Source organism: Chlorocebus sabaeus, chromosome 2, assembly GCF_047675955.1.
Source record: "Chlorocebus sabaeus isolate Y175 chromosome 2, mChlSab1.0.hap1, whole genome shotgun sequence".
NCBI classification, from domain to species: domain Eukaryota; kingdom Metazoa; phylum Chordata; class Mammalia; order Primates; family Cercopithecidae; genus Chlorocebus; species Chlorocebus sabaeus.
Window position 1 is genome coordinate 6,731,316 of NC_132905.1, and position 58,806 is coordinate 6,790,121.

Genomic DNA, 58,806 nt, shown 5'->3' on the forward strand with positions numbered 1-58,806 from the left:
GGAGAGCCAGTGCCCTAGACTATTGGGGTACCACCTCTCCACGCTGGCCTGGACCCCATTCACGCTGGCCTGGACTCCCTCCCCTCGCCCCTTGCTTCCTTTTCTTGACATCACAGTAGGGGTGAGCTTTAAAAAAAACCACACAGCTCGTGATGCGTGTCATGCTAGGTTCAAAAGCGCTGGATGGTTTCTCTTGGTGTTTGAGATCCACACCTGTGCCTTGGCCCCTGGGCCCCACAGGGCCTGACCTCACCCGTCTCCCGTTTGCGTGGCTCCCACCACGCCAGGCACAGAGCCCTGCCTCTGACGTCAGCACCCTCTGTCCTCTGCCTTAAGCTCTGTTCAGTCCACTGCATTCCAGGCCCTTCCACACCCCAGGGGCCCGCAGAGGCCCCAGGACCCTGCCCCTGGTGTTGCCCACTCTCTGCTGCGCCTCTCAGTCCACCTGATTTATGCCTTCATTACCTTTCCTTCGTTATCCGGTTTCTGTTTTATTAATTTATTTTTATTGTATTTACTTCTGTCATCCCCACTAGACTGTCAGCTCAGTGAGGGCAGGGGCCTGTCTTGTTCCCTGCCATATCCCCAGAGTCCAGAACGGCACCTGGGTTGTGGGAGGCACCCAGGAAACACCGGGTTCCTGAAGGAATGAATGAAACGGGAGTGGGCTTCTCTTGTCCTGGAAATGGGCCTTGTCCCCCACATGGCTGCAGAGTTGCAGAGGGGAAGGCTGGAGCTACCCTCCCCTGGGCCCCTGTGGGCTTAAGAATCCTGCACTCAGCCGAGGACCTGCAGGCTTCGTGCCTCCGGCTCTTGGGAAACAGGTGGAAACTTCCTTCCCGAGGGCCGGAAGCAGCCGCAGGCCCCACCACACCCAGCCCTGGCCCCGCTCAAGGCGAGGTCCCGGTTCTAAATATAGAAAGTGGGTTGTGAGCGGGCAGGTTTCTTCTCTGGTGAGAGGAAGTGGCTGCTCTGATTAAAACCGGGGTTTGTTCACCCCTCATTGAGACAGTTCTCCTCACCGGCCAGGAGAAAGGAAATGTGGCAAAAAGAACGCAGCCGATGAGGCCTTCCAAAAAGGCCCGGAGAAAGCACCCGAGGGCAGGTGGTCTCTGGTTCCTCCCTGGGGAATGGCTGGGAACCCTGCACTGAGACACAGGGGCTGCGTCTCCCTGAGCCAACCCTAGCCACTGGGGGTCTCGGTTTGAAAAAACAGGGATTGGCCAGATTTGATTTTCAAAGCCAGTGTTACCTGGTATTGCCTGAATCAGGAGCTCTCTGAGTCTCAGTTTCCCCATCTGCAGAATGGGTTGACAATGACCATGACTGTAACAGAACGGCTGGTAGGATTCAAGGAGACAGTATGTATGGCTGGCCTAGGACAGAGCCCGGCACATGATGAGGGCTCCGAAGGTGCTTGCTGTTGTCAGATATCCACATGAAGTTTGACAAAATGAATGCAGAGCCCCTTGTTGAAACGTTACCAAGAATTTCAAGATGGGCTGGGCACAGTGGTTCACGCCTATAATCCCAGTACTTTAGGAGACCGAGGCAGGCGGATCGCTTGAGGTCAGGAGTTCGAGACCAGCCTGACCAACATGGTGAGACCCCGTCTGTACTAAAAATACAAAAATTAACCAGGAATGTGGTGCACGCCTCTAATCCCAGCTACTCGGGAGGCTGAGGCAGGAGAATCACTTGAACCTGGGAGGTGGAGGTTGTAGTGAGTGGAGATCATGCCCTTGGGTGACAGAGTGAGAACTCTGTCCCAAAAAAAAAAAAAAAAAAAAAGAGAGAGAATAATTTCAAGATGGTAACAGCAGAGCGTGAAACCCTGTGCAAGGCCCTTCTGAGCCCTGCGTGACTGTCCTGGCTGCCATAACTAGGATGATTTCTATCAGAGGAGCCTCGGGGAGCCCACAGAGCAGTGCACAGCCCCCAAACCCACCCCCCGCCCAGGCCCATGCTTCCCCTACCCCTGACCCGCTGCCCATGGGTGGGCCCGTTTGAAGAAGGTGACGAAAGTAGCAAAAAGGGGCCGGGCACAGTGGCTCATGCCTGTAATCCCAGCACTTTGGGAGGCTGAGGCAGGCGGATCACGAGGTCAGGAGTTTGAGACCATCCTGGCTAACACGATGAAACCCTGTCTGTACTAAAACCACAAAAAATTAGCCGGGTGTGGTGGCGGGCGCCTGTAGTCCCAGCTACTCAGGAGGCTGAGGCAGGAGAATGGCGTGAACCTGGGAGGTGGAGCTTGCAGTGAGCCGAGATGGCACCACTACACTCCAGCCTGGGTGACAGAGCGAGACTCCGTCTCAAAAAAAAAAAAAAAAAGAAAGAAAGGTGATGATGCCCAAATGCCAGTCCTCAGGGGACAGGTGTGACAGGGCTGATCCCTGGGGGGGTGGTGGGTGGGGGCTGCTCTTCCAAGAATGGACCTCACCTATACTCCCCCTCCCTGGATCTCAACGTGTCATCAGTGGAAAACACAAAATCAAAGCACTGTGCACAGCACAGATCATTCTCATGGGAGCTGTTTCACTGGCGCACACAAAACTATGGTCCTGCAAACTGCTGTAATCATAAACAGGCAGGTGAGGCCGGGCGCGGTGGTTCATGCCTGTAATCCCACTCAAGCCCCGAGCTTGGCTCTGGGGAACCAGGACCACCATCTCCAGAAAGAAAGAAAAGGTGCAAAGACAGTAAGTACAGAGAGTTCCCAGGCGCCCTTTACCCAGCTTCTTTTACATTAGCATTTTACAAAACCACAGGACAATCAGCAACACTAAGGCATTCACATTGATGCAATTTTTTTTTTTTTTTTTTTTTTTTTTTGAGACTAAGTCTTGCTTTGTCACCCAGGCTGGAGTGCAGTGGCGCAATCTCGGCTCTCTGCAGCCTTCGCCTCCCAGGTTCAAGCAATTCTCCTGCCTCAGTCTCCCAAGTAGCTGGGATTATAGGCATGTGCCATCACGCCCGCCTAATTTTTTGTATTTTCAGTTAGCCAGGCTGATCTCGAACTCCTGGCTTCAGATGGTCCACCTGCCTCGGCCTCCCAAAGTGCTGGGATTACAAGCGTGAGCCACCGTGCCCAGCTGGTGCAACAATATTACTCAGACCATAGGTCATATTCAGGCCTCACGGCTTCTTCCTGATGTCCATTTTCTGCTCCAGGATCTCACGTCACACGGCAACCACCCAGGGGCCTTTCCTTGGGCTTTGTCTTTTGTGACCTTGACATAGTGAAGAGTATTAAGTATTTTGCAGAGTGTGCCTCAGTTTAGGTTTGCCTGATGTCCTCTTGTGTTTTAAAATAATACGTGATTCATATTCCACAAACTCTGCTCTTTTAAAGTATGTAAATTAGGCCAGGCACAGTGGCTTATCCCGGCCATTTGGGAGGCTGATGCAGGAGGATCACTTGAGCCCAGGAGTTTGAGACCAGCCTGGGTGACACAGGGAGACTCTGTCTCAAGGAAAAAAAAAAAAAGTTTTTAAAAAATTAGCCAGGCGGCCGGGCGCGGTAGCTCATGCCTGTAATCCCAGCACTTTGGGAGGCCAAGGCGGGTGGATCATGAGATCAGGAGTTCGAGACTAGCCTGGCCAACATAGTGAAACTCCGTCTCTACTAAAAATACAAAAAATTAGTTGGGCGTGGTGGCATGTGCCTGCAGTCCCAGCTACTCAGGAGGCTGAGGCAGAAGAAACGCTTGAACCCGGGAGGTGGAGGTTGTGGTGAGTCGAGATTGCACCACTGCACGCCAGCCTGGGCAACAAAGCCAGATTTCAACTCAAAAAAAAAAAATTAGCCAGGCATGGAGGTGAGTGTCTGTGGTCATCAGCTACTTGGGAGGCTGAGGGAGGATAGCTCGAGTGCAGGAGTTTGAGGCTGCAGTGAGCCATGATCACACCACTGCACTCCGGTCTGGGCAACAGAGTGAGACCTCATCTCTAAAACAAATCAATAAACAAAAATATACAATTTAGTGGGTTTTAGTGTGTATGCAAAGTTGTGCAACTGTCACCATGATCTAACTCCAGAACATTTCCATCACCCCAGAAGGAGACCCCGTCCCTAGACCCCTGTCTGTTTACCTTGGTGTCACGCTCTCTCCTGCCTGTCTCCCTCACTCTCTTGTGCCTGCATTTCTGGTTTTCTTTTGGGCTCTGGTGGAGTGGCTGCCTGAGTCACAGTGACCACTCCACCTTTGCCTCTCTCTGTATGACTCCCTCCACTTCTCATTTCTCGTTCTGTGTCACTCTTGCTCATCTAGCACACAGCTATTGGTCACTTTTATTCATCCAGAGCACAGCTATTGGTCACTTCTTAATCCAGCACACAGCTATTGGTCACTTATATTCATCCAGCACGCAGCTATTGGTCACTTTTATTCATCCATAGCACAGCTATTGCATGCCCAGGGTAAGCACGGATGGCCCCGGAAGGGACAACTGGTGCTCACAGCACAGTTTCTAGAATAGAATGACATGAGTTCAAGCCTCATTTCTACCAAGTATAGCTGAGTAGCTGAGTGGCCATGGGCACATCACTCACCCTCTCTACAGAGAGCCTCAGTTTCCTCCTCTGTAAAGCAGGCTGCTGTGAAAGCTAACAGAAAGAATGTCTGCCAAGTGCTGAGCTCCTACCTGACACACAGAGCGCTCCTTGCCTGGTGTTGGGTTTATCACCCAGACGATGGTTGCTCTCCTGGCTGGTGGGGAGAGCCGCCCAGGCCAGGAGGATCCCAGGCAGGCTGGAGACCAGGGCATCCTTCCCCAGCGACACAGTTTAGGCGGCTGGGGGTGGGGCGAGGCAGCACGTTCAGCAGCTGGATCCTGGCCTGTGTCCTTGAGTCACCGAGGGTAGCACCAGGCTGGTGCTCAAAAGCACGACTGTGCCTCATTTGTGATGCAAATGGCTGGCAGTGGCCACGGATGGGCGAGGGCACAGCATCCACAGCCAGGACCCTGGGAGCTTTCATTCTGAGCAGAGCTCAGGGAGAGGAGGACGGGGAGGCTGCCTCCCCAACCAGCCCCAAGGGATCTTTCTGAGTGGGGCAGGGGTCAGCAGGGACCCTGAAGCAGGGGTGACACATTTCTGGCAGCCGAGAGGGAGCGCTGGGGCCACCGGAATGAGTAGGAAAACGTCGGCTGGCAGAGGGCTCGGTCTTGCTGGAACCCAAGGGTCATCTTGCCAGTCTTGTCCTCTGGACTCCTGAGAAACAAGGCATACTATGTCAAGGCAAAGTCTCATACCTGCCACTTCCTGATCCAGCCCCGCGGGGCCTCCAGCCTCGCCTGGATCCCCTGCCAAGCTGCAGTCACACAGACCTTCTCTCCCGGCTCTTTGCCACCTCGAAGCTTTTCCGTGGCTGTTCCCTCTGCCTGGAAGGCGGTTCCTGTCATCAGTGCCAGTCTTTCTTTCTGTCTTAGCTCACACGGGGTTCACCCTGAGGTTGTCGAAGTTTAGCTTAGGGGAAAGGCCCTGGCCCTAATTCTGCACATGTAACTGTATCTCTTTTTCTTAAAGACTATGTCCAAAATTGACATAACTTCAGGCTTTGAAAACCCTGAGCCCAGGCCAGGCACAGTGGCTCGAGCCTATAATCCCAGCACTTTGGGAGGCCGAGGCGGATGGATCACTTGAGGTCAGGAGTTTGAGACTAGCCTCGCCAACATGGAGAAACCTTGTCTCTACTAAAAATACAAATAAATAAATAAATAAATAAAATTAGCTGGTGTGGTGATGGGTGCCTGTAATCCCAGATACTTGGGAGGCTGAGGCACAAGAATCACTTGAACCCGGGAGGCGGAGGTTGCAGTGAGCTGAGATTGCACCACCGCACTCCAGCCTGTGTGACAGAGCGAGACTCCATCTCAAAAAAAAAAAAAAAAAAGAGCTAAAAAACAAAAACCTGAGTCTGTCCCCAGTGGTGGGAAAACGTCCCCTGACATCTTCCTCCCGAGCTGCCGAATCACTGAACAGGTCACATGCCTTAAGGCGGTTCCTTCATTCAGCAGTTATTCACTGAGCAGTTATTATGTATTGGGCACTTGCCTCGGTACTGGGAAAGAGCTGCAAATAAGACAGACAGAATGCTTGCCACCTGGACTCACATTCCTTGGGGGGACCGGCAATCCACACACACATAAGTGACATGCAAGCAACAAGTGAGCAGCACCTAGAGCGAGCAAAGGCTGGGAGGAATGACAAGGGCTATGAAGAAAAGTAAAGCAGGCTGGGGACAGGGGCTGCAACTTGAACGAAGCAATCAGTGAGACGAACAGACCTGCAGGAGGTAAGAGGTGAGCCATGTGGACACCTAGGGGAAGAACATTCAGGTTGAGGGAACAGCACGTGCAAAGGGCCTGAGGCAGGGAGGCTGCCTGGCAGGCTCAACACTTCACTGTGGCATTTATCAGACTGAAGTTAAACATTATTCCAGAGATTACTTACGTGGTGTTTTTTTTATTTTTAAGAGATAAGGTCTCACTGTCACCCAGGTTAGAGTGCAGTGGTGCAATCATCGCTTACTGCAGCCTGGAACTCCTGGGCTCAAGTGATCCTCCTGCCTCAGTCTCCTGAGTAGCTAGGACTGCAGGCATGCATCACGATGCCCGGCTAAATGACTTACATCTTTGTCTTCTCACCAGGACCTTGTATTTGGTCAGTGTTCAATAAGTAAATGGGGAAAGATTGGATGAATGAATGCGTTCTAGAGGGAGAGGTTGGGGCTGGTGAAGTTGTCAGAGGCACCCGCGCTGCAGCATGTCCGGCTCCTGCTGGAACAGATGACGCTGTTTCTAACCCCCTCCCCCACAGGCCCACTGTCTCCATTCATGCCATGGAGACCTTGCTGTGGGGTGGGTAGCAGTGAGGTGGGTGCTGTGATGGCCAGTAGGGATCCAGGGAGGTGGTTCAGGACTGCACACTGGAAGGAGGATCCCTTCCGCACCTTCCCAGGGGCCGGAGCTCTGCAGCTGCCTGCAGGCAGAGACCTTGGCGTGGACACTGGTGTCCTGAGATGGGGGTCCCAGGCAGCCTTCTCCAGAGCCTCGGGGTGGCGGGCACGGGCTAGTGAGAGCAGAGTGGGAAGAGGGCAGGGAAGACCCGCGGTGACTTCTGAGGACCCACAGTGGCTTCTGAGGCTGGTTTGGGGGCCTAGGTGAGCCCCTCGGGAGACTCCAGAAATAACAGTGAAACCCTTTCAGGAGGCACAGGTCCTGCGGGTCACTGAATTTGGGGAAAAATTCAGGAAAGTGTGGCCTGAGATCCGGTGTCTCTGCCCCGCACCATGCCCTCCTGGGAGTGCTGTGGGAGGACTAAGGCAGACTAAGATGAAATGGTGGCCCACAGAGGGGCTCACTGCTGAGGCGATGCCGACAGACCAGCACATGCGACTGTGTTCCAGGTGAGCCTGAAAGTGCTCCTTCGTCCGTCGCTGGGGATGGAAAAGTCCACCCCACCTGCCCCACCCATGCCGCAGATAACATGCAGCTGATGGCAAAGAATGATCAAGCCCTGTGTGTGCTAAGGGGCCTGGTCAAGATGCATTAGGGGGAAAGAGACGGGTGCTGTGCAGAACAAATGGCCTGTGCTCGATGCCGGGGAGAGTAAACATCTACCTGTGCAGACCTCAGCGTCCCCAGCTGGAGGTGCTGCATGCTTCGGGAGAAGAGAACTGGAAAGGACAGGATGGGAGGGAGACTTTCCACGCGTCTCCTGGATCCTATCAATACACAGGGAATCAAAGCTGGGCTCATTCTCTGTGTTGAAATGCCACCACCGGGCCAGGTGCGGTGGCTCATGCCTGTAATCCCAGCTCTTAGGGAGGCAGAAGCGGGAGAACAGCTTGAACCCGAGAGTTCAAAACCTGCCTGGGCAATATAGGCAGTTCTTAAAAAAAAATTGAAATGCCACCACATTTAGCAGCAGGAAGCTGATGTCTGAAGGCTGGAGAGCTCAGAGGCTGGGGTGCAAAGCAGGGGATATGGAGTCCATCTCAGTGGGACCTATCTGTCCTCCCCCTTCTCACTAAGCCAACCATACCAGCACCTGCTTCTCCACCAAGAACAATGGTGCTCCCCCTCCTCTGGGAGCGGAAGGGCGCAGGGTGTGGTGGAGGCAGCCTGCCGCGCCCCGGTGCCAGGTGGGAGCTTCAGGGAGGTCTCAAGCACTCTTTGGAAGGCTGGGTGGAAGTGAGAGTGGAAGTCATGCTGGGATTGTCTCCGGGTCAAGTGCAACAGTGCTGGGGAAGGGGAGGAAACTGCCAGGAGTCAGGCCGCCTGCTCCCAACCCCCAGAGAGTTGCCATTTCAAACTGCCAGCAGTGTCTTGTTGTAAGAGGGTGGGAGGATATGAAGTCATGCGGCCCCATCTGGGCCCCTCCCCAGCTGGCAGCTCAGCCTCCACTCCCTGACCACGCTCCTGCCCTCCCGGCCTCCCAGCAGTTCCTCAGTGTGGCCGAGCACGTCCAACCCCCAGGCATTTGCATAGGCCACCACCTCCTCCGCAATGCTCTTCCCCCACGCCTTACTGTGGGACCTCTCCCCAGGTTCTGCTGGCCCTGCCTCTCACCTGGCCCCTCCTGACCCTCCAGCACCCCACCTGCCCGTTTCCTTCACAGCCCTCCTCACACTCAAACTCAATGCTGAGCAGTGAGCTTCCAGAGGGCAGTAGCCATGGCCACCTTCGCACTGCTTCACTGCTGCTTTCCCCCCACCCCCAGAGGAGCAGCTCAGGTGTCATTTGTGGAAGGAACAAAAGGAGACTCTTTGGGACTTAATGCACTGTCATTTAGGGGGAAAATATTGAGTGGCTATGAGGCTTATCAAAGGGAGAGCCAGAGTCCAACCCAGGATGGAGAGTTTAAGAATAAAAAAAATAGGCCAGGTGCAGTGGCTCATGCCTGTAATCCCAGCACTTTGGGAGGCCGAGGTGGGAGGATCGTGAGGTCAAGAGATCAAGACCATCCTGGCTAACACGGTGAAACCCCGTTTCTACTAAAAATACAAAAAATTAGCTGGGCGTGGGGGCAGGCGCCTGTAGTCCCAGCTACTCAGGAGGCTGAGGCAGGAGAATGGCGTGAACTCGGGAGGCGGAGCTTGCAGGGAGCCGAGATCTTGCCACTGCACTCCAGCCTGGGTGACAGAGCGAGACTCCATCTCAAAAAACAAACAAACAAACAAACAAAAAAACTGCCCTGCATGATAAAGAGGGTTAAATTGTTTTAGGGACCAATGGAAGGGAGGTACATCTTCTTTCCTGTGGACTAACCCAGAGCGGGAACGCCAGGGGCACCTGTAGGGTCTTGGCAAAGAACCAGCATTGGCTGAGAATGGTGAGGATATAATTCCTTATAACAGTGTTTAAGCTGCTGGATTCAGTCATTCCTGCCAGAACTTTGTAGCTGCATGAGCCAATCCAGTCCAACCATTCTTCAGGAAGGTGGAGCCAGCTCAGGTGGAGCTGTTCCCAGGTTCCCTACAAATGACAGAAACCCCAAGTCAAACTGCTGGGGTGGGCAGAATAATGATCCCAAGACATCCATGTCCTAATCTCTGGAACTCATAAATAAGTTATATGGCAAAAGAACTTTGCAGATGTGATCAAGGTTATAAACCTCCAGATAGGGAGATTATGTTTGGATTATACAGGTGGGACCAATCTAATCCCATAAACCCATGAAAGCAGAGAACTTTCTCCAGCTGGAGGCAGAAAACGGCAGGCAGCAAAAAGGAAGCTGCAGAGATTGAGTGAGAGGCACTCACCTGTTGTTGCTGGTGGGGCCACGTGGAAAGCACAGGCACAGTCCAGGCGCGGTGGCCCACACCTGTAATCCCAGCACTTTGGGAGGCTGAGGTAGGTGGATCACCCGAGGTCACGAGTTCAAGACCAGCCTGGCCAACATGGCAAAACCACGTCTCTACTAAAAATACAAAAATTAGCCAGGCGTGGTGGCACACACCTTAGTCCCAGCAACTTGGGAGGCTGAGGCAGGATAATTGCTTGAACCCGGGAGGCGGAGGCAGTCAGCCACGATGGCGCCACTGCCCTCCAGCCTGGGCGACAGAGTGAGACTCCGTCTCAAAAAAGAGAAAAATGAAAAAGAAAAAAAAGAAAGTGCAGGAAGGAACCTGGCAGCCCCCAGGAGCAAAGACCTGCCCCAGCTCCCAGCCAGCAAGGAAGGGAGACCTCAGTCCTCCAAATGCAGGGAACTGAATTCAACCAGCAACTGAATGACCCTGGAAGTGAATTATTCTCCAGAGCCCCTAGTAAGTAATCTAGCACCACCAACACCTTGATTTCAGCCTCGAGAGACCTCAAGCCAAGGTCCCATTTGGAGCATGACCTACACATTTGTGACATAATGGATAAGTGTTGTTTTTGTTTGTTTTGTTTTGTTTTGTTTTGAGACAAGGTTTTCCTCCAGACAGCGTTTTGCTCTTGTTGCCCAGGCTGGAGTGCAATGGCACGATCTTGGCTCACCACAACCTCTGCCTCCCGGGTTCAAGCAATTCTCCTACCTCAGCCTCCCGAGTAGCTGGGACTACAGGCATGAGCCACCACGTCCTGCTAATTTTATATTTTTAGTAGAGATGGGTTTTCTCCATGTTGGTCAGGCTGGTCTCAAACTCGACCTCAGGTGATCTGCCCACCTCGGCCTCCCAAAGTGCTGGAATTACAGGCATGAGCCACCATAGGCATGAGCCACCATGCCTGGTCAGATAAGTGTTTTTTAAGCCACTAAGTTGGTGATAAGTTGGTAATAGAAAATCAAGACACTAGTTTAATGAAAAAAGAGAACTGACTTGCTCTCTCACTAGTCTGGCTTCAGGAATGGCTGGATCCAGCAGCTTAAACACTGTCATCAGGACTTAGTTTCTGTTTCCCACACCCTGCTACCCCCCAAACTGGCCTCATGCTCAGGCTCCATAGGGTCATCAGACTCTAACCCCCAGGTTAATGTCCCTGGAAAAGGGGTCCTGCCTCTCTCCCAGCCACTCAAGCATAAGCTTCATGATATCTCATTAGCTCTAACTGGGTGATGTGCCCATTCCTGAATTCATTACTGAGGCCAGTGGCATCCAATGTTCTTACTGGCCAGGTCTGGGCCTCATGCCCACCCCCATGGGGCCAGGGGTAGAATTGGACTCACCTGAGACCCAGGGACCTGGAGTAGGGAAGGGAGGGTTCCCCTGAGGAAAACCTGGGCACAGTTCCAGGCCGTCTGGTAACTGGCCCCAGAAGCCCCAGGGCAGAGGGCCAGGGAATCTATTCTCGAATTTGCCTTATCTTACTTTCTGGAGGGAAGGCACTCCGTGAGGTGACCTGGGTGGAGCAGCACCCCAGCACCCCCATTCTTGGACACCCCACCCCATCCCCCACTGTGCCTTTAGCCAAGCCTGCCACAGTCTCCTGCCCCAGGGCCACATTTCCAAAATTGTACACTAGCAAGCAGGAAGCCTTTGCTCCTTCGAAGCATGCTTTGCTGGGAATGAGAGTAAATAAACTGGTATTTATACCACCACCCCACGGGGTGGCCGTTTGTCTCTGAGGCAAATATGGTCAAAATTGAATCTTGTGGCCCTTGAAGGAGAGTCAGACAGTCCCAGGAGGATCTCAGAGGGAGGCCTCCGCATCCTACCCTCCCACGGGCAGCTCTGAACTCTCCTGGAAGACTCCCCAGGAGCAGGGAACAGGGGAGGGGGCCTGGCTGCACCCCCACAGGCCTTTCCCAGGGCAGCTCCAGGCGGGGGCCCGAGTCTGTGCCTGGGGCATTCCCATCCCCCAGTGCACTGTCTCATGAGGACTCACTCCATGCAGGTGACTGTGGGTGGCAGACACTGCTTCGGCTGACTTTGAAGCTTGGAAGGCCGTTTAATTGAAATTCTCTAAAATTCGCATGAGCAGCGACTGGTGTAAGTGCCCTGCTTTGTGCCAGACACTGGATGCGGCAGCTGGGCACTGTCATGGCTGGGTCGGAAACACCTTGCCTCCTGAGTTCACATTCAGGAAGGAGGCAGATGTTAAAATGAGCAAACGAATAAGTGCACTGAGTGGCACAAACCCTGAGAAGCGCTCGGAGGAGGCAGGCAGTGTCGGAGAGTGGCTGGAGGAGGGTGCTACATCAACACCTGCGGGGAGGCACTCCAGGTAGTGGACATGGCATGTGCCAAGGCCCCGCGGTGGAAGAAGTTTCAGCAAGGCCACATGTGCACTCAGGACTCCTCATGCATCCTTCCTTCCACAGACATTTATTGAGTGCCGACTGCATGCCAGGCAGGGTGCCAGGCACTGGAGCGACAATGGTGAGCAGAGCCTGGCCCAGCCCTGTGCCCCTGGAGCTCACAGTCTAGCAGGGCAGACAGACCCCAATCACATTGCCCTGGCACCTCTTTCGTTTCTGGTGAGTACTGGCTGGAGAAGCGCTGGACATGGCCCCGTGGCAGTTTCCCTGGCCTCTCCATGGCTCCTCCTCTCTCCAAGGAGGTGGCTCCTCCTGAAGGACCAGCTTCAAGGTGAGGTTAAGGGCAGCATGGCTGCTGGGCCACCTCCTGCAGGGTGCAACCTGGCTGGGTCAGCAGCTCTGCAAGGAGCTGGGACAGGGATGTTTCCTCCCCTGCAAAGTCCGGCACAGGGTGGGGCCCAGCCAGGGATCACTGTCACCCTCCCATCTCCTCCACCGGCACTCATTCCACAGGCGGTCTCTGCCGGCCGAGGGTGGTGACGGCCTCTGTTTGATGCCTGGAGTGGTCTCTGGGGGCTCTCTCTCCCCTCAGCACACTGGAGGGCTGCACCTCCCACCCTTCGGAGGTGAGGTTTGGCCACATGACTGGCTCTGGTAACACGTGGGCCGAATGACATGAGCGCTTTGCTTCTGGGCAGATGCATGAAGGCCACTGTGCACTTTCCCTCCACCATCGTGACCACGTTGTTCCCCTCAGGCCCAGCTCAGCCTGTCTGGGGTCCTGCTCTGAGGGCCACAGTGACACGGAATGGCCTCCAGCTTCCACAGACATGTCCTGAATGAGAACCAGCTTGTGTGCTTTCAGTCACTGGGCCACAGGGGTTTGCTGGTGGCAGCATCGCCTGTCCATCCTGCCCAATGCAGCGCCCACGGCCCCTGCAGCCTGCGCCCTCCCCAAGCCCAGCTCATGCGCCAGGCACCGCCTGCTGCCCAGCAGTCCACACTCAGCACAGCACAGCGGGACTCCCAGTTTCCAGCCCCCAACACCCTGCTGCTCACATGAACTCGGCTGAGTTCCTCCCCAGTTTGGTAAAACTGGAAGTCAAGGCTTCTAGTGTAGCCTGGGGGCACCGCCTGGTGGCTTACTCCCTGCTGCGGGATGTGCCTGCCCCTGGCCACCTCCAACCCAGTATTCCTGCTAAGTGGAGACTCTGGAGAAGGAGAAGAAAGAGGCGCCCCGCCCTGCACACCATCCAAAATAAAAGAGAGGTTAAGCTATACATATGCATAGGGAAGGCTCACAAAATTCGGATTTTCGCATGGTGACTTCAGTTGCTTTTTTTTTAAATATTCTATGGATTTGCCTATTCTGGACATTTCATAAGAATGTTCATGCAAGATGTGGTCTTGGGTGTTTGGCTTCGTTTATTTTGCATCAGGTTTTCAAAGTTCATCCATGTGGCGTGTGCCGGTCCTTCATTTCTTTTTACAGCCGATAATTTTCCATTGCGCGGATATGCCAGTTTGTGGATCCATTCTTCAAATGAGGAACATTTAGGTTGTTTTCACTTTTTGGATATTACAAACAGTGCTGTTAAGAACCTTTGTGTCATCAAAAGCACAATGAGATACCGTCTCACACCAGTTAGAACGGTGATCATTAAAAAGTCAGGAAACAACAGATGCTGGAGAGGATGTGGAGAAACAGGAACACTTTTACACTGTTGGTGGGAGTGTAAATTAGTTCGGCCATTGTGGAAGACAGTGTGGCGATTCCTCAAGGATCTAGAACTAGAAGTACCATTTGACCCAACCATTCCATTACTGGGTATATACCCAAAGGATTATAAATCATGCTGCTATAAAGACACATGCACACGTACGTTTATTGTGGCACTATTCACAATAGCAAAGACTTGGAACCAACCCAAATGTCCATCAATGATAGACTGGATTAAGAAAATGTGGCATACATATACCATGGAATACTATGCAGCCATAAAAAAGGATGAGTTCATGTCCTTCGCAGGGACATGGATGAAGCTGGAAACCATCATTCTGAGCAAACTATCACAAGGACAGAAAACCAAACACCACATGTTCTCACTCATAGGTGGGAACTGAACAATGAGATCACTTGGACACAGGGCGGGAAACATCACACACTGTGGCCTATCAGGGTGTGGGGGGCTGGGGGAGGGATAGTGTTAGTAGAAATACCTAATGTAAATGATGAGTTGATGGGTGCAGCAAACCAACATGGCACATGTATACGTATGTAACAAACCTGCACGTTGTGTGCAAGTACCCTAGAACTTAAAGTATAATAATAATTAAAAAAAGAACCTCTGTGTCCAAGTTTTGGTGTGGAAACATGCTTCTATTTCTCTTGGGTTTTTTGAGGAGTGGAGTCTTTGGGTCACATGGTAGCTCTCTCTGTTTAATCATTTGAAGAACCTGCCAGATTGTTTTCTATTTTCCATTCCCACCAGCAGTGTGGGTGGGGGGGTCCAATTCCCCCACATTCTCACCAGCACATGAGTTTCTCTGACTTTTTCATCCCATCCTAGGGGATGTAGAGTGGTAGCTCATCTCTTTCCTTCGATTGGTGTTTAGTGTTATTCTTTTAACCAGTTTACCTTATACTAAAAGTCAGCCCCACACTGTACTCTGCGGAGGATCTTGGAGCCCTGTAAAGGAAGAGGAAGGGGCTCCCAACCCCCTACTCTAACCAGCTGTACCCCAAGGGGATGAACAAAAAACATGTTTTACACTGAACAATCAAAACCCTGAAAGGAAAACAAATGTGAATTCTTTATCCAACCACAGAGAGCAGAGTCTGTTTTCACTGCCGAAGAAACTAAAGAGAAAAGTCAAGAAAAAATAGAAACATTTTAGAAAGAAAAGAAACGAAACGAAACACAGAGCTTCTTTTATTCTAAGGCCAGGCTTTGCCTTAGTATCAGTCAGAAGCGCTTAAAAAAATACCCATGCCAGGCCTTCTCCCAAAGACTGGACTCCGGGTGGGGCCCAAGCAGGGTTGCTCTTAGCAGCTCCTGGAGCTCAGTTCTCAGGTGCAGCCAGGGCTGGGAGCCCTGATAACAGGGATTGCTCCGGGGTGGGGCTGCAAGGAGGCTTCTCACGGTCATGGTCACGAAGATGTGGCTGTGGCTTTGGGCGGGGTCTGAGAGTCCGGTTGAGGTTGGAGGCAGTGAGCTGGGGATGCTATTGGTATTGACAGCCTCCAGCGAGATCCAAGATCCTCAGAGCTGGGGGTGGGGAGGTGGGAAACCTGCTGAGTATCCCCAGTGATGAACCATCTCAATACAAAGGGCCTGGAAGCAGAAAGGGCACTTTCTCAGGGCAGGGGTGACAGGACCACAGCAGCAGCACTGATCCTAATAAAGCCTGGCCTACCTTCAACTTCTCCCTCAAACCTGGCCCTAAGTGCTTTTTGTACTTCGTGTTCTAGGAGGCACTAGGTATTATTACTTCCTTGCTATTAATGAGGAAACTGAGGATCAGAGAAGGTGAGTGACTTACCTAAGGTTACACAGCTTATCAGGAAAGAAACTCAGATTCACATTCAGGTCTGTCTGATTCCAAACACTTGAATCATTAATCCTTGAACTAGACCATCCCCTGAGGCAAAGCTAACTCTGCTGGAGTAGAAAGATCGGCACACACCACAACATGGATGAACTTTGAAAACCTGATACAAAATAAAAGAAACCAACCCCCCAAGATCACATCTTGCATGGACATTCTTATGAAATGTCCAGAATAGGCAAATCCATAGAATATGGATTATTATTCTCTTATTGTTATTATCTAGTATTATTATTTCTTGGCTAATAATGAGGAAACTGAGGATCAGAGAAGGTGAGTGACTTACCTAAAGTCACACAGCTTGTCAGGAAAGAAACTCACATTCATATTCAAATCTGTCTGATTCCAAACACTTGAAAGATTCCAAACACTTGAATGATTAACCCTTGTACCAGACCATCCCCTGAGGCAAAGCTAACTCTGCTGGAGTAGGGACCAAGGTTGAAGATATCTCTATCTTTCCATTCATCCCTCCATCCATCCCTTCCTTTATCCATCACTCCTTCCCTCTCTCCATCCCTCCCTCCATTTCATCTTCCATCAATCCTCCCATTCACCCTCCCTCCCTCCATCCATTTCTCCATTCATGTATCCATCTATCCTCCCATTCACCCTCCCTCCATCTATCCATTCCCCATCCATTTCTCCATTCATCTGTCCATCAATCCTCCCATTCACCCTCCCTTCATCCATCCATTCCGCATCCATTTCTCCATTCATCTATCCATCAATCCCCCCATTCACACTCCTTCCCTCTGTTTCTCCATTCATCTATCCATCAATCCTCCCATTCACCCTCCCTCCATTCATCCATTCCCCATCCATTTCTCCATTCGTGTATCCATCTATCCTCCCATTCACCCTCCATCCATCCATCTCTTTTGCATCTCTCTATCCATTCCTCCACCCATTCTTTTTCCCTTTCATCAGTCCCTCCCTCCCTCCATCCATCTGTCACATAACTGCATAACTGTCCTCTAGAAAGACCTCAAGGGGGATAAAGCACATGTGTATCTGACACGGTTCCTGCTTCCTCCCCTACTGGGCTCTCCCGTGACTCCTAACCAACATGTTATTAAAATGCCTGCCAGGGTTCAATAAGAGGCACAGTAAGGATTGGTGGGGACTGTAGCAAACTGGAGAGCATGGGTGTCACTGCTGCTGTGAGGAACTCTGGGCCCAGTGTTGTCAGAGAAGCTTCTGTTCATGGTGCCTTTTTTCTTTCCACCATACTCCGTGGCCATCTCTCTGTGTCGGGAAATAGACCTTCCACAGTATCATTCTTTGTGGCTCTGTGTCCTTTCTCCCTGTGGCCACACCATAATACCGGTCATTGTGCCCTCCCATGGAGACCCCAGCTGCAGGTTAGGAGGGCAGCTTTGGCATCAGATACCCCGGGGTTTGGAGCCCAGCTCTGCCAGCTACTCACGGTGTGGCCCTGGGCAAGCTCCCGGACTAACCTGAGCCTGTAACCGCATGTATAAAGTGGGTTGCTGTGTGGATTCGACGAGCTCATGCTGGTGCGTGGTGGACACAGGGCCTGGCACAAGCCCGGTGCTGGATAAGTGCAGGCTTCTCTGCCCCGCCCACCCTGAGGATGAAGACCACAGCTCCCCACGCCCCTGGTTACCTTGCAGGCTTTTGCTAAACCTCAGCTTGAGATTCAGGATTGTGGCCTTCATGGGCCACACCTCCACCTAGGCCTGTGGGAGCCAAGCAGCCTTTGGTGACATTCCGCTCTCCTGTGGTTCAGGAGGGCTTGTGCTTGCAAGCTGGGCAGCGGCTGTCCACACCTGCTCAGGGCAAGTCATCCCAGGGCACGCTGGCTACTGGGGAGCAGGGTCCTGCCACTGCATGGGAGGGTGGGAACTCCAGGCTCAGCCCAATCTCCAGGAGCGAGGTTGTAAGGCCCAGGGACGAGGAGGAAGAGGCAACCCAGACTCATGCCTGGGACGCTTTGAGGCCAGGCCCTTATCCCAGAGACAGTTGCTTGGAAAGAAAAAAAAAAAAAGAGAGAGAGAGAGAACAAGGCTGGGGTTGGAGGTGATAGCTTAGATAGGAGGCCCCAGAAGGCATCTCCAAGGGTGACATTTGAGTTAGGGTTAAGGGACAAGGAGAGAGTGACTCCCTCCATCTCTCTCTCTCTCTCTCTCTCTCTCTGGATCAGACAGGTGGCAGGGCCAGTGGCAGGGTCAGTTCACCCTGGCCATGGAGGCTGCACAAGGAAGTGGGATTTAGTGGAGAGTCGCAGAGGGCTTCTATTGTGTGATCGCGTGTGTGCCGGGAAACAGTGTGTTCTGAGTCACACGGTTGAAGACGGAGTGGGTTCCCGTAGACCAGCTCCTGGACCCCACCCCCACCCTGCTGCAGGCTTAGGCCCATCAGAGAAACCCAGAAAGTCAGCAGAAGAGAGGGGCGCAGACACCACCCACCCTGGAGCACCTGGAGTGCGCACACACAGAGGCAAGGGCACGTGACCAAACGCCAAGCCTCATTCGCTAGCTTTCATCTCTCAGCTGTGAAAAATGGAGAGCCGTGTTAAGAAAAAATAAAAGCCTCCTGTCCTCCTACGACCATTAACACCTGGTCTCTTTCCTGCCGCTTTTTTAATACACATATGTAGATTATTTTAATAAATTAAAGGAAATAGTCACATGTTCCCCCAGTGTTAACTTTATAATTTAGAAAAATGATCTTTATTTTCATTTCTCTAAAAACGCCCCCATCACTGGGACAGGGAGCCAGCAGGAGGCACCCGGGAACCCTCTGAGTTGTTTCTGCTGCACCAGGCTCAGCTGTCCAGTGGGCCGGGCTGCGGGTGGAGGGTGGTTCACCCCATCATCATCTCCAGGCCACCGTGCACCCCAATGTGCACACCAGGGCTTGAGGAGGGAGCAAGCAGGGCAACGGGGTTGATAAGCAGAGTCAGGCACTTATCAGCCCCTGTGGGAGGCCCAGGAGGTATCTGGAAGGCCAGGTGCCCACCCCAGGCTGTGCCCTGTGCAACACCCAGCCTCGGGGCACACTGGGCAGCTGCCCCTGTTATTCCGGCAGCATCTGGAGGGCTCCCAACCTCCTGCCCAGGGGGTTCCTGGTTGGGTGTTTACGTCTCTGGGGAAGAAACACAAGTGTGACTCAGCAGCCAGGGCAGGGGTGGGGAGGACACCCGGCTGGCTTTGGGTGAGGATGGTGGAGGATGGGTGTGGTGGCCAGAACGCAGTCCTCGGGGTACAGTGGTGTATGGCTCCAGGTTCAGGATGCATGGGTCCAACCCCCAGCTCTGCCCTGGCCCTGCCACTGCCCAGCTCTCTGGCCTTGGGCAGGTGGCTAAATCTTCTCAGCCTTGGTTTTCCCATCTGTGAGCTGGGCACAGTCAACTTTCCACAGGCTGCTGGGAGAGTTTAGGGAAATGACAGGTGTAATTTCATGGTGTAATTTCAGGAAATGATATGGCAGATCTCCAATAAATGCCAGTTTTCACACATTCTGGGGCTCTGAGGACAACCTCGGTGCCAGAGGCAGGAGACTGAAGCAGGAGGCTTTGTCTTGTTGGACGGGCAGCATGGGTCCGTCATCCTCAGGCAACACCCTGAAAAACAGTGGGTGGCCTTCCAGGAATCAGGGCTCTTCTCACACTCACCCTCGTTCAGCTTCCCCTGCTGGCAGTGGGGGCTGAGGGCTCCCTGAGAGGTGCCTACTCCATACCAGGGCTGTACGGGGCACCTTACCTAACTCATCCCCTGTAATCCCAGCCACAGTCCTGGGAGACGGGACCTTGGTTATTCACCGGTTTCTAGGTGATGTAACCGTGGCTCAGTCAATCGCCTGAGGTGGCCAGAACATCTGGGCTCAGTCAATCACCTGAGTTGGCCTGAGCATCCAGCCCCTCCTGCCGCACCTCGTTGGCACTGCCTGCAGCTGGCCCAGGCTGGGGGTCTGCACCCCTGAAGGAGGCATGGATGGGGCTTAGGAGACAGGACTGAGCCCTGGTCAAGGTGTTTCATGCAAGCTCCCTGGAGGCCACATAGCCAAAGACCAACAACACGGGTTTTGGAGGCAGACTGACCCGGGTCCGAAGCTGGATGGGTCAGCTATTCCTCATCAGGCCACCTCCCTGCTCTGAGCCCGTCTTCCCCTCTGTAAAATGGGACCATGACTCCACTCCTCATGGGAGGATGCTAAGGAGAAGGAACTGAGCCAACACGCTGGAGCACATCAGAGGGTACCTTCTGGTGGCCCCAGGCCCAGCTCCCACTCAAGGACAATGAATGTGAAGGCACTTTGGGCCTCCAGTTCTGTAGGAACGTGAGCAGCCATGTCCGAAGAGAACTGTTTGCCAAACTTCCAATGCCTCACTGAGGCAGAAGCTCGAGCTGTCCTCCTGGAACTGCCCCTAAGGAACCAGGTGGCCTCAGGCCATGTGCAGTGAGCGCTCTGAGCCTTGATTTCCCCCTTGGTGAAATGGGCATAAGGATAGACTCAGCGCACCCCACTGGTGCGAAGGTAAGTAACAGGCTTGGTCAATGACAGTCTCCATAAAGTGTGTGCAAATGGGATGTGACTCTCATGGACTCAAAGCTTATTGCTGGAAGGACCTGAGGCAGAAACTGCAAGGTGTCTGCATAAGGACATTCCCGTGTCTTCCTTGGTAGCAGAAGGCTTTCTGTGTTCCAGGTAGCTGTATGCCCAGTGAAACACCGACACTCCCCACCCTCCCTTGCAGTTAAATATGGCCATGTGACTAAGTTCTGGCCAATGAAATAGAAGAGGAATGTTGTGTGCAACTTCTGGGAAGGCTCCTTCAGAAGTATCAGCTTGAGATACTCTAGCCTTCCCCTTTCTTTCTTCTGCTGTCTGGCACTTGAACATGATGGCTGGAGCTCCAGCAGCCATCTTGGTCCCCAAGATGGCCTTGAGGAAGGAAGCCATGCATCAAAATGGTTCACTGGGATGACGGAAGAGGCCTAAGCTCCTGATGACTGTGGAGCTGTCATCCAAGCTCTGGACTGCCTGCTTCAGACTTATTTTACATGAGAAAAATAAACAAATTATAGATAGCTAAGAACTACCCTAATTTTGGACTTTCTATTGCAGTTGCTGAACCTGATTCTAAGTAATGCCAGCCCTTTGAGGTTGTATATGTCCAGAGTCTTGGTTGCAAGGGACAAAAAAATCAAATCAAATAGGCTTAAGTAAAACGGGGAAAGTATGAGCTCTCAAATTTAAAAGGTCCAGGGTCTAACTTCAGGCATAGCTGGATCAAAGGCCCCCATAGATGTCCCCAAGACCCTGTCTCTGCTCCTCTCTCCTCCTCAGCTCTCCTTTCTCCTGGGCTGACTTCCTTCTCAGGCAGCCTCTCCATAAGCACAAACTCCTCTCTGCTCCCAGCTGCTCCAGGCTTATCTGCTCCCAGCTTGTCTTCCTCAACAGAAGAACAGCTTTCCTCCCCCAGGAGGACTGACTCGCATGGACCCACACTGGGTCACGCGTCTATCCCTGAACCATTCTCGGGGTCCAGGGGAGTAGAATATGCTATTTAAGCTGCGGAGGCAGGGGTAGAGGTGGCTCCACTGAACCACCTGGCCTGAGGGTGGTGCAGGGGCAGCTCCCTAAGGAAAACCAGGTGCTGTCACCAGGAAGGGAGTGGATCCTGGGCAGGCAGGACCTGTGGGGCTACCCAGGGGTCAGCTCAATGCATGCAGGGAAGAAGGTGAGGTTCAGAGAGGATGGCAACCAGGCAAGCCCCCACCAGGGCAGGGCAGAACAAGCCGGGGCTGTGACATGGAGGTGACCTCACCATCATGTGGTTTTTTTGTGGGTTGCGGTGGCTGTGGTTCTCACACCTTGTCCCAGCCCAGTCCCTCTGTGAGTACACCCCTAGAAGGGGAGTGATGGCCCAATGGCCTTGGAGAGCCCGTTTTTCCTCTCTGGGCCTCAGTTTGCTCAACTGGAAAGTGGGATGAAAATGGGGCTCCAATCACTAGGGAAGCACTTCTCACCCGCCACTGCACCTCCCCAGCAAGCAGTCTCCAAATCAATGCCATGGGGTGCGGTGGGGTCTCAGGACCCTCTGGATCCTGTGTGCCTCTCCCAGCCCCCAGCTGGCTCACACGGCAGCCACATGCCCCAGAAGTCGCACTCGGCCTCTGCTCCCCAGGCCTGGTCCTCCCGCCTGCTTGGAGGGTACGGCTCGGAGGTGACCCAACCTGTGGGCAAAGCCCGGCTGGCGGGGTGACCCTGGCTGCACTACTCAGGCTCTTTGGGCTTTGTCAGCTCCTTGAAGAGGGGGAAACAGGCGCTTCTCCAGGCCTCACAGGACTTGGGCACCCCACTCCCGAGGACAGTGAGTGCCCGGCCCATGCTGCCGCCGTTGCGGCCCCTCACAGCCATCTCAGCTAGGTGTGCAAACCCCACAGGCAGCTGCTTCAGGAGGGGATCCCCGGAAGCACAGCAGGGGATGGAGGATGTGAGACAGTGAAGAGAAGGGGGAGTCAGGGACTCAGGGCACCAGCGCAGGGCATGCACCCCAGAGTGACTGCCGAGGGCGGCAAGGAAGAGGCGTCTATCCCCTAACTCCCTTCCGGCCTGCTGAGGGCTGTCCTGAGGTGTCAGCTCCCTGGCCCTTCCTGCCTGCCTATGCACTGGCTGAGACTGCGCCAAAGTCCAGACAGGAAACCCTCTCGAGGGCTGGGGACTGGCAGTGAGCAGTCTTCCCCTGCACCGAAGGACACTGGCAGCCACCGTCTGCCACTGCAAGGTGAGCGGCCAGGCACGGCACCTCCCTCACTGTGCCCATCTCTTCTCCCCCCGAGCCCTCCGGCCTAGACCTGCTCCACTGAACCCTCAAAACCATGGCTGCTGCTCCCCGCAACACCCTCACTTGATGTGGAGCCAAATGATGGGGGTGGGTCCTGTACTGTCACTCAACACATGTGTGCACGTGTCTGGGTGCACATGTGTGTGTATCTTTGGGTACATGGGGTGTGTGTGCACGTGTCCATCTCCACATGTATATATGTGTGTGCACGTGTGTGCCTTGGAAGGTCATTGTGTGTGCACGCGTGTCTCCGTGTGTGTATGTGCATGTACTGTGTGGGAGCCAGGGTGTGTACGTGTATATGTGTGATGGTGTGTCTGAGAATGAGTGTGTGTCTGTTTCTCTGTGTGCATGTATCCCTGAATACCATTGAGTGGGAGTGTCTGTGTATAGCACATACATGTTTACGTGTTAATGTGTCTGTGGATGCATGTCTATGTGGATATGTGTATCTATGCATAGGTATGCCTGTATCAGTGTGTGTCTGTGTGTGTGTGGGGGGGGGGGCGGGATATTGTGTGTTAACATGTATATACACACAAGCATACATCTGCATGCGTGTGTGCCCATCTGGCCCTCTGGGCACCAGGCCTGTGCCAGGTGCTAGGAATACAGTGGGTAAGACAGAAAGTCCCTGTCTTGGGAGGACACCCACAACCTTCTTGCACAGTGAGGCTCAAGGCCAGGGCAGGCCTGGCTGGGCTCAGCCTGCATGTCTGGGCACAGCCCGGCCACCTCAATCAGGCCCACGCCCTTCAGCTCCAGGCATGCCCCTCACCGCATCTCCTGGGGGTCCAGGCAATGTGGGCTCCACTCCTAAGCATCTTGGTTCATCAGTCTGTTAATGCGGCTACCTGGAAGGTAACAGACCATCCATGAAAGCGCGTGGCACAGTGTGCCGACCAGTCAGCGGCCACAGATGTTGGTGCCGCAGCGCTGGGGTTGAGGACCCTCGCTGCCGGGGCTGGTGGCCACGCTTTTCATCCCTGCTGCCCTCAGCCGGCCCCTGCTCCCCACTCAGCTCGGGTGACTTAGAAATTCTCTCCTGGGTTCGTCATCATCCAGAGCCTTCAATCCTGGGACCCAGGAGATGTTTTCAAGGCCTCAAGGCCTTCCCGAAGGCCTGTCCCAGAGGCTGCCACCAGCTGATAGTGACAGGAAACATGCAGGCCACGAGTGGCCTTCACGATAACCCTGGCAGTACCCGCAGCTCCCTTCTGTGGTCCCCCAAGTTCTTATCAGCTGCGGCAAGTCTCCTCCTCCGGGCTGGAAGCCCCGTGCTGCCCTCCCTGACCCCTCACGAGTGTTTGCAAACTGAGACAGCAGGAGGGAGGGGCTGGGCGGGCCTGAGAAGAAGTGTAGACCCCCACAGAATCTCTATCCCCTCCCCGCAGGAAACCTGTCAGTCTATCACCCCGGGGTACTGTTGTGTCTCCCCCAGCAGATGATAAACCCAAAGGGCAGCTCTGTCTGCTCTATCCTCAGCACTTTGCACGTGACCCAGCACACATCTTGGGATGACGCGGGTGAGCAATTCAAGGAAGGAATTAATGGATTCTCCAGCCCTGACACCTCCTCTATGAAGGCCTCGTGATTTCCCCAACTCTGAGTTCTAGATGCTGGGACTATCCAGCCCCAGACCAAGGCTTCCCTTCCAACTCTACCCTAAGGGCGGTTGTCCTGGACACCTGCCACTGTCCTCTCAGGAGCCCACATTCAGGGTCTTCTGGTGGCAAACCTCTTTCTCTTGGGGAACTGTCCTCCTATTCCACAGGGATCTGGGGGGACTGCCAATCACAAACCATGTCCAGGTCCCTCCCCAGCCATAGCACCAAGAAGTAACCCGAACGCAGTCCTCTCGGGGTCTGAAGCTGATGCTGGATGACGCATGGTGGAGGGGATGCCAGGCCTCCCCTGCATTAGCGGGTGGGAAGAGGGGTTGCGTCTGTTCTCCTACTGAGGCTCAGCGGCCGGTGCAGGCCAGGCGCTCTATGCACGGCTGCCAGTGAAATCCTGGGTTCCTGAGCCAGGAGGGCGGGGCATGGGTGATGCTCAGGCACCAGGGGAGCTCTGCGCTTTGAGAAAAATTACAGACCAACTTTTTCTTTAAAGAAAACAAGTTTTATTTTTATCATCAGAACATTCTAATAAAAATATTATTATGAGATTAGCTACCTTTATTCTCTGGGCCTTGACTCTGTCCCAGGCCTGCCCTGGAGCGCCTGCACGCTCAGCTCCCTGAGGTAGGTCCGGAGGGAGACCCCCGCTGCCCCCCGCCCTCGGCCAGGATACCTCTCACCTCATGTCCCCTCCTCCAGACCCCCACAGCCCTGGATGCCCCATAGCAGCCCTGCCACAACGGGCAGAACTGCTTCCTCCCTCCACCAATCCCCAAGACAGGCAGGAACCGTCTCGGGCTGGCACACAGCAGGTGGTGCGGGGGTAGAGGGAAGAGGCGCACCCTCCTGCACTCAACTGCTCCAGCGGGCAGAGCTGAAGGCCCCTGCCCCCCCAGGCTGGCACCACCGTGGTCTAGACCCTGAGTGGCCTGGATGCTGTGGGTCACTCCCTTCTCCCCTTCCACAGTGGTTGGGGAGTTGGGGAGGGAGGGAAGGGAGAGGAGCGTCAATGTCGCAGTGATGGGGTCCTGAGACAACTCACTCTGCCACCCTGGCAGGTGGCAGCAGACAGTGGCCCGCACGGGCCTGCAGGGCCTCCTGTCTATGGGGCCCATCCCACCGAGAGGATCCTGGCCCGTGAGCCGGCAGACACTTTATTATACAGAAACACTGTCGTCGTCTCCATGGGCGGAACCAACAAAAGCAAGTCTCTCCAAGTCAAAAATAGGTTTTGGATTCTTGGTGGCGGCAGTATCCGCTGAAAAAATAGACTGAACTTCTGAAATTATCTTAGTAGCAAAACAATTACAAGAAAAAAGTTGCAACTTCAGTGCTGTGACTGGAAAGGGGCCTTTGGCCGGCTGCCCCTGTTACCGGCGGCCCCCGTGTGCCTGGGAGCTCCTTTGGGCTTGAGGAAGCCACCTGCGTGCCCTGATGGAGAAAATGCGACTCCAACAGGAGGCCGTGTCCTCACACCTCGACTGTGCTCACAGCTCGTGAGGATCAAGTTACAATACACAGTCCACTAACTTCTTGCTCTCAGGTTCCCCTGGAGTCAGGCATCTCTGCACTGTCCAGGGCAGCCAGGGGCTGCAGAGGGTCTGTGACACCCACCACGATGCGGCGGGGGAGACACAAACCTGAGGGCACCTGGAGTGTGGAGAGGCAGGAGAAGGTGCAAGGAGAGGCTGCCATGGTGTGCAAGGAACCTGGGATTGCGTCTTTAAATAGCTCTCGGTCACCTTAAAGTCCTCCCTCAAGACACAATGGGACCTAGATTTAAAGAGAAGCCGTCTCCCCGCTGTCCCCGGGTGCAGGCGGAGTGCCCGAGAGGTCTTCGGAGGCCTGGGTGCTGGTGGCACCTCACTGAAGCTCAGCCGGGCTGTCGCCGGCCCATCATGGCCTGGCAGCTCTGTCTGCTGTGAAGGTGACAATGCCACAGTCCTCGGGGCAGGAGCACCCCTCACTGCATCCTGTCGGGCTGCAGCTGCGGCGCCTGGTACTGCACGAAGGTGGTGGGGGCTGCGGCTGAGAGGGCCTGGGGCACGGCGGCCGGGTAGCTGTAGCCCACGAAGCTGGCAGCCGTGGCAGGCGAGGCAGCATATGGGTACTGGTCATAGGTGGCCGGTGGGTACTGGGCGTAGGCCGGGCTGGCCGGCGTGTACTCAATGTAGGGCGAGGATAGTGACGGGACAGGGGCGGCCGGGATCACCACGCTGGGCTGCACGATGGCTGGCGGGTAGATGTAGTGCGGGGTCAGCCTGTGGGGCCAAGCAGAGCGGGTCAGGGCCAGAACAGAGTCGGGGAACAGCTCAGAGAACAGCGGGGTACATGATGTGTGCCGCCCCCCGCCCCCTGAGCCCCGACTTTCCTCATCAGTTAGATGGGCACAGAAACAGCACCAGGCCGGAGGCGGCCGCCTCGAGGCCTTTGCACTGGCTGTTCGCGCTACCCACCAGGCTCCCTCCTCCCCTCCACGTCTCCTTTTCAGCAAGGCCCTTCCCAGACTGCACCCCCGCATCCCAGCCCTACACCCCACATCCCTGGGGCTGCTGCAAAAATAACAATCTTGGATTGTTGTTTTCAAATGACTGAGAATTTGAAGCCACGACAGCACAGTACGAGATAAAGAGCAGGCCCACGTTGCACGTCTGGGAGTCCAGCCCTGTTCATCTCCCTGACACCCAACACCCACCAAGTGACACTGCACACTCGGCTCAGGGACATGCCCTCTCCCCCAGCCAACACCTGCTCCTCACAGAGTTTCTTTCTGTCCCTGCCAGCACGGACTCTGGCCTGCAGCAGCTCCATGAGGATGTGACAGTGACTGCGTGAATGCTGGCGCAAAGGAGTGCAATGGCAGCGACCACTGAGATGACGGCGCCAGCAGCTGCCAGACTCGCCAGCACCCACGCTGGGGGAGACCCGTACTGTGACTGTGTGCATCAACCTGTCGGCTCAGTCTTCCCATCATGAGGCCCATTTCACACACGGGGCCAGGTGACTTGCCCCAGGTCCCACAGCTGATGAGGTGGAGGGGCCAGGAGTCAGCCGGCCTCAGAGCTGTGCTCTTAACCCTACCTGAGTAGGCCACTGTGGAAACGCGTCGAGGCCACCACTTCCTGCCTGCTGTGGGCAAGCCATGCAACACCATGCCCAGCTCTCAGCAAGGGGGAAACGTGGCTCAGGGAGGCAGCTCTCCCGGCATGTGCCTGCTCTGCCAACCAGCTACTGGTGGCCTGGCGCAAGCCGCTCAGCCTCAGTTTCCCAGGTGGCAATAGAACGGCCACCTCCGCAGCATCAGAAGCTGCTGCAGAGCCTGAGGCACCGAGTGGTCTTGCCAGGGCACAGCACTGCACCCTGGGCATCAGGATCTCCTCTGCCTTGCACGCCTGCGTGTTACACAGGCCAGGCCCGCCTGGGGGGCAACTTGGAAGCTCAGCTTCCTCCTGCACCCGTAGGCAGAGCCCCTACTCAAGGGAAGCAGCTCCGGAGGAAAAGTACAACATCCTTCCCTGCATTCTCCTGCATTCGGCAGGGACAGAAACTGGGCAGCTTTCTGGAGCACGTTTTGGCAACATGTGGGCCACTGAAAACACGTGCTCGCTCCCCAGAGCCAGGGACCCTGAGGGTCAGAGAGGAGCCCTGCGTGCTCCCTCCCAAGAGCCAGGGACCCTGAGGGTCAGAGAGGAGCCCTGCGTGCTCCCTCCCCAGAGCCAGGGACCCTGAGGGTCAGAGAGGAGCCCTGGCTTCCAGCACAAAGGCAGGTGTGCTCAGTGGATCCTGCAGCCCTACAGGAACAGTGGGAACCAGGAAAACCTGGATGACAGGGGTGCAGGTCCCTGCTCCTCCCACAGACCTGGCAGCAAACAACTGAGGGCACACCTGGCCTGTGCCTGAGGGGGCACCCAGGGCCTCTTGCTCCCCCCACCCCATCTGGGAAGTGTGTGGGAAGTTTCTACACCGTGTCACCCTCTCTACTGCTGTTTTCCTTCCCAGGTTGAGCCACCCTAATGGCTGCTGCACCCTAATGGCTGCTGTAACCACACCTGCAGCCCACACGGCCAACCCTCCACAGCATCTGTCCAGAGGCCCAGGCAGCTCCTGCCAGGAACCCACCAGCGACGCCTCCTCTCCCTCTCCCCAGCTTAGAAGGTCTACTGTCCACCCTGCATCCTCCATGGGAACAAGAGCCTTGCACGGAGCCAGGCCTGGGTTCGAATTCTGGCTCTCGAGCTGTAACGCCCTTCTCACATATCTGCCAGGATGCAGAGAGGAGCAGACCACACAGCCCCTGCCCTCGAGAGGCTTAGCCTCTAGGATGGGAGAGGCACTAAAATGCACCAACGCATAAACCAGAGTCTGTAAGTCGGTGGGGGGCGGCGTCTGGGGAAGTCAAGACAGCAGAGGGCTGTGATGTGTGGACAGCGATGGGGGAGAGGACAGGGCGGCTTCTTGAAGGAGGGGATGCCTGCAGAGACCTAATGATGAGGCAGAGCTGGCCACAGGAGAACAGCCCTGAGGCACAAGGGCAGAGGCAGGCGCCAGTATGAGCATCTGAAGAGTGGACGAGGGCAGCTGGTAGCCTCTGTGCACAGCCCTCCAGCGGCACCCCCACCATGGGTGTGGCCAGGCCGGCTGACCCCTGGCTTCCACCGCACATCCAGCTCCACCCTGGTGCCAGCCCACACCCCGCAGCGCCTCGATCCCTCGCCTCCTCCCCACCTGGGCCTGGGACCTGCCAATGCCTCTGCCGGGAGCCCTTGTTCTGGCGAGGCCCCACGAGCCCACGTGGAGGCCAGTCCCCCACCTCCCTATGCTGCCTGATGCCCCACTGGACGGCACGCTCTGTCAGAGAGATGGTTCTGTCTGGACCCCAGCTCCCTGCCAGGGCCAGGCCTGTGGGAGGCACTGGGCACGTGGCGCTGACAGAACAAAGGCCCGGTGGGCGGCACAGACCCCACTGAGAAAGATGAGGCGCTCTGGCCAGCAGAAGTAGAGGGCCCCAGTAGGGTCTCACAGGCCTCCTTCGGGAAGGGGGCGAGCGGAGACACAGCAAGGACTGTCTTGGGACTGTGCCCAGCAGACTGTCCCTGGTATCACCAGTGCCCCCCCACCCAGCTCTCAGAACCTCAAAAACATTCCTTAGTTGGAGGCTATGGAAGCTTTGAACCCACAACTTCTCCAAACATGGGCAGTCATGCCCCTGCCTCAGACACCTCCCCCAAATGTGGATCCCATGTGGACTGCAAAGGCAGACGGGGCCCAGAAATCTGCACGAACAGGCCCAGGGTCCTGATCCACAGCTGCCTTCAAGAACCGCTGCCCAGACCAGGGACACAGAACACAAGTGCCTGGGGCTGTGGGGCAGCCAGGTTCCGCCACACTCACTTCTAGGGCTGCCGTCATTTCCATCGGGTTTCTGATGCCCCACATCATCGGCGCCAGAGCCTTGCGTGGGCCACCAAGGAGCTGCCCTACTCGGGGCGACTCAAACACAAGCGTGGGGGAGCAATGTTTAGGCTGGGAGGAATGGGGGCTCTCCTGTTTCCTGATCCTTGCAGACACCGCATGTCAGTATCTACTCATCTTTCTGTACATAAGGGGCCTGGGATAACTTACGAAGCATTTTCAAAGCCACAGAAGGCCGGGCGCAGTGGCTCACGCCTGTAATCCCAGCACTTTGGGAGGCCAGGGAGGGCAGATCATGAGGTCAGGAGTTCAAGACCAGCCTGGCCAACATGGTGAAAACCCGTTTCTACTAAAAATACGAAAATTAGCCAGGCGTTGTGGTGGGAGCCTGTAATCCCAGTTACTCGGGAGGCTGAGGCAGGAGAATCGCTTGAAACCAGAAGGCAGAGGTTGTGGTGAGTCGAGATCACGCCACTGCACTGCACTCCAGCCTGGGCGAAAGAGCAAAACTCCGTCTCAAAAAAAAAAAAGCCACAGAAAAGATGCTAGTGTTAGCCCATTTCCCAGAGAGGAAATCCGAGGCTTAGAGAGGCCCCAAGCGACTTGCCCCATCACAGAGCAAGGGAGTGGCACAGTGGGGTCTGCTGCTGGTAGCTGTGTATACAAGGACTGATTGTGGCCCCAGATTCGGCTCAAAATAAAAGGAAGGCACAGCAGGGGCCACACCTCAGGGCCCCAAGGCGGAGTGAGAACACTGGCCGACGTTAAGGTAGAAGGAGCCACGAAGCCCCGCCAGGCAGGAGCTGGGCTCCAGCTGCTTCTCTCCCTCCTAGGGCTGCACCTTGGCCCTGCACTTGTCTGAGTTACCAAACAGGTTTCAAAACTTCCAAGGTGCAGTTTCCTCATCTGTAAGTTGGGTCCTACAGAGGATGGCCTCGAGAGCTCACTGTAAGGCCCTAGAGGCATCACTAGAGCAGTGATTCCCAACCAGGACAACTGTGTCCCCAGGCGATGCTGGAAAATGCCTAACGACAGTCCTAGTTGTCACAACTGAGAACTAGGCATATGCGGTGGGGGTGGGAGTGCTGCTGACATGAGGGGTCGAGGCCAGGGGTGTTGAATGCTTCATACAACGCCCAGGGTGCCCCCACCACAAAGAACGATGCCACCCTAAAGGTCTGCAGTGCCGAGGCTGAGACGCCCGACTGTGGAACATCAGAAACCACACGGGGAAGGGCAAAGACAAGGAATCCTCACTGCTGTTCTGACCACAAGTGCCCAGGCGGGGGTGGGCCGCAAAGGAGGCAGGTGGGAACTAAGAGATACAGAGGGGCACACGCAGCCATGCACGCTTGGGCGAACCCACTGAGTGGTCAGGTGAGAAAGAAAACTGCAGCCAAACCACTGGCCCCACATTGTCCAAGGGCAGCTCCACCCAAGGCCTGCGTCCGGCCGCAGGCCCAAGACTCCACTCCCTGGCAATGGGGAGCGGGTGCGTGCGCCAGGCAGGGTCCTCAGCACCCCCACCCACCCATACTCCAGACTCAGAAAGGTCACGTGCCACAGCCTCTGCACACAAGGGTACGGCATGGTAGCCGCACGCCACCCTATCCACCAAGCTCCAGTCAACACCGTGTGCCCTGCCCCGGCTCGCCTGCCAGGGCACACGTCTGCCTGGCCCTGGTGGGACTCTCCTGCCCTCTCCACCTCAGTGAAGAGCCCACACGGCCACCCAGGCACTGCCCTGCCCACTCCCCCCAACTGCAGCCCGTGCCCACACCATCCAACAGGGAGCTCCCTGCTTCCATCCTTCAATTCCCCAATCCTCCCTCTCCTTCATCACCAACTCTCCAGGTGGGTGCAATGGCACGGCCCTGCCTTGGTGGTGGTGGTGGCCCGCCTCCCATCCCTGAATCCTTCACCCAGCGGAGGCCAGAGCTGTCTTAAAAACATCAAGACCCATGCCTGGAATCCCAGCATTTTGGGAGGCCGAGGCGGGCGGATCATGAGGTCAGGAGATCGAGACCAACATGGTGAAACCCCGTCTCTAATAATGCAAAAATTAGCTGGGCGTGGTGGTGCGTGCCTGTAATCCCAGGTACTCAGGAGGCTGAGGCAGGAGAATCGCTTGAACCAGGGAGGTGGAGGTTGCAGTGAGCCGAGATCGAGACACTGCACTCCAACCTGGCGCCAGAGTGAGACTCCGTCTCAAAAAAAAAAAAACAAACAAAAACATTAAGACCCCATCACCTCCAGGAGCAGAACCCTCCAGCTGTCTCCCATTGTAAAAAAACCCAAACTGCTCCCTCGTGGCTTCCTGCGTTATCAGGCCTCAACCTACCTCTTCAAACTTATCTCCACCTGCACTCCCACTGCCCTGGGCTCCTTCTGTTCCCAGATTCGACTCCTTCCCACCACAGGACCTTCGTACCTATGCACTTGCTTCTTCCCACAGCTCAAAGTTCACCCCTCAGGGGCCCACCCTGAGCCGCGGCTCTGTTTCTTATGATCAGAAGCCCCCTTGTCATCTACCTTGCACAATGTCTTCCCCACAAAAGCAGGGTCTCGGCCGCTGCATCCCAAGTGCCCCAGCACAGCAGGTGCCCAGTGCTGACTGTCTGAGGCAGGCCCCAGCTTTGCAGACAGCTGGGAGGCAAAAGGGCCCCCCGCCTTGGAATGGCCACTGCTTCCCAGGCCAAGAGTCCCTGCCCCAAGAAGGCACAGAAAGCAGTTCAGCCTTGAGCAGCCAGGGCTGGGTAGGCTGGAGGGACAGGCAGGCACGGCTCCACCCAGCAAGTCACAGCTAGACAGGCACAGCCCACCAGCCTCTGCTCCCCAGCCAGGTGCCTGGCGACCCCGGGTGACCTCATCACTGCCTCTAGGGAACCACACACCCCAGGGGGCTACTGTGAGGATCTAATGCTCTGTGCACCCCAGAGGCCTCAGCAGCATCGATGCCTCCTTGGGCCTGAGGAATGCTGAGAGGAACAGAGGCCCTTCCTTTCCTAGGACGTTCAGCCCCAGGTCAGGGGGCAGCAGACAAGAACCCTTGGTGAGCAAAACAGACCAGAGGCCAGGTGCAATCAGGTAGGAGCCCAAAGGTCGGGGGACCCAATGCCCATCAGGGCTGCTCCTGTCTGGCCAGGGCCCGCCGGCCTCTTCAGGACAGGACACTTGCTCCCTCCTCTAGAAGCCACTTTGGAATCGGCCCGCTGTACGGCCACCGCTGGAGTCCCATCCGTTCCCCAGGGATGCAGAGCCACGGCCCAGCTGTTCCCTCACAGGAGAGGGCAGGAGCCTCCTTCCCTTCCAGTTTCCTTACAAGTTCTGGCCTCAGAACAACCGGGTTTCTGTGCCTCCTCATCCTCTGCAGAAAACTTCTATCCTCCCACCAAGATCCCGGAAAAGGGCCTTGCACCAATCAGAGGCGAATCTGTTTCCCAGAGAATTAATCCCACCACTTGTGCAAAGTCCAGGCAGAGTCAAGGAAGAAACCAGGGGAATGGGTGGGACACGCCTCCCACATGCCACCCAAGCCCCTCTGTGACGCTGGACACTGGGCACAGGCACCTAGCTGGGGTCGGGGTGTTTGCGGAAGGACGACTTAGGGGTTCTCTGCTTCCCTCTAGTGCCGGAGCCTGGGCAACACCAAACTCCCAGATCACGGAGTCACTGAAACCGGCCACCATTAGGGCTGGAAAGGCCAGGCCATCCCGGGAGGGCTGGGCATGCACAAGGAGCTGGCTCTGCCACAGCCCAGGAGAGGACAGGGGGACCCAGAGCCTGGTCCACACTGGAAATCTGAAGTGCCTGCCTCCCTTCCCATTCACATGTGGCCCAGGCAGCATCTGCACCCCAGCACAGCCAGGGTCAGCACACAGCCAAGAGCACCCCAGCTGACTCAGTCCACGGAGACTCAGGGGTCCAAGGGCAGGAAGAGCCCCAAGTCCAGATCCTGGCCATGTCTGTCCAAGTCGCATGGACCATCACTCAGTCCCTCCGGCCTCTATTTCCCCATCTGTAAACTAAGGATGCTGCAGAGTCCAACGCTGCCCCCAAGACAGAGGGCTTGGGCCCCTGCAGTCTGAGAACCCCATGCCGGCGGGCCGGGCGAGGGAAGCACAGATGGTGCCTGGGACACACGCTGCCCACACTCAGAGCAGAGCTCTCAGTGAAAATAACTGACCATGGCCCACGAGGACTCATTTTCTGAACATAAAGTCGCCTCTGAAAATAAAAACGAAAAAGGCAAATGAGCCCATTTCACTTTCCCTGCTCTCCAGGGGCCTGGCCCCACCGCGGCAGAGAGAGACCGCAGCTCTTAGGGCTCTGACTCCCGCCTGGCTGGGTGTGGGAAGGTCCCCGAGGCGCCCGGCAGGCAGGAAGCCAGGCCACAGCTCTGCCTCCCGGGAATCCCCAGTGACTTGTTAGGGGGAGGGCCGGGAGCTGGGGACATTCAGGTTCTGTGGGGCAGCCAGTCACAGGACACAGGTCAAGCGTCCTCTCTGTGGGACAATGCCAGGCCTGGAACAGCATCTCCAGCTGAACCTGCCCAAACTCCAACTCCTGACCTCCCCAAAACTGTACTGCACAGCAGCCTCCACCCCAGTCAGGGCCAAGCCCATCACCCATTTCATAGGCCCAAAGCTCCAGAATCTTCTTGGACTCCTCTGTCCCAGGTTCTTCAAAACATGTACCCAGAATCTCACTATATCTCACCAGGGCCGCTGGGGCAGGCAGCACCCTTGTCTCATGCCTGGATTACTGGGCATCCTCCAAGGGCCTCCAACCACCACCCTAACCCTCGGCAGTCCAGGCTCACCCCAGCAGCCAGAAACAAAAACACTCTGAAAACAAAAATGCAGACTGACCCACCCCTCCTCCACTCCGAGCCTGCGTGGCCCGGGAGTCACCTGGAGTAAGGTAGCAGTGCCTCCCTGGGTCATCAAAGTCCTCTAGGAGCTGAGGCCACCCTGCTGGGCCCTGAGCCTCCCCGGCTGCTCCCTTCCTCTCCCCAGCTCCTGTCGTCTTCTGAGGCATGCTGACCTCCTTTGTCTCTCTCCTCCTCTCAGAACCTCGCTGCAGGAAACACTGTTAGGTGTGGGACCAGGTCTCCCCTCACCCCCATGGCACGTGTCCCCAGCCAGGTACAAAGCAAGCAAAGATCTGTCAGACGAGCTGACCCAGTGCCCAACTCCCTACTCCACCCAAACAAGGTCAGCGGGAAGGTCCTGATGTGCCCAGCACACTGCGGAGTTCTCAGCCTGTCCACCCTGGACACAAGGTGAAACTGAGGCGAAACGAGGAAAGCTGGAGCTTGGGCCTTCACCTCGGTCTGTGATCAGGCCTCTGCCCTGAGACAAAGCTGCCTCCCTTGGCCCAAGGCTTCCAGAAGAGGCTCCCCAGGCCCAGCAGGGAGCCAGGGTGAGAACTCATGCTCGGAGAGGAGCCCCCGCCACCCAAAGGCTGCTTTCTGTTTCAGCAGACAGGACAAACAACAGGTGCGGCACGGGCGCCTGCCCAGAAGGGCCACAGCACAGCCCACGCCTGGCTCCAGATGAGCTGCCAAACAGGAAGCCTTGGGGGGGGGCGGGCAGCGGGGCCACCACGAGACACCCTCAGGGTGAAAACGTGACGCCACGGTGTGTGGGGGAGTCACTTCCTCCCAGCCCCCATGCCGCCTGGCTCTGACCTCAGCTTCTGCCTCTGCCCTGCGGTGCTCACCCTGTGCCCGCCACAGCGACCTGCGGCTCGCCTGTCACCCTGGGCCTGGCCTGCTTACTCTTCCCCAGACGCCTATAGGGCCCATTTCCCCCATCCTCCGTGGGGCCTTCCCCAGCGCGCTCGCACACGTGCGCATGCGTACACTCACACACACGCCATCACCTGCAAACAGCTCATCTGGCTTTGTTTCACTTTGTATTTTAAAATAATAAAAAACTCCCAAGAAGTTGCAAAAACAGTACAGAGAGGTCCTGTGTACCCTGCCTCCTCCATCCCCCAAGGGCACATCAGAGTAACTAAGGACATTAGCAAAACCAGGACACTAACCCAGGCACAGTGCTATGACCCGGACTGCAGGCCTTCGGCACACTGTATCATCTTCTGCACGCACTAGCCTTATACGTCACGTGTAGTTACACACGAACTGTGAAGCTTTATCACACACACAGACACATCTCCCCACCACTGTACTCGAGACGTGGGACTGTGAGGTCCCCACACAGGCACTCATTCCGCCAGCTTCCTGTTTAACTGCACGCATCGCCACGCGGGCCCATGAGTACACAAACAGAATGTGAGCACCCTGAGATCGGGGACTGTGTCTTTCTTATTCAAATGATCCCTGGCACCAGGCCTGGCATACAGCAGGCACTCAATAAACACCTGATGGATGACTGATGCTGGGAGTGGCTGCTGACGCTCTCCCCAGCTTGCGCATCCCATGCTCTCAAGGAGACAGACATCTTCCCATCACTGCCTCCCCAGTCCCTCCTCTTACCCTGGGGACCCAGGTGCTCTGTCCAGGCCCCGTGGCATGCACACACCAAGGCCCCGTGATGGCAAGGGCAGCCATCTACTACCCAGCCAACATGGGCACCGGAGACCTTCACACGAAGGATGTAGAGGTCCCTGAAACTATACACGCAGTGGGGCAGGCACATGCCTGGGAGAGGGTCTCACGGCCATCATCAGTCTTGGGGCCTTGTGCTCTGATTCATTCAAGAGCTGCCATCTAGCCAGAGGGAGATGCTGAGTCCTTGGGGGAGGGACAAGACTCTCGCAACCCCCAGCTCAGGCCCCACCATCCCGGGATGTATGAACCCAACAAGTCTCTCAGTTGCTCTGAGCCTCGGTTTTGCACAGTCAGTCAAGCAACAGACCCTGGAGCAGGGCCGGCAAGAGATGCGTCACTGACAAACTGTGACTTCCCATGGCCAGGCCCTCTACACAGTCAAGTTGGCCCTGTAGAGAAGGCAGTGTTAATGTTCTCACTCACAGATGGGCAGGAGCCTGCAGAGACGGGCTGGGCCTGGCCTCAAGCCCAGGCAGACCCCGGGGCCCTTGCTCCTGGATACAGCCTCTACCTGACACCCCGGAGTCCCAGGAGCCTGTCTTCTCATATCAGAGCCCCTGTGGTGGCCATGTCCTGTCACCCAGTTGTGGCCAGTGAGGCTTAAGTGGAAGCCTGTTGAGGCCTCTGTGAAAGCTTCCATTTTTCTGCTAGAAGAGACAGAGGCAGTTCGTACTATCCCTTATTGTCCTTTCTGCCCTGAACGTGGCTGCGTTGTCTGGAGCTGTGACAGTCATCTTGTGACCATGAAGCAAGGTCCAAGAGACTCACAGATACTCGTCCTCATACCACTAAACCCAGGGGACACTGGCAATGTCTGGAGACATTTCGGTAGTCATGACTTGGGGGAGGCAATGCTACTAGCTTCTAGGGGTGGAGGCCAGGGATGTTCCACCCCCTTCCAACATTCTAGAATGTACATAGCGAGGCACTCAGTGAACGGGAGTCAAGGCCACAGTCAGGCCCCCTTAACAGGCAGGGAGAGCTGCACCCAGGGAAGCAGCTGGTCCTTCAAAAATAACCCAAGGAGAGGCTCTGGGCGCAGTCAGGCCCAGGATAAACCTCTACTCCCAGTGCCCTCAGCCCAGGAATGGACAGACACCCCCTGACACCAGGGCACCTTCCAGGCCAGACTAAGCTCTGCCTGGGCACAGACCCTCTCCAGACGGCTGCAGCTCCCCTCCCTCCAGCAGGTGACGGACACGCTCAGCTGGCAGACACCCTTGGCGGGCCAGGGCCACCGGCTCCTGCACTTGCCACCGCAGAGGAAGGCTCCTCCAAACTGCGGACGTTGGCCCCGCCACATACAGTTAGTCAGAAATGCACAGGTGAGTTAGGTCTCACAGAGCCTGTTCAACTTAAAAAAAAGAAAGACACAAGGAAATCCCGGCAAATAGCATAAAGTGTAAAGTTCTTTGGTAAATCATCCTAAACTAACATTTAAGACCCAGCCAGGCGAAGATTCCACAGGGTGTTGCCTAAAAGCAGAGCTGTGGGATCTTCAGAGTTGTCCAGGGCAAGGTATGAAAGGTCGGGGTCAGAAAGTCGAGGAAGAGTTCAGCTAGGCATGGAAGGGGTTAACTGGTGGACAACCCTCAGTTGCCCGGGCTCCTGGCTCCCACCTCCCTCCATGCCCTCAGCCAACAGCAGGGCGGGCCTCGCTGCCAGCCCAAGGCCGACAAAACTGGCCGCTGAGTCAGGCCCGGCTGTGCTCCCGGGGCCTGATTGTTCACAAAGACAAAAGGGACGCTGACGGCCCAGCTCTCCAGCTCTCCAGTGGGCGGGGGCTGGGGGCAGACAGCTGACCCAGGCAGCCCGCCCCGCTGCACCCAGGAGCTGCACCCGGGAGCCTCCCCCCACCCACCTCAGTAAGGCCTAGAGGCAGGGGCAGCAGGCGGTGCAATTCTCAGAGGCTTGAGTTCAGATCTCCCAGGAAACCAAGAGCGGATGGTCCCTCTGACACCGTCCCTGTTTGGGTCTCCACCCTTTGGCACCAACGAATAGAGTCTGCGGCCTCTTCACCGTCACAGGTATTAACGGCCAGCCAGCAGATTTAGTTACAAAACACCGTCGCCTGAAGTCGGGTGCACACAGTGGCAAACTCTGTGACCGATCCCAACTGCTTCTGGATGGGTGGTGTTCACAGGACTCCAGGACAGCAAGGGAAAGGTCGGGTCGGGGCCCTTCCCACTCTACCCCACCAAGAAAGCATATGTTCAGGCACCCACCACCTGTGTTCTAATCTCCTCCCAGACGTCTATTACCTCACCCCCTCCCGGGGCCCGGACATGTGGTTAGCCTTTCTCTGCCTCAGTTTCCCCACCTATAAAGTAAGAATAGTTTCAGTCCACTGTTTTAAGCAGTTAATGTTCCTGTTTTCTGGATAAGGAGGATGCCACTGCCAAGACAGACCCAGCTGGTAAGCGGCAAAGTCAGGATTCGAACCCACATCTGCAAGCCCCAGAGGCCGAGCACTGATGGTTATGGAGTCCCACAGGCAGCTGCGTGGATCAGAGAGAGCCCAGATGCAGGTGGGAAGGCCTCATCCCACTGTAAGCAGAAAAGAGCTGCAGGCACTGGAGGCGCATACCCTCGCCTCTGGGCAGCGGCTCCTGCCCAGCCCAGGCCCCCAGGCGCCTGCTGTGGGCCTGGGGAACGGAGCCAAGGTTCTGAAAAACAAGGAACACCCTCTTCTTGTGGACTGAACCCCAGAGGAAGAATCTTGGTGAAGGCATGAAGGCTGGAGTGTCCCCAAACACCCCCTGAGACGATTCTAGACATCTACAAAACAGATTCCAGGATGAGACGGACAGGGCGGCCTGCTCCCACCACCCTACATACTCCCTTCCCAGGAGGACAGAGGCACCCCGGCAGGAAGCTGAGCTGCCCGGCCACTCACACAGGCTAGGAGGGCCCCGCCACCCTCCAGCACCCCTCAACCAGCAGCTCCTCCCATTGCCATACTTGCACACATCCACCAGTACACACGGAAGCTGGCAGGGAGCCCCCGAGTAACCCCAAGCGCTCCCAAAAAGTGGGCACAACTTCTGCTGGGGCCTCTGACCCATTCGCCTGGGAGCCAGGCTCAGCCCGGTTCCACAGGCCCCTTGTTCACACTGCCGCGGTGAGGCAGGTTACTCCTCAAGCTGTGTGTCTCTCCATGGTATCTACACGGTGCACACACGTGTGTGTGTACACACATGATCAAATGGCATTAGGGATTCGGATTCAGAAAGCTCATGAAGTGCCAATGCCCTAAAAGGGGTGGTGGTCTCTGAGCTGCCTTCCCCCCCAACTCCAACCCCATCAATATGCCACGGTGCTAGGGCAGACAGCTCCCATCCATCACCGGGGTGGGGAGGCAGGACACAAGGCAGGACCCTTTGTATCCCTTAAGTGTGCGTGTCCTTCCCCAAGCAGCTGCCAGGCCTTATCAGATGTTTTAAAAAGGGCAGGGAAGTGGGAGGCATTTTAGGATGGAGAAGAGTGGGACGTGCTGCTTCTAAATGAGTCAGACTAGAAGCCCACAGGCCAGGCCACTCAGGCAGGTGGCCTCCGCCCCGAACACATCGTATCTGCAGCAGCGTTCAAACATCAGACCTGGGAGGCAATGGCCTACTGCCACCACCTGCCCCAGCACTAGAGCAGGTGACAGGAGCGCCTGGGGAAGAGCCCAGCCTGCCAGTCCCTAAGAGTCATCAGCAAACACTTTAATAGGGCGTGACCTGCACCAGACCCACCCTAAACGCTCTATTCAGAGAACTCAGATGTGCTGCGCCCACTCTCATTTTACAGGTGACAAAACTGAGGCCATACACCTAGCAAAGGGAGCTGGGGTGTGCACCAAGGCAGGCAGGCTCCAAGGCTCACGATCCCCTAGGTGGTGCGGCCTCTGCCAGGGATGGAGAAATGCAATCTGCCTTCTCTTCACTCCCTTGGCTTAAACGCAATCACATGTCTGAAAACTGTCATTTCATCAGCCTTCCAGACCCAGGAAGCCCAAGGCCCTCTCCACTTCATCTCCAAGGACTGCCCACCCCAAGCCAGCCACATCCACTCACCCGTAAGTCCGCTGGATCAAGGTGGGGTGCAGCTGCTGCACCCCAATGGCAAAGCCTAAAACGAGAGAACAATCAGGGACTTGGCCTTGCTGCAGGAGCGATGTCTCAGGGGCTGCACACATGGTGGCAGAATCCCACAAGTCACACACCTCTAGTCAAAAGGGATCATCAGCTTCCTCTCCCCTCCCAGGCCTCCCCCTCATGAACCCCAAAGCACACCTCTGAAGTGTGGCAGCCAGTGACGCAGGTGTCAGCAGCCACTGGTCTCGGCACTCCCAACCTCCAGGCCCCTTGGCCACTTCCTCCCTCCTGCGAAGACAGCTGGCAACTGGGATGCAGTACCCTCCCTGCACCCCCCCCGCCCCCTTCTGTGGGCCACACGCTGTGAGAAGGGGTCTAGATGCTCCAGCGGGGGATAGCTGCCCTGTGGCGGCTCTGCAGGCACATGATAGCCGGCTGCCACTGCTGGGGCGAGGAGGGAGGGCCTCTTTCCACTCGACAGATACCGACACCCAATATAGAAACCGAGAAGAGCCAAGCAGGAAAACACAAGCTCTCACCCGTCTGGAGGCTCCGAGGCTTGGCGCCCAGATATGCCAGGTTCACGTTGGCCTTGCGGCCGTCGATGATGGGGTTCGGGTCTTTGCAAGCCCTCTCAGCTGCCGCCCGGTCTGCCATGGTCACCTGGAGGAGCCACAGACACATCAGGGGCTGCCGTGAGGGAAACTAGGGGCAAAAGGGGCAGAGGGCTCCGCCCTGGCACCGGATGCTGCCACCCCTCTCTTCCCTTCCTCTGAGGGTGCCTGTAACCTAGGGTCCTTGAGCCAAAGCCCCTCTGACCCCTACCTGGGGCCCTCCCACAAAGATGCCTCCTGGATTCCAGCTCCTCTCCTCAAAGTTCAAGGCCTGGGAAATGTGGCCTTCAAGGACAAAAATAATCCCCTGCGGGGACAGGGCAAAAACGAACCCCGAAGGGAGGTGGGGGGGCTGCCTGGACTGCCCACCAGCGAGGGCCAAGACTTCCCCCTGGGAAGGAGTTTGCGACGTTGCACTTGGAAGGGAAGTAGGAAAGTGTCTTCAAACCGTTTTTACTTAAGCTGATGTTTATTTGGGGTGGCTGAGGGGGCTGTTGAAAATATGGGGGAGGCCAAAGGGCTCCTAACACCCCGGGGTGGAGCCGTTGCTCCTCACCCGCCGCTGCTCCAGGAAACCCGGAGTACCCTCTGGCTCCAAAACCTCCCTACCAACTTAGGAGTCCTAATTGAACACAGCGGCTCTCCCTTTTAAACCAGGGGTGGGGGTGGGGGTGGGGGTGGGGGTGGGGACAGGGCCCCGGGCCCGGGGTGGTGGGGGCGGGACCGGCAGGAGCGCGCCCGGGGGAGGCGGCAGGTGCGGGCGCCGGCGGGAGGCGCCTGGGGCGGGGGCGGCCGCGGGCCGGCTGGGCGTGTGCCCCGGAGTGGACTCGGCGCCCGGGCCGCGATAAGGTGTGCGGCGGGGTGCGGGCCCGGGCGCGGGGGCCACTTACGAAGCCGTAGCCGCGGGACTTGCCCGTCTGGCGATCGGTGATGACCACGGCCTCCTCGATGTCGCCGAAGCCCTCGAAGTACTTCCTGAGCGAGGCGTCGGTGGTGTGGTACGGCAGGCCGCCCACGAAGATCTTCGTGAACGTGGTGTCCTTCTGCGAGCCGTGCATGGCGCCGGGGGCGGCCGGGGGCCGCGGGAAGCCCGCGCTCGGGGCGCACGGCGCGGGCTGCAGCAGCATGGGGGGGGCGCCCCGCCGCCTACGGACCCGGGCCTCGCGGGGCTGTGCTCATGGGGGGCGGCGGGGAGCGCGCGGGGCAGCGAGGGGCGCCCGTCCAGCCGCCAGGCCCGACCACTCGCGCGCCGCTACCGCCGTGCGCGCCGAGCTGCGCCGCGATGCGCTCCCGACCGGCGCTGCGGGGACTCTGCGCCCCGGCGCCGCCCCCGGGCTTTGTAGCCGGCCCCGCCCCCGGCCAGCTCAGCCCCGCCCCCAGCCGGCCCCGCCCCGCCCCAGGCGCGCGGGGACCGCCGGGAAGCGTAGTCCCAACCCCGCCCAGCCGCGCCCGGGCGCGCGGAGATGGGGGGGAGGGGCGCGCACGCGGGCTGAAGGCGGATCCGGGCCTGGGGGCGCGCCTTTCTCTCCAGGCTGCCCCCGCGGGCCCGCCTGGTTGCAGGCACTAAGCACAGCCCTGAACCAGGGGGGCCAGGCCCCTGACCTCGTGGAGCGCACCGTCTGGTGAATTAAATATAAACGGTTTTTAGCATCTTGTTTATTGAGTCTGTATTTAACCCACGGCGACTTAGGGAACAGCCACGTGTCGTATTAAAAAAGTGAAATGATTTCTGTTTTATGTGTAAGATTAGTTCATCCGACCGATATTTACCAGGGCCCCCATGCGTCACTGGGTGCGAGGCTGCAGCGGAGCACAGATCATATTCCCTGGCCCCACGGAGCGTCTAGGACTGAGAAACAATTCCGCCAGTAAACATACAGCATACGACCCCGGAGGGAGCTACACCAGGGTGCAGCCATAGAAGCGGTTGGGCAGAGGAAGCAGTTGTGGGCTCTTTCCAGCTCCACCCCGTTCTGGGCTGGTGTCAGGGACCCTTGGGGGCAAGCTGAGAGCAGACCCCGGTCCCTCATCCCGGCCCCCAGCCATAGAAGGGCGGCCTATACTGGGGCTCTGTGAGCTTCACACCAGGCAGGGCCAGCCACAGAATTTTCAGGGCCCAGTGCAAAATGCAAACGCGGGGCCCCTAATTCAAAACCTAGGAATATCAAGTTGGCAGTGGTTGAGCATGAAACCCAGCCCCGGGCTTTTCTGAGCGAAGGGAAGGGCCGTGTGACTGCACAGGCCCCGGGATCCTGGACCTGCGGGTCACACTCTCCACCTCTGAAGCCAGGACTGGGGGACCTCAAGCCCGCCTCATCTCTAGAACCCGCGGTTGGGACCTGTGCAGCTGGGGAACAGCAGCTCTAAGCCGGGTCACTCCCCGCCCCAGCCCTTCGGCCTCCCCTCAGCACAGGACGACGCAGGTGGAGTCTGTGGGGACTGGGAGTGGCACTCCGTGGGCTGTGGGGGACCGCGAGGCCGGCGAGGAGTTCCCCACGTTTCCTCCAGCACCGAGGAGTTCCCCGCGTTTCCTCCATCACCCTCTGCCCTGGCTGCCGGCGGGGAGGAGTCTGTCCGTCCCCTCCCCCACTCCACGGCCCACGCTCCACGCGCAGCCTTGACCTCTGACCTCTCCCTCCCCCAGGTCCCGCTCTAGCCCTCTGCTCAATGGGGATGGGACCCCGAGTCTTCCGGAAGCCTCGGCCTCCTTTCTTCCCTTCTCGCTTCATTCCTCGTTCCTGACGCTCCTGCCCCTGCTCGCGGCCCCCCTTGCCCTTTATCCCGCGTGGTTTCCTCTCTTTCCTTCGCGGAGCTTCCCCCCTCCCCGCCCTGTGTATTCGCCTGCCTGGAGCCCCTCCCCTGCTATTTGGGCGCCGCGAGAACAGACTTGGGATGTTTCGCCCGAGCTGGAGGGCCTGGCAAGGAGAGGGCTCTGGGATATGTCTGCTGAGTGTATCCACGATGGAAGGAGGTGGAGTGGGGAAAGCTCCAGCCCAGCCAGAGGCCCTTCGAAGCGTCTTTGAAAACTTTCATTTAAGTGTGACCTTCACTTGCCCCCTAGAGGCCGGGGGAGGCGGCCACTGCCCCGCTGCATGCTCTTAGGCCAGCTGGGTCCCTTCACCGGGCCTCAGTTTCCCCGTCAGTTTTTCCGAGGCTGTCCCCCGCCGTCGCGTTACCTGGGCGGGCTGGAGCCCCGTCGATGGCGCGGCCACGCGCTTCAGCCCGGAGGCGCCCGGGCTCCCGGCCTACAAGTCCCAGCGCCGCCCGGGCCCGCCCCGCCCGCGCCCCTCCCGGCAAGACAGCCCCAAGTAGGGGTGCGGCCGCTCGGCTGCTGCCGCGGGGGCCGGGCCCAGGCGGCGGGCAGCCTCGGGGCCTCTGCCTGCCCGGAAGGGGGCGGGACAGGACCGTGGAGGCTGGAGACGCGGTTGCCCAGCTGCGGGTCCGGTCGCACTCCTTCGCCCTCGGCCCCCTTAGGTTTCTGGATCACCAATCTCTCCGCCCCTCCGGCGGCCCCATGTCGCCACGGGTCACCAACTTCTGCCTAACAATCAGTCATTCACCCAAACACACACTTTAAAAAAAATTTTTTTTTGAGACAAGGTCTCGCCCTGTTGCCCAGGCTGGAGTGTAGCGATCATAGCTCATTGCAGCCTCGACCTCTCCGGCTCCAAGCCATCCTCCTGCCTCAGCCTCCCAAGTAACTGGGATTACAGGTGAGTATTACAATGCCAGGATAATTTTATATTTAGTGCAGAGACTGGTCTCGAACTCTTGCGCTTAGGCAATCCTCCTGCCTTGGCCTCCCAAATTGCTGGGATTAGAGGCTGAGCCACCGCACCCAGCCTCAAACACACATTTATGAATGACCCCAAACACACACTTACGAATGGCCCGTCACATGCCAGGCCCATGTTCTTGGTCCCAGGGACACAACAAGTAGGAAACAAACATCCCTTTGGAGCTTACATTTTAAGAGGGGACAAGAGACCATGCATGAATGAAAATGTTTAGTATTAGAGTTCTATGTAGGGAAAATTTCCTAGGCAAGTGCTGAGTAGAGCACAAGAGGAGGGGCCCAGGGGAGGCCAAGAGGTCTGGTGATCACAGGGAAGGCCTCTGGGAGCTATGAGAGAGACAGCCATTTGCACAGAGGGAGCAGTGGAGGGAACAAAAATGCAAAGGCTCAGAAGTGAGAAATACAGCTCCTGCCATTTAATGAGGACTTTCTAAGTGCTGGGTCCATTCATGTGGTTAATTCTTTACAAATCACTAATAACAATCGAGGTCAGTTGCCTTGGAATGGCTGTTTTGGGCTAGTCCTGGACTGGGCGTCTTACATACATTAAGTGATAATCTGGAAACCGTCTTTGTCATACGTAGGTGCTCTTGGCCCAGTTGTAAGAGGGAGAGGGCTGGGCACGGTGGCTCACGCCTGTAATCTCAGCACTTTGGGAGGCCGAGGTGGGCGGATCATGAGGTCAAGAGACTGAGACCATCCTGGCCAACATGGGGAAACCCCGTCTCTACTAAAAATATAAAAAACAGCTGGGCGTGGTAGTGTGCGCCAGTAGTCCCAGCTACTCAGGAGGCTGAGGCGGGAGAATCACTTGAACCCAGGAGGTGGAGGTTGCAGCAAGCTGAGACGGCGCCACTGCACTCCAGCCTGGCAACAGAGCAACACTCTGTCTAAAAAAAAAAAAAAAAAAAAAAAAGGAAAGGACAGAGGCTCAGCGTGGCTTCTCTAATGCCACCAAGGGCAGTTCACGGCAAGCTGGGTCCCTGATCTCATTTTGTTCCCCAACAGCATTTAGAAGACCTTGTCTTCCTGCTTTAGAGTGGGGCAGGTGCACCCTCAGAGAGGCTAAGTGAAGTGCCCAAGACCACACAGCCAAGTGGGGCAAGGGAAAGTCAGGATTAGAACTTCAGGGAGGAAATGACTCCATTCACCCCACCTGTCACCTGAGCTGCAATGGGGGTGTTGGCAGTTCTAGCCCTGCTCGCCTGATTCATGAATCAATAAGGGCAGTTAGTCCAAACCCCTGTTTCCATAGGTGGGCAAGCTCAGGACAGAGCAGGCTCAAGGCTTGACCAGCCCCGGGCTCTCTGAGCCTGTGCTGCTGGCAGCCTTGACCAAGGGATAAATGGCAAAGGCCATTTATCAGACAGCTGTCAGAGCCACAGCCCACACTGATGTGGTCCTGGATGGTGTGGCCATGAACAGGCTGCCCCAAGGCTGGACAGAGAAGGGACAAGGAGCAGGGCTGGAGCCAGGGGGCCTAGGCTCCCAGCCCTACCCTCACTAGCCGTGCGGCCCTGGCCATCATCCTTAACAAACCTTCTATACATGGGGATAATTATAGCGCTTGCCACATAGTCAGTGGGAGGATCCTGTGATTCCATGGGCAGAGCACAGGGCCTGGCACTGGTCACCGGATCTCGGTCACCCCTGCAGTGCTGTCACTGGGACACTGACTTGGGATCTTCTTTCCATCCCTGGCTAGCCAAGGCTTCCCTAACTTCTCAGTCGGAGGGAAATCTTGTCCCAGGAACCCAGGAAAGGCTGGGAAAGTGTGAGTGCATGAGCAAGGGGAAGGAGTGAAGAGGTTATCGAACCACGGGAGGCAGGCCTGAGATGTAGATATGGAATTTCCAGACAAGTCAGATTGCAAAAGACATTCCCAGGTCCAAGATCTCACTGCTTTTTAAAACCTTCAGCTCAACCCCAGTAAAGTGACATAGTCTTGATGTTTAAGAGTGGTGAAGACAGGTGCCCTTGTATAAAAGTCCCAGGATAGTGGCGGGCACTGTGGGCAGCCACTCCTACCCTCTTCTTCCTTACCCATTACCACTAAAGGGCTGGAAAAATATATCATTGCTCTTCCAGCTTCCCTTGCAGCAGAGGGTGGCCATGTCATGTCACCCAGTTGGGGCCAATGAGACCTAAGTGAAAGCCTGTTGCGGCCTCTGTGAAAACTTCCACTTTTCTGCTAAAAGATACAGAGGCAGTTGGTACCCTTATTGTTCTTTCTGGCCTAAACATGGGTGGGATGTCTGGAGCTGTGGCAGTCATATTGTGACCACGAGGCAAAGTCCAGGAGACTCATAGACACTGTTCCTCATACCGCTAAATCCAGAGGACATTTGGCAATGTCTGCAGACATTTTTGATAGTCATGACTTGGGGGAGAACGCTACTGGCTTCTCGGCAGTGGAGGCCACGGATGCTGCTAAACGTTCTATAATGCACTGGACAGCCCCCCACAACAAAGATTAATCTAGCCCAAAATATCCACAGGAAGATAGACAACCCCTGTGCTAAACCAGCACCAACAAACAGACTCTTTGTTAATATGAAAAATCAATCCTGAAGTGCTTAAGCTACTGTTAGTTGGGTTTTCCTTGGTGACAACCAAGAGCATTCCCAAATGATGGAGATGCCATTTGGTGACTGCCACGGACAGGGCCAGCATGGCCTGGAAATGGGTCTTCTCCCCCACTGCCCGCAGTCCCTGTGGCTCAGTGGGTTGGGGGCCAGCCTGGAGTTTGACCTTGGCCCCATGGGTTTGTGAATGTGAGCTGGTGTAGCTCCCTCTAAAGCTTCAGCCCCTTCATCGACAGGAGACAACAACAAGCCTTCGGCACGGGGGCGTTGGGAGGCAGCAGTGAAGGCATACGGGGTGGTGGTCTGGCTGGGCCTGCGGGGTGTGCTCCATCCACCCCTGCTGCCCACTTGAGCCCTACTGCCTGCCTTGCGTCCCCTGAGGACAGATTCCCAGGCTCGCTGCTCTGCATGTGGAATACAAATACGGCAACCCAGGGCTCCCGTAGTTTCAAAGGAGCCGGCCTGCAGGGTAGGGGTGTACAGGCCACCTGCACCAAGCTCAGCCCAAAGCTGAGTCCCCGAAGAGCCTTGATATAAACACCAACACGACAAACAAAAAGAGGAAGCCCAAGAGCGCGGGGCCTGAAGACTCAAACCAGAGCCCCGCCTGGACGGGGCCGCGCTGTTTCAGGTCGCAGTGGCCGGCCTCACCCGCTCCTCTCTGCCCACCCTCATCAGGGTAAACTCACTGTCCCTCCTCTGCAGGGCAGCTGGAGCCACGGCCGGGAACAGAGAGCAGGCCCGGGCCAGGCGGTTCTGCATTTGTGCCCTGCACACATCACACATTTCCGAGGGAGGCAGGAGAGGACCTCTCTGAGCACCAGTTTCCTCAGCTATATAATGGGCATCATCGTAGTCATCTCTTCCTAGGGCTTTTGTGAGATGAACTAAGATAACACCCAGAAAGTGCTGGGCTCATCCTCACATTGAGCAGGAATTCTGCATTCCAAGCTCCTGCGATTTCTATTTTCTCACCCAGCACACACAGTTGCCAGTCCTCCCTCCCGCTCCCCAGTGAGGCCTGAGGGACCCAAGTCACCTCTGCCCAGCCTGGCTCCCAGCCCCGTCTCACAAAACTGTGTTCCCTTTCCAGGGGCCCTTTGTGGGCCATGGAACCCTTGGCAGTCAGCTGATACCTAAGGTAATAGTATTAAACACTTAAAAATAAAATGCTTACCAGCCAGGCGCGGTAGCTCACATTTGTAATCCCAGTACTTTGGGAGGCGGAGGTGGGAGGATTGCTTGAGGCTAGGAGTTTGAGACCAGTCTGGGCAATAAAGGGAGACCTTGACTCTACAAAGAAACTTAAAAATTTAGCTAGGCACATGCCTGTGGTTCCAGCTACTTGGGAGGCTGGAGGATCACTTGAGCTCAGGAGGCTGAGACTACAGGGAGCTATAATCACACCACTGCACTCCAGCCTGGACAACAGAGCAAGATCCTGTCTTTATAAAAAAGAGTAATAACAAATAAAATAAAATGCTTAGATTACCAAAGGAAAACAATCACCTTAAAATACAGGCTGGGTGTGTTTTGGCGTGTGCCTGAAGTCCCAGCTACTCAGGAGGCTGAGGCAAGGGGATCAGTTGAGCCCAGGAGTTCTGTATCAGCCTGGACGACATAGAGAGACCCCCATCTCTAATTAAAACAAACAAATAAAAATGGCTATGAAAATATTTAAAAAACAAATGTGTGATGTAGCAATGTAGACAAGTAATGTCTTCCTCATCAATGTGTTCAACAACAAGGTCAAGTAGTGGTGAGACCGTAGTTTTGAAGGACTGATGAGCAAAACTGCTATGTCAAGACGTCAGTGACAGCCGTGTATGTGAGGGTGCATCACCTCTGTGACTTCTTTTTTTTGAGACAGAGCCTCACTCTGTTGCCCAGGCTGGAGTGCAGCGGTGGGATCTTGGCTAACTGCAACCTCCACCTCCTGGGTTCAAGTGATTCTTATGCCTCAGCCTTCCGAGTAGCTGGAATTACAGGCATGCGCCACCACGCCCTGCTAATTTTTGTTTTTAGTAGAGACAGGGTTTCGCCATACTGGCCAGGCTAGTCTCGAACTCCTGACCTCAGGTGATCTGCCCACCTCGGCCTCCCGAAGTGCTGGGATTACAGGCGTGAGCCACCTTGTCCAGCCCCTCTGTGGCTTCTTGTGGCTTCAGAGCAGCAGGTGCTGCTGACAGAGGCAGAGGCCGGCTGCATCTGTGCTCACTGTGGGCCTCACTTCAGTTGAGCTCTGCTTGATGAAGATAAAGATCTTTGTTCTCCATCAGGCTCACAGACCCTGAATTCTATCCCTGGGCGCTGTGGGGTCTGTGGACCCCAGGTCAGCACCCCTGTGTATTGGTTTCCTGAGTTTACTATGACAAATTACCACACGTTTCGTGGCTTCAAACACTACACAAATTTCTCCTCTTCTAGTTCCAGAGGTTGGAAGGCTGAAATGGGTCTCAGTGGGCTAACATCAAGGTGTTGGCAGAGCTGAGTCCCTTCTGGTGGTTCTACAGAGAATCCCTTATTTCCTGGCTTTTCCAGCGTAGACACCACTCACATTCCTTGGCTGGTGGCCTCATCTACTCTCTCAAAGTCAGTGGTGATGGTGACGGTGATGGGTGGAGTCCTCCTCACTCTGCGTCCCGCCAGTCTCACTCCATCTGCCCTGATCTTCCACCTTCAACAACCCTGTGATTCCAGCGGGCCCACCAGAGAAAGCCAGGGCTATTGCCCTGTCTCGGGGTCCCCAGCCTCAACCACATCTGCACAGCCCCTCTGGCCATGGAAGGTCGTGGGTGGCCATCGCTGGGGGGTGGGGTTCTTCAGCTCACTTCACTCCTTTCTTCGCCTCTTTCCTGCACTTTTGGTGTGTCTTTCACCCCCTGGGCTTGACAGTGTGCTAGGGTCACATGTGAGCTGAAATTATTTTCTATTTCCCAATCGATTAAAAGAGCTCTTTTTATAAGAGAGTTAAAGTGGCTGAGGTCGGGTCCTCTGGCCGCTAATGCAATCCAAGCTGAAGGTAAAGCATGCCTCTCTCCAGCTCCTCCTGCCAGGCAGGGCCGTGGTGGTCTGGCTGCGCCCACCTGCCTTGCAGAGCCCACCTGCCTTTGCCCATTGCTGTCCTCTGAGCGCCTGTCTCTTCATGGGGGTCCAGTTCCCACCCCTCACCACTGCCAACCCCTGCCCCTAACAACTACCTGATAACCCTCCTTGGCAAAGACTGTCACCCCATCTCCAAATCCCCAGGGATGGGCCTTATCTCTGGGGTGTCACAGCATCTGTGGTTCTGTCCGCCTTTTCCCAGGGATTCTAGGCCCACCCTGATTTCAACAGGAGACGCTTCCATGGAGGTTGGTGGCAGTTTCCACCATTGCACACTTCTAAACTTTGGGGAAAAGGGTAAAACCTCCCAAGAGCTGCTGGCATACCTGAATCTGGGGCTCTGGCAGCCTCCCAGCCCACCTTGACAGCCTTGGACACTGGAGGCAAGAGCTGGTGACACAGGAAAATAGCAGGTCCCAGAGAAAGGTTTCCAGACGAGACCAGGCAGTCCTTCTACTGCTCTGCTGGCCAAGACCTGTCCCGGCATGCACCTGCACAGAGAACAGCAGAAAGGCAGGGAGCCTTGATCCAGAGTGCCTCTCCGTTCAGGGCTCCAGCAGAGTATCGGTGATGCCTACACTCCTTCTGTGCACTGCCTTTAAGGTTCCCCATATTGGCCGGGCACGGTGGCTCATGCCTGTAATCCAAGCACTTTGGGAGGCCGAGGCAGGTGGATCACCTAAGGTCAGGAGTTCAAGACCAGCCTGGCCGACATGGTGAAACCCCATCTCTACTGAAAATACAAAATTAGCCGGGTGTGGTGGTGCGTGCCTGCAATCCCAGTTACTTGGGAGGCTGAGGCAGGAGAATCACTTGAACCTGGGAGGCGGACGTTTTTGCAGTGAGCCAAGATCATGCCACTGCACTCCAGCCTGGGTGACAGAGCAAGGCTCTGTCTCAGAAAAAAAGAAAAAAAGAAAAAAGGTTCAAAACTACTGGGCACAGAGGCCAAAATGCACCAGCAGGCACTGGTACTGGGGAGAGGAAAGGCTCAGCCCCTCTCCAGGGGGCACTCACAGGCTCAGTCGATGCTGTCACAGGCCCCCAGCAGCGTTGGTGGACAGTTCCTGGGGCAGCAGAGTGCACACGCCTCAGTTTCAGCTGCAAAGACAGAAAGACACTGGCCTGTGTGCATGGCTGAATCCTGGCCTCTGTATCCTAATCCCTGGAACCTGTAACATGGCACCCTGCCTGGTGACAGGGACTCTGCAGATGTGACTAAGCTAAAGATCTGGAGGTGAGGACAGTATCCAGGGTCATCCAGATGAACCCATCGAAATCATAAGAGTCTCCATCTGAGGACAGCTCCAGGTGATTTGACTAAGGAACGGGAATAGATGTGAGCCCAGAAGCAGGAGGCTGGAGTGATGCAGCCACAAGCCAAGGGTTGCTGGCAGCCACCAGAGGCCAGGAGAAGCAAGAAATGGGTCCTCCCTTCAGGCCTCCAGAAAGAACCAGCCTTGCCACCACCTTGATTTTAGTCCCCCAAGAGTCATTTTGGACATCAGGCTTCCAGAACTATAAGAGGATTCATTTCTGTGGTTCTGAGCCACTAAGTGTGTGGCCATTTGTTACTGCAGACTTGGGAAACTAACACAGCTCACATCGAAAGCTGTGCCCTCATTCCCTAGGGAAAGGAGTGCAATCCAAGTGGCAAATTGGGGGTGCAGCAGAATGAGAAAGTGGGGGAGAGCCTGCTGTTCCCTGTCAATAACCAGATGACCTGATTGGTCTCCTGTGCCAAAAGTTGTTCGTTGCCCCAGGATCTTTCTCATGAAGAGGGAGGTAGCCTTGCTATGCAGTGTGGACAGGTGTGTCTATGAGGGCAGGGGCTGCATAGGGGCCCAGGTAGGTGCTGGTGCCAGCCTGCATGGTGGCACTTGCCCCTGGGCTCAGTGTCCCCTCATCCTTTGGCTTCAAGATAGTGATGAGAGGCTGGGTGCTGGTGGGTAATCCCAACACTTTGGGAAGTAAATCAGCTCCCAAAAACTAACTGACCTGCATTCTTCATCTTTTATTCTTTTTCCCTCTTGATTGTGGGCCGGGGGAGTCAGTATGGGAGAAGACGAAGAACACTTTGGGAAGTCAAGGCAGGTGGATCCCTTGAGGTCAGGTGTTCAAGACCAACCTGGCCCCCATCTCTACAAAAATTAGCTGAGCATGGTGGCAGGTGCCTGTAATCCCAGCTACGCAGGAGGCTGAGGCAGAAGAATCGCTTGAACCCGGGAGGTGGAGGTTGCAGTGAGCTGAGGTCACGCCACTGAGATCACAAAATCATACCACTGCACTCCAGCTTGGGTGACAGACGGAGACTCCATCTCAAAAAAAAGAAAAAAAAGATGGTGATGAAAGTTCTAGGAAAAGGAAGTGCCACGAAGAACAAGGATTCTCTTGACTGAGCTGGGTTGCCGAGACATCAGGTAAGAAGCTGGACAGCCGCAGGCAGCACCTTGATCAAACCAAGGAAAGCAGTCACTGCTGGCAGGAAACGTGGGGCACAAATGCCACAAGTCTCTGAGGGATGCTACCCGCTTCTGGCTTTCTGGCACCTTGCAGGTTAGCAGGTGAAGGGAAGCCTGTAGCGAATCCCTGAGCTGTGAGCTGCACGTGGTGCTGGGGAAGGCTGAGTTTGTTTCTATAGTGGCTGCGAGGGTCACGCAGGCTGGAGATCCTGCCCCTGCCAGCGCCGCTACAGAACGCTCAGCACTGCCTGCCTGGGAGCCCGGTGCACGGTGGCCTGTGCTGTGGATCCTGCAGACACCAGGTCATGCAGCCCAAATGCAGGTGGCCACTGGAGAAGACTGTAGTGGTCACTTTGAGCTGCTGTGACAGACTACCACAGACCGGGTGACCGAGTGACAGAGGTTTATTCTCTTAGAGTTCTGAGGGGACAAATCTGAGATCCGGATATCTGCAGGGCTGGCTCCTGGCAAGGCCTTTCTCCGTGGCATGCGGACCTCGCCCTCTTCCTGTGTCTTTATGTGGCCCTTCCTCTGTCCTTGTCTGCGTCCAGATTTCCTGGTCTAGGATACCAGACCTATTGGATTAGGGCCTCATTTTATCTGAATTATTTAAAGACCATGCCTCCAAAATACGGTCCTAATCTGAGTTACTGGGAGTTAGGACTTCAACATAGGAATCTGGGGGATGATAGCTCAGCCCATAACAAATACTAATACCGATTTTGCTTTTGTAGGCTAAGCAGAACTGTGCTTGGGCCTTCCACATCTGTCAAGATGCCCTCACAGCAAAGTCCCACCGAAGGGGCCCACAGGGTGGACTCGAGGCACATGAAGTCCCAAGAGATGACTTGAAGCCCCAGATGGATGCCCTGGGCTCCCCAGCACCAGAGGGAGACACCCCCTCGCCGAAGACAGTGGCGAGTGCCATGCTTCAAGTAACGCGAGGAGCAGCCTCCAGTGCACCTGTTTTAGAGGCCAGCCCTGGAGGCAGAAAGATTTACAAGGGAGTGGAAAGACTGGCAAACACAGGACACAAGGAGATGCCCAAAGTCAGTGGGGGTCAGGGTTCAACCTGGAAATGCAGTCTCTTCAGCTAAGGAAGGCAGCGAGTCCTGGCCAGGAAGCCGGTCCAAGCCCCTGCCTCATCCCCAGTTCACCTCGTGAAAGCTGATGAATGACCAATGCTTACGCATGGGCCTGGAGTAATGGTGGCACTATATTAAGGGGCAATCAGGCTGTATCTTGATACTGGGATTCACAAGAGGTGGAAGAAACCCATCATGCTGATGGGTAGTGAAGAAGAGAAATGAAAGACACAAGAGAAGGCCAGGTGCAGTGGCTCACTCCTGTAATCCCAGCTACCCGGGAGGTTGAGACAGGAGAATCGCTTGAACCCGGGAGGCAGAGGGCACAGTGAACTGAGATCACGCCACTGCACTGCAGCCTGGGCAACAGAGCGAGACTCGGTCTCAAAAAAAAAAAAAAAAAAAAAAAGAAAAAGAAAAAGAAAAAGAAAAAGAAAAAGACATCAGAGAGTACTGCTGCCAGCGAGCCGACAGAATCCACAGTGTGGATGTGGGCCCGCAGGACGCTGGGGATTGTCAGTTCCTTCTTTGAGCTTCGTCTTCTCCCATACTGACTCCCCCGGCCCACAATCAAGAGGGAAAAAGAATAAAAGATGAAGAATGCAGGTCAGTTAGTTTTTGGGAGCTGATTTACATTTTAAGCAAGTATGCAACAGGTGTTTCTTATCTGCTTTGGAAATAGCCCTCACCTTAAAGAATATTTCTCAATAGATTGATGCAAAATTCACAATAGGCTCTTAGACTGTGGTGATGGTTCCATGGGTATATGTTTATCGCCAAATGCATCAAGCTGTATACATTACATACGTACAGCCTTTTATGTGTCAGTCACACTTCAACAAAGTGGTGTAAAAACTCACAGTCAGCTACGAAACTATCTACACTGCCCATATTTGCCTTACAGTGACCTGACACCTGTTATAATAAAATCCTCAAAGTTGCAGTCACAACCTCTCCTGACGTCTCCCATCTCCATGGGATAAATGTGGGCCGTGAAACAGGGGAACTGCAGTTAGCAGGAAGACCTCGCAGAGCTGTGAAACGGTGCCAGTCTCTGATTAACAGGACAGTACCTTGCAAGAAAATACAATGCTTGTGTTGAAACTGCCTTTCCTAAACACTATAGCCAGGCCTTATGTTGGGGCTTATACAGCTTCTTAAGAGCCTAGGAAAATGTTGAAGGGGAGCGAGGTAGAAAGGGAGAAAGAAAAAGAGAACTGGCTTTAAGATATTTAAAAACAACAACCCCAGGCTGGGTGTGGTGGCTTATGCCTGTAATACCAGCACTTTGGGAGGCCGAGGCGGGAGGACTGCTTGAGCCCAGGAGTTTGAGACCAGCCTGGGCACACATAGCAAAACCCTGTCTCCACCAAAAATACAAAAAAAAAAAAAAAAAAAAAAAAAAAAAAGAGCCTGGTGTGGTGGCACGCATGCACTTGTAATCTCAGCTACTCAGGAGACTGAGGTGGGAGGAACTCTTGAGCCCGAGAGGCAGAGGCTGCAGTGAGCCGAGATCGCACCACTGCACTCCAGCCTGGGCGACGCAGCAAGATGCTATCCTCCCCCACCAAAACACCTAAAAACAAACAAGAAAAATCCCCAAATGAATCCGTTTAAGTAAAGGCCTACAAATGTAATACTGGAGACCTCACGAACTGTTTAGTGTTCCAATATCCAATCGATTTGAAAACAATTTATAGCTTTGTAGGAAATGCTGCGCTTTGTGAGAAATTCCCTAGTATTTGAGGTGATGATTAAAAAATCAACATGAAGTACATGCTAACTTACTGCCAAATCATTTCAGAAGTAAAATATGAAATTTTTTTCAAATAATTTGCCTTTAAAACAATGTGATTTAAAGCAGGATGTGGGTGCATTTTAATATTTGGTGTGGAGTGGTGGGTGACACCTCAGAGGACCTAGTGCAGTGATGTCCCAGAGAAAGATGAATATAACATGAGCCACGAATGTAATCTACAATTTTCCAGTAGCCACATTTTAACATTACAAGCAGGGGAAAGTTAAATTTATTATCCAAAATAGTATCATTTGAATGTGTAATTGGTATGAAAATTAATGGCATTTACATTAATTTCAAGAGCATGTGTTTAGTTCATTTTTTTTTTTTTTTTGGCACTAAGCCTTTGAAATCTGCTGTTTTAGGTTTACATCTCAATTCCAACGGGCCACAGAGCCTTCAAAGTTACTAACACGCGTCTTAAAGTGACCTGTTTGCCACCACCAGGGATTTGTGTTTCCCAAATCAGGGCAGGGATGATGCTTTGGAGCTCAGCAGTGCTCAGAGGCCCCCACATCGCGGGCGCCAAGGCTTCAGTGTTCCACGAGGAAACCATCGCGGACATTAAGTTTGAAACAGAAAAATCAGGGTCTCACCTCTGACAAATTACCTCCTTTAGCATTTTCCAAGGCCTTCAATCTTCCTATAAAGTGTGTTATTTTTAAGATGATTCTTCTAACAGCAAGAGCAATGTTTTGATTCTACTTCCCAAATATCTTAAAAGCTTAGCAGCAACAGGCAGGGCACGGTGGCTCATGCCTGTAATCCCAGCACTTTGGGAAGCTGAAGAGAGCGGATCACGAGGTCAGGAGATCGAGACCATCCTGGTTAACACGGTAAAACCCCGTCTCTACTAAAAATACAAAATTAGCCGGGCGAGGTGGCGGGCGCCTGTAGTCCCAGTTACTGGGAGAGGCTGAGGCAGGAGAATGGCGTGAACCCGGGAGGCAGAGCTTGCAGTGAGCTGAGATCGCGCCACTGCACTCCAGCCTGGGTGACAGAGCGAGACTCTGGCTCAAATTAAAAAAAAAAAAAAAAAAAAAAAAAAGTTTAGCAACAGCAAATGAAGGGGGTGGCCAACACTTCGTTTCTTTTAATGAACTAAAGTCTGTGAAATTGAACACAGAGCAAATGCTCCAATGTTGGCACTGAGGCCATTCGCGCCATCTGCTGGCCAGACCTAAGCACAACACCCGGCTCCCAGGGAAAGAACCTTAAGAGACAAGCAGGATCTCCAGTCAGCTTGGTCTCTGGACCTTTTTGTCCCGCCTGTATACCGACAGCACAGCCCCACTGAGCGGGAGACTTCTCATGAACATCATCCTCATTGGCACTTATAGTAGCAGCTACATTTAAACTCTACACCACAGGCCAGCCACAGGGGCACTTTTACGCTTTAACTCTGACGACTCACACAATCATTCTGATAGCTACTTTTAATGTCTCCTATTTTACAGATGAGGTCACTGAGGCTCAGAGGTTTAAATCACATGCTTAAACAAAGAGTAAATCACATATTAGCAAAGTTGGTGACAGAGCTGGAACTGAAGGTGGGCAGTCCAATGCTAAGCACGTTTGTATTTTCAGACAGGCTCTGTCGAGATCTAGGCTCACTGCAACCTCCGCCTCCCAGGCTCAAGCACTCAGGCAATTCTCATGCCTCAGCCTCCCCAGCAGCCGGGATTACAGGCATGTGCCACCATGCCCAGCGAGTTTTTCTATTTTTAGTAGAGCTGGGTTTTGACTTGTTGGCCAGGCTGGTCTGGAACTCCTGGCCTCAAGTGGCCCGCCTGCCTCGGCCTCCCAAAGCGCTGGGATTACACGCATGAGCCACCGCACCCAGCCCCATGTCAATTGCAATGTTATATGGTTATTTCAGGAGACCAAGTGCAGTTATGGCTAGTACTTGAGGTCACTGAGGCTAAGAACTCATCCTAAACCATATAAAAAGTGACAGGAACAGAGAAAAATCACACCCCAGGATATTAAAATAGGTAACACATGCATATATTCTGTAATTTTTTTGTGGCTCCACTAAAAGAAATGCTCATTGCAACAACTACATTCATTTCACAACCTACGAAGGGGTCATGAGTGAATTTGGAAAAGGCTGGCTTAGGTGCTCCTGCGTGTTCAAGAATGTGTTTAGTTCATGTTTTAAAGTCTCTCCTTCCAAAGAGACTAAAATTTTGGTTGAATGAGAAAAACAAAAATTTCCTACATGACTCAGATTTTTTTGAGACAGGGTCTTGCTTTGTTGCCCAGGCTGGTCTAGAACTCCTGGCCTCGAAGTGATCCTCCCGCCTTGGCCTTCCCAAGTGTTGAGATTCCAGGCGTGAACCACTGCGCCTGGCCCTTGCTGTTTACTTTCTCTTGGTAGTTATTTTCTGGTGAAAGCCAGAGAGCTCACTGCCAGCAGGCCAGGCACTTGCTGCATCCTTTGTTCTCCCTCTACCAGAGGATCCTCTGGCATGAAGCTAACCCGAAAATGGGGTGAGGCAGGTGGGTTCAGTTGGCGCCTTTGACTGAGAGGGTTTTCACAGGCAGGCTTACATGCACACGTGCACACACGTGAGCACAGGCTTACAGACCAGACCGCTGTCTCACACACATCCATCACAGCTCCATCCTGCTTCCAACCAAACACGACAGGAACCAAGTGCACCTTCCTGTACCCACCCTAAATCCCTGCCACCTTGTTTCAGCAGCATCTTTATACAAAGTTCTTCCCACCAGGCCCTGTTCCCACAGTGAGGAACCAGGGAAGTGATGTTACACCAAAGAGTGGGAGGAAAGCCAGGCAAAACCAAGCAGAAAATCAAGGGAAAGGTCAGTGTTCACGGTGGCATCCTGGTGGCCGGCAGATGGCAGGTGTATGTTCATTGCCAAAACCCTTTCCACTTTCTTGTATGTTTTAAAATTTTCATATGTTGGAAAAAACTAAGTGAAAGAACACAATTGGTCTTCTCCATGAGGTTTATATACTTTACTTTCAGTGAAAGCAGCTCTGTTTCTAACAGGGTGTGCAGTAAATATTTAATGGCAGGATGACGTGACA

General features: G+C 55.2%; 1 protein-coding gene and 1 long non-coding RNA gene across 5 annotated transcripts; one reads left to right on the top strand and one right to left on the bottom strand.

The window, feature by feature from the left end:
- Positions 1-24,715: 24,715 nt before the first annotated feature.
- On the bottom strand, positions 24,716-42,233 carry RBM38 (RNA binding motif protein 38). Of its 4 annotated transcripts, XM_008013312.3 has the most exons (5): positions 41,808-42,229; positions 41,129-41,224; positions 40,843-40,966; positions 40,283-40,337; positions 24,716-26,496 (listed from the first exon to the last, which is right to left on the bottom strand). In XM_008013312.3, exons 1-5 carry the CDS (start codon positions 42,042-42,044, stop codon positions 26,199-26,201), a joined length of 810 nt encoding a protein of 269 aa, XP_008011503.1. In that variant the 5' UTR covers positions 42,045-42,229; the 3' UTR covers positions 24,716-26,198. The 4 variants fall into 4 exon arrangements, with proteins under 4 accessions (XP_008011503.1, XP_008011477.1, XP_008011494.1 ...); XM_008013286.3 differs by lacking the exon at positions 41,129-41,224 and having other exon boundaries at positions 41,808-42,233; XM_008013294.3 differs by lacking the exons at positions 24,716-26,496; positions 41,129-41,224 and adding an exon at positions 37,613-38,771.
- LOC119618544 (uncharacterized) lies at positions 40,560-54,336 on the top strand. Its single transcript, XR_005234891.2, has 4 exons — positions 40,560-41,345; positions 41,460-41,461; positions 52,512-52,518; positions 53,600-54,336. It is a non-coding gene; the product is annotated as an uncharacterized lncRNA (long non-coding RNA).
- Positions 54,337-58,806: the final 4,470 nt, after the last annotated feature.

Coding starts and splice junctions, on each gene's coding strand:
- RBM38 (XM_008013312.3), bottom strand. CDS start 42,044: ATGCTGCTGCAGCCCGCGCCGTGCGCCCCGAGCGCGGGCTTCCCGCGG. Junction 41,225..41,807: donor AGTCCCGCGGCTACGGCTTC/GTAAGTGGCCCC, acceptor CTGTCCCCGCAG/GGGATTATTTTTGTCCTTGA. Junction 40,967..41,128: donor TCTTTGTGGGAGGGCCCCAG/GTAGGGGTCAGA, acceptor TGGCTCCTCCAG/GTGACCATGGCAGACCGGGC.